The sequence below is a fragment of the Muntiacus reevesi genome, chromosome 10 (assembly GCF_963930625.1).
Source record: "Muntiacus reevesi chromosome 10, mMunRee1.1, whole genome shotgun sequence".
In the NCBI taxonomy this organism is placed as follows: domain Eukaryota; kingdom Metazoa; phylum Chordata; class Mammalia; order Artiodactyla; family Cervidae; genus Muntiacus; species Muntiacus reevesi.
The window spans coordinates 25,104,637-25,176,725 of record NC_089258.1 but is presented as its reverse complement, the minus strand read 5'-3'; the positions used below and the strand labels follow the sequence as shown (position 1 = coordinate 25,176,725).

Sequence of the window (72,089 nt, the reverse complement as noted above, 5' to 3'; positions counted from 1 at the left end):
AGCATCATTCTTCCAATGAGTATTCAGGACTGATTTCCTGTCGGATTGACTGGTTTGATCTCCTTGCAATCCAAGGGACTCTCAAGAGTCTTCTCTAACACCACAGTTCAAAAGCATCAATTACTCGGTGCTTCAGCTTTCTTTATATTCCAACTCTCACATCCATACATGACTACTAGAAAAACCTGAGATTTGACTAGTTGGACCTTTGTTGGCAAAGTAATATCTCTGATTTTTAATGTGCTGTCTATGTTTGTCATAGGTTTTCTTCCAAGGAACAAGTATCTTTTAATTTCATGGCTGCAGTCACCATCTGCAGTGATTTTGGAGCCCAAGAAAATAAAGTCTCCCACTGTTTCCATTGTTTCTGCATCTATTTGCCATGGAGTAATGGGACCAGATGTCATGATCTTTATTTTTTTAATGTTTAGTTTTAAGCCAACTTTTCCACTCTCCTCTTTCATTTTCATCAAGAGGCTCTTTAGTTGCAGGCAGATTCTTTACCCGCTGAGCTACCAGGGAAGCCCAACATGATGACTAGAGTTAACAATATTGTATATTTGAAAGCTGCTAAGAGAGCAGATGTTACGTGTTCTCACTTTACACACACACATACACACAACACAAATGGTAATTATGTGAGATGATGGATGTGTTAACTAACTTTATTATAATAACCATTTTGCAATATATACGTATATCAAATCATGGGGGGAAGCCCAGTAGGTCAGCTATAAAGAATCCGCCTACAGTGTAGAAGACATGGATTCAGTCCCTAAGTCATGAAAATCCCTTGAAGGAGGAAATGGCAACCCACTCCAGTATTCTTGCTGGGGAAATCCCATGGACAAGAGGAGTCCATGGTCTTACAAAGAGTTGGACACAACTGAGTGATTGAACACAACAATATCAAGTCATCACGCATACACGTTAAACATTGTTAAACTGACAACGTTATATGTCAGTTAAAAAGTATTTTAATCTTTTTATTATCTGTGTACTAGACTAGCAATTGGACCAGGGAAAAAGATGTGAAGGCTTGTTGTTTGATCACTTCTGTAATTCATAATTCATTTCAATACTTCCCTCCCTCTTTGCTCCCCTGGCCCCTCAACCCCACTTCCTATAGCCTTCTCCCTCCACCATTGCCTACCCACTCACTCCCCAACCACTACTAGGATTGGTTTTCCCTTAGTTTTAATCCTTCAGCTTCCAAGGAAGCCAGAATACCTAGTAGATCAGTGATAAAGTCTATCATGCCTTAGACTCTGAGTCATGACCCTCCTTATTCAATCTTTCCTTGGCCCAGTTGCAGGGACTGAGGTTTTCCTTCTTTTTTGCTATTCATTCATGTTCTGCTTTCCTGAGAAACAGAGTTCTATAAATGCACCTGCAAGTCATGTGCCCAGAACTACCTCCCTTTCCAGTAATGGTTCCCCTCCTGAATAGGTCTCCAGGAGCTGGCACAGTCTCCAGTGCTCAGGAGATGTGTTTACTCTGATGAAGCTATACTCTCATAACTTGTGTACCCTTCTTTACTATGTTATACTTAAGGTGTTTATTAATTTTTATTAAAAATTTAAGTGAAAAACAAGAGGGCTCAGTGGAAAACACCAAGAATTCAGAGAAAGAATTTGTGTATAGAAAGAAGGCAAACAGCTAGAAAAGCCCCCAGAGATGTCTTGCCTTTTAGTTAAACCCTGCAATGAATTTTATAAAATGCTACCCAGTACTTTTCTGATGATAAGTTTCCATATCACTCTTGTGACTCCAGAGGTTCTGTCATGTCTGGATTTCCCTTGTATGCCCATACCCAACTAATTGGCATCTGCAGGTGACAGAATAAGGGCTGTGCATGCCATCACCTTCTCAAAAATTAGCCTTTCAGGGTCAGTTTGTCTGCCCCACTTCCTGCCCTCCTGAACACCTATCTTGTACTGACCCTAATATGCCGAAACCAGCAGCCTTTTATAGCCATGTCAAGTGTTTTCACACACAATATAAATGTTTCTGCTCTCTGATGTTGAGGCAGGCCATAAAACATATTTAGTATTGTTATTTAAAGTTCAATTTGACCTGAGTCCCTGGTAGCCTGAGGTGAGAAAATTCCGAGGATAAAAAGGTTACTAGTAGTTTTTATGGATCAGGAAAGCTCATTTAAGTGATAAATCTGGAGGACAAGAGTAAAAGTTCTCTATAGATAAGTTATATCATGACAAGATGGTGCCCTGAATAACCCTAATCTGCATAAACTATACCACTGTGGAAAAAATTTGTTTTTGCTTTAAGACACTTTGAGGTTATTATGGGCCATATTTCCTAAATATTGTGGGATTTCATTTGTTTGTTTATGGGCTTATCCCCTAGGCACACAAAGAAGAGTGCAGAATTTGAGCCAAGAAAAAGTGAAACCATGTTACAGAAGCTACATTTTTAATTCATTTTATTTGAAACTAGAGATAGGTGAACTACCTAAAATATTCATGGTGTCTTGTTTATCTTTGCCAAAAATGGACTTTGTAAGCACCAAATTCTTGTGACTACCAGTTCTGATCTTTAAAATGTAATACTGTTTGAACACCCTGATAAAAAACTGTGTTCTAAAACTGGTTAGAAGTTTGTTAAGCATTCTAGTTACTCTCTTTATTCTAAACCCATACTAAAGAAAATGGATTATTCACAAATTGTGTTAAGGTTCTAGGAAAGCACAGATAAAAATATTCTTGAATTCAAGTAATTAGTGATCTAATTTTGGAATTTAGAAATATAAGTACAGTTCAGAGTCATAAGGGTTATACCAGAAGAATGTTCGAAATCCTAGAGGCATGAAAAAAATCATGACAAAGCAAGTAATGGCTATGTTGGGCTTTGAAGAATGAGAGCTGATCAGGAAGAAGAGTTGCATTAGGGATAGGTCATGAATGAATGTGTGTATCATGTTATGGATGCAGAAAAGCAGCTGGGAGTGAGGCAGTCATGTGGTGGAGGTTGAACCTGAAGCAGAGAACACAGTTACAGTATCACATTGCAAGGTTATAGCAAAAATCTGTGTGCTCCGTCACTTAGTTGTGTCCGACTCTGCAACCCCCTGGATGGTAGCCTGCCAGGCTCCTCTGTCCCTGGGATTCTCTAAGCAAGAATACTGGAGTGGGTTGCCATTTCCTTCTCCAGGGGGTCTTCCCAATCCAGGGATCAACCATAAATCTAAGTAGTAAAATTTACTATCATGTTTAACATATTTTCAGTATCGGAAAGTTCTTATCAAAGGAAGAATTACATGTTTGCAATTAGATTTATAAATGTTTTGAAAATTATTCATTTAATAAGCACTTATTAGATATGAGTCATGTAACAAGGGGATGACAACCCTCGCCAGTATTCTGGTCTGGAGAATCCCCATGGGCAGAGCAGCCTGGTGGGCTACAGTCCATGGGGTCGCAAAGAGTCGGACACAACTGAAGCGATTTAGCACATGTAACAGGTATTGAAAAACCAGAAATATATAAGGATGTGTGCAAAGATTTAGCTATAATGATAGTCATCACAAGGGTACTTACAACAAAACCTGAAAACAATCAAAGACCCACAATTATTAGACTGCTTAAAAATAGCAGTTCCTTTGTGAAGAGCCAACTCATTGGAAAAGACCCTGATGCTGAGAAAGATTGAGGGCAGGAAGAGAAGCGGGCAACAGAGGATGAGATGGTTGGATGGCATAATCGACTCAACAGACATGAGTTTGAGCAAACTCCAGGAGATAGTGATGACACGGAAGCCTGGCATGCTGCAGTCCATGGAGCTGCAAAGAGTTGAACACGACTGAGTGACTGAACGACAGCAATAAGTATGTATATATACAATTTCTCTTTTAAAAGGCACATGAGTTTTGTACATTTTCTTCCATTTTACAAAATTTTATGAACAATTGCCATAACTATTTGCCATCTGAATATAAATGCATTCCAGCATAGTTATAGCATGTATGTATATGTATACATGTAATATAGATGTAAGTATTGAGATGTCATATAAAAACATAGGTACTGTAATTATGATGAATGTATTAATATGTGCTGTGCCGTGCCTCAGCTGTGTCCAACTCTTTGTGACCCTGTGGACTGCAGCCCGCCAGGCTCCTCTGTCCATGAGGATTCTCCAGGCAAGAATACTGGAGTGGGTTGCCATGCGCTCCTCCAGGGAATCTTCCCAATCCAGAGTTTGAACCTAGGTCTCCCACATTGCAGGTGGATTCTTTACAGTCTGAGCCACCAGGGAAGCCCATTAAGTAATATACATAATTTATTTTATAATAAAAGTACATGAAAACTTCTGCAAATTTTTCATATGTTTTTAAAGAAGACAATGTAAAAGTATGTACCTTTTTAAAAAAGAAAGGATATATTCCTTACAGAAAGAAATGTGAAAAATCTATACATGACAGTGTGGACTGGTTATAACTGGGTAATAACATTGTGATTTTTATCATCTTGTATTTGTTTTCAATAGTGAACTACATATTTTTGTAAAGAGAAAATTTTTCTTATATCAGATATAGTCAAAACTTGTCCATCTCTATATGAAGTTCGCAAAGGCCAATAGAACTCACACAAACTATTCTATGACCTGTGAATGCAAGGTGACATGTGAATATGTTTGCTTGGGTTTGAATGGGTGACTGTACATGGTGGTTACTTACAAGCCTTTTGAACCTGAGAAACTGCTGACTATCGATATCTGAATTATACCTCTGTCCACATTATTTCTGCATTTCTGAATATTACCTTAGCAACAGACCAGAGTGGTTTATGTTAGGCTAGGTCAATGCATCTCCAAATTCTTGGCATAGAAATTTGATCCAAAATTCAGATTGCACCAGTTTAAAGAGTATGCATTTAATGTTTAAATGCACACATAGAGTTAATCTGGCCTGTGGAGCTGACTTTTTCTTTAACAGTATGTCAGTAAATTGGGAGCTAAATGGTTTCTAATTTCATTTTAATAGTTCTAATAAAATTTAGAGCCCCAATAAATTTAGAGTACCATAATTATAATAAACTATGATTATAAAGAAATTTTATTCTGCATGAAATACAGATTTGTGACCACTTAATAATGAGAATGTACACTTCTAGTGGAATTGTAGTAAACATTACTGTGCCGTATACCTTCTTTATTTTATGGAACACAGTTGTGCTTTGTAAGCCTAACCTAATTTGAATTCTTTTCAGATAGTTTGTCAAACAATTATAAAAAATCAGAAAGAAAGAAAACCATTTAAGTTAGGCACCACTGGAATACAATTTGGACTATATGCAATTTTAATTACTTTCTCAAATGATTATCAATTTGACTGAACACAGAGTTCATCTATTACAACTTTTCCCCATGTAGATTCTATTCAAATATCTTTTCATATATAATATTCTGAAGAGATATCAAGGCTAGTCAGAGATTTTTCCTTCACCAATGAAATTCTTTATAAATAAAGTACATATGTTTATATATTACTTACATTTAAATTATATATTTGTGTATTACTTATAGACGTAGTGTTTTACCTAGATGTTTTTCTCTTCATTAAGCATTAAACACTCAGAACTTTTAAGCTCAAACCTTCTTGTACTTCAGGGAAATATTCTTCCCTTACATCTGTATTTTCTGGAAAACCTGTTCGTGATTTCTTTAGGAAGAGTATTGGGTCCCTTTGGCTAAACTCTGTTATTTTAAGTTACTTTTCTCTCTTTATGTCCTTTATTCCCCCCAGTAACTAAAAGAGTACATTTGTTTTCCATAATATGATTTGGCTTTTCAGAGTGACCTTAACAACTTTTAATGTAAATTTTAATTTTGTTTTTTAGTATCATTAGGTTTTTAAATCTCATAGAGTTTCCTTTTATTTGTTTCTCAGCACAATTTTATTCTAGTATATTTCAAAGTATATTTTCTCTATATTGTAAGTATTGTATTTATATTTTATGTTGCAGAGTCATGCTATACACAATATAGTGTTAAATGATTTTTTTGGGTGGGTTAATTTATTTAACTACTAGAAATATCTGACAACTTTTTGCTTAGACATATTTTTTGCCTAGTCACTCAGTCGTGTCCGACTCTTTGCGACCCCTTGGATTGTAGCCCATGAGGCTCCTCATCCATGGGATTCTCCAGGCAAGAATACTGGAGTGGAGCTTAGACATATATATATATAAATATATATATATATATATGTATTTATTTATTTCTTGGACATCCTCAATATACACTTTCACTGCTCTTAGAGTCTTACTCTCATCTGCAGATGAATGGTTAATAAATTTATACAAATGTGTATGATCATCTCAGATCATTTCGTGGCTGATTGTGAAATTGAATCATGGATAGGTCAAGCAGGGAAATGACATATTATTCACTAGTCGTCTTCTGAGCTGAATCAATTTTCTTTACATAATTTCCTTTGTGTTCCAGCATCCAGGTCAGATACAAACTATGGTTGTTTCTAGTCTTCTTAACAATGTTATCCTCATTCTTTCTAAAACATATGAAATATACTACATAACAATGTGTATACCTATCAATAATATGGATGAATTGAGTATAAAAACACTCCTCAATACCACTATCCTCTGTGATTTCATGTTTTGAACAATACCTTCCAAACCTTTTTATGCAATCTTTCAGAAATTTACATAGTAAGAAAAAAAGTATGCATATGTAGTATTCTCCTAGAAGAAATCACAAATAAGGAAAAATGCAAGCTTGCGTTTTGACCAAGAAAGCCTTTCTAGGAAGCTGGGACCCAGAGTGTGTTCCTCCCTCATGATATAATTTTCTTTCTTTCTACCCAGAGGGGAGGGAGGCAGGTTAGTGGACCATGGAAAAATTAATTCAAAATTGTCTAAACAGAGTTCAAAGTGTACAGAAGCTATGCCGTTTAGTATGCAAAGCAGCAGGAAACTTGACACAAAACACTGCCTTGAATCCTTTTGTAAAAAAATTGAGATACACTAATGGTCTATGTTTACAATAAGAATGACATAAAAGTATTACCAATGAGAGAAAAATAAGTGTGAACCAATTAATATCATATCATTCAGTTCTGAGTCTTGTCTTAGAATAAAGTTGATTTGCCTTGTCTACTTGTGAGAAGTCCACTATGGAACACGGATAGGGAGATTACAATATTTTATTGAGGATGCAAATACAAAGTAGCATGTATGATGGAATTTCTTCTCAAACCAATTAAATGGAAAGGTCACTTCCATATCGCCTAAATAAAAAAGAAACCTGCTCAAATAAAACCTTGAAACTTTATGATACTGACACAAAGGAAAGGGAATTGCTAATATTATTTAGGAAAGAAAGACTGAAACGGAAGTGATCTAAAGGCATTATTCTAGACATAGGAATGTGGGTGGAGAGGGGGAGGGCTAATTTTCTGTTTAATGTTTACATATAAAATATAAATTGAGTTCCTTCTCCCCTGCACATCCATTTTTATTATAATATAGAGTAAATAAAAATAGTTACAATAAGTTGAATGATGTAATTTAAAGTTTGAGGATGAGGGAATATCCAAGTATAGTTCTAGAAGTCCAGCACTACTGTTAGTGCTAATTCTGTTTCATATGCATGTACAATGGAAAGGATTTAGGTGGTTTGGGGCAGTTCTGCTTTCTTAGAAAATGGCAGATAGCAGAAGTTGCTGTTTTTCAGTCACTAAGTCATGACCGATTCTTTGTGACCCCATGGAATGAAGCACGACAGACTTCCCTGTCCTTCATTATCTCCCAGAGTTTGCTCAAACTCATGTCCATCGAGTCAGTGATGCCATCCAACCATCTCATCCTCCCCTGCTCTCTTCTCCTCTTGCCCTCAATATCTCCCAGCATTACGGTCTTTTCCAGTGAGTCCATTTTTCACATCAGGTGACCAAAATATTGGAGCTTCAGCATCAGTCCTTCCAGTGAATATTCAGGGTTGGTTTAGGATTGACTGGTTTGATCTCCTTGCAGTCCAAGGGATTCTCAAGAGTCTTCTTCAGCACCACAGTTCGAAAGCATCAATTTTTCGGGGCTCAGCCTTCTTTATGGTCCAACTCTCACATCTGTACATGACTATTAGAGAAATCATAGCCTTAACTAGATGGACCTTTGTCAGCAAAGTGATGTCTCTGCTTTGTAATATGCTGTCTAGGTGTGTAATAGCTTTTCTTCCAAGGAGAAAATGTCTTTTAATTTCATGGCTGTTGTCACTGTCAGCAGTGATTTTAGAGTCAAGGAATATAAAATCTGTCATTGTTTCCACTTTTCCCCCATCTATTTACCACGAAGTGATGGGACTGGATGCTATGATCTTAGTTTTTTGAATGTTGAATTTTAAGCCAGTTTTTTCACTGTCCTCTTTCAACTTCATCAAGAGACTCTTTAGTTCCTCTTTACTTTCTGCCTTGAGGGTGATGTCATCTGCATATCTGAGGTTATTGATATTTCTTCTGGCAATCTTGATTCCAGCTTCTGTTTCATCCAGTTCAGCATTTTGCATGATGTACTGTACATGTAGAGCATCAGATGGTAAAGAATCTGCCTGCAATGTGCGAGAACTAGGTTCAATCCTAGGTTGGGAAGATCCCTGGAGGAGGACATGGTAACCCACTCCAGTATTCTTGCCTGGAGAATCGCCATGGACAGAGGAGCCTGGTGGGCTACAGTCCATAGAGTTGCAATGAGTCAGACACGACTGAGCGACTAAGCACAGCACTCCATATATAAGTTAAATAAGCAGGGTGACAGTATATAGCCTTGTCATACTCCTTTCCCAATTTGGAACCAGTCCTTTGTTCCATGTCTGGTTCTGTTACTTCTTGACCTGCATACAGGTTTCTCAGGAGACAGGGAAGTTGGTCTGGTATTCCCATCTCTTGAGGAATTTTCCAGTTTGTTGTGATACATACAGTCATAGGCTTTAGAATAGTCAATAAAGCAGAAGCAGATTTCTTTTTGGAATTCCCTTGTTTTTTCTATCATCCAGTGGATAAACATTATATTCAACAGATAACTTCTCCTGCCAGATTTTCTAACAAAAGTGACCTATGAACTGATGCCACATCTCTCCAAATAATTGCTGCCGATTCATTGTTTTCTGAGTCATAGCAACCAAAACGAAGATGAGGGTTTTAATAAGCTCATTTTGTAACCTTGTAACATTAAGTAATACATACTTGCTATAATAAAATAGCAGTTAAAATTGAGTGTTTTCAGGTGCAAACAGGAATTTGTATTAAGAATGATAATTTGGGTGAGAAGCTAAAAGTTAGAACTAAAAATCTCTGAGTGTGTGTTCTCAAGAAAGAAAATGTTAAAAACATGAAGACTGCTAATTGCAATTGTAGTGGAATCTGTCACAAGCTGCACCAACCCATTCATTTGTTACCACCCTGAAAGATTCAGTGCTGAGAAATTCTTCCATTGTGGCGGTTGCTACATTTATAAACTTAATGTGCAACAAGCATTTTTAATCTGGATTATTTGATAGTTTTCCCTGTGACATGTTGGAGAGCATCAATGATATAAGGGATTCTGCAATTACTAGATTAGTTGGCATTATTCTCAAAAACTTTTGACGTTTTAGAGAAAGAAAGTATGTATGCGTCAATTGCTTGTTAGTTTATTTTTACTTAAAAATATCCTAAAGGTCCAGCTTTTCTTCCCAGACAGACAGATGCAGATGATCCAAGGCTTGATGAAAGGCTTAGTGTGGGCTTTAGTTCTAGACACTGAGACTGGATCTGGGAGGGAAGTAGGAACACGGCTTTGTGGGAAAAAAATAGTATTGGGGCAAAAACTGTCCTGTAGAAATTCTGGCAAACACCTACCTGGAAAATCATGCCATTAAACCTCAAAATAAGGCCAGGCAAAAATGGAAGAATCAGGTTTGTCAGCAAGACTTGAGCAGGTAGGGTCAGGAGGGAAATAGAGGAGAGTGCCTGAGGCAGGGAGAAAAGAAAAAAAATGACTTCTTGTTTTGATGCTGTTACCCAGACTCTAAGGCCTAAGCACCTAATATAGGCCAATCCTTATTTCTGTCCCAGGTTACTGAGTTAAGCTTGTCGTCATGTCTGTGGTTTAGACAGCAGAAGGGACCAAAAGTTACAGTGGGTTTTCATTAATGTGCCTGGAGTTAAAAAGGTAGTGAATTGACAGTTTTCATGCCATGAATTTGAGTTTGAATTTATCAGACTTACAGTTTAGTTATAGATGGTGACTTCGTAATAGAAAGCAAATCAGAAAGCCTATATAGCATTAGGTGTGGTTTCCTTTTCCAACAATTTTGCCTAAAATGCAGGAACATTTTAATTATATTTCTGGTCATTGCTCTTGTTAGAATTGTGCTAAATTTTCTAATTTCTAAATGAGGCCACAACACATTTGAATCATTTTTGTCTGTTTTCCTTATATATTTTAGGAGGAAGTTTCAGTTTGATTCTCTTGATATCTGATTAGATTTTCTAGCATCAGTTTTCCATTCAATCCATTCAAATCAGTTTGTTGAGGACAGCTGAAAGTCAGACTTTCCTCATTCCAGTCCTAGACCACCTTTCCAGCTTCAGTTTTTAAAAAATGAGGCAAAACCGTTTCATCTTCTACAACATATAACATCAGTTTCAGTTGTACAACATAACGATTAAATATTTGTACACATTGTAAAATGACCACCACAGTAAGCCTATTATAACATCATCATACAGTTGCACAATTTTTTCTTATGTAACTTTTAAGATCTCTTAACAAATTTCAAATATATCAATGTAATATGGTATTAACTATAATCACCATATTGTATGTTACATCCCCATGATTTATTTTGTAACTGAAAGTTTGCACTTGTCAACCCTCTTCACTCATTTTACCATCCCCTCCCTCTGGAAACCACCAGTTTGTTCTCTGAGCTTAGGTTTCCTGTTTTGTTTTAGATTCCACGTATAAGTGAGATCATATGTATTTGTCTTTCTCTGTCTGACTTATTTCACTTAGCACAAAGTCCTCAAAGTCCATCCAGATTGTTGCAAATGGCAAGATTTCCTTCTTCTTATGGCTGAATAATATTTTAGTGTGTGTGTGTATGATATTTTCTTTATCCATTCATCCATCAACAGACACTTAAGTTATTTCTGTATCTTGTCTCCACATGCTAATGGGAATACAGTTTAACACCTTTTTTTTCCTCTACCTTGTATATTTCAAGAAAGGTCAAGCATGTACCATGTTCTAATTTTTCTATCCTAACAGTTTGGTATTATCAATTTCACATTATGAAAAAGGCACAATAAATAGGTTATATTTGACATTTTTATAGGACTTTGAAAAATTAAAAATTAGACCCCAAATAGGAAAGTTATTCCAGCTCACTTTCCTTAGTCCTAAAATAATGGGCAGGAAGGGTGTTCTGAAACTATTACCTTTCAGGGTGGAGAAGCTTTATCCTACATAAAGTACAGTGGAACACAGATGTGAATAGTAAAAAATGCTGCTGTGAGAAGAACCTTGACTTTGTCAGAGAATAATGATCCTCTATACAAATTATGCAGGTATATCTTCGATATACTATATTGCAATCTTTTTCAAACTGCAATTGGAAGATCTCCAGGGATACATTCTCAGGTCTGTAATGCTTTCTTAGTTAAATGTGCTTTTATTTTGGTAAGTTTAAAAATAAGGACATATTTGGGGCTCATTTCAGCAACTTGCATCTTACGCATTGCATGGTGATCTCATTTATATGGGGTTGCCCAGAAAGTCCATTTGAATTTTTCCTTAATGGGTTTTCCTGTAACACGTTAGGGAAAAACCTGAATGAACTTTTTGGCCAACCCAGTACTTCTGTAATTCTTCTTAGCATGAACTGGAGGTGTTTTAATAGGATGTGAAATTAAAGAAGTATTCTTAATATGGACACGTAGTAGGTGATGAGAAAATGACACTATAGCATGCTCTGCTAGGTTTTATAGTGGCGAAGAGTGAGGAAAGTGGTGAGAAAATGATTCATTACATGCTGCTACTCTTGAGATAATAGAGTCTCACCCTAAGCAATAACTATTTCACCTTCATCTGCATAATTAGATGTTATTGAGCTAAACTTGGTTTTGTGGTTTGTGCTTATTTTGTATTTTTTGCTATTTTACCATTTTATGAAAATGGAAGGCAAAAGGGGGTCATCTCAAAGTTATGCTCATGTTTAAGTCTTGTGTGAAAAGGTTTTCCTTTTAAATAAGTTTATATTTTAAAATAATATTTTAGAAACAGTTGTGTAGTTGAAAGATCATGAACCTTGGAAGTAAAGAGATTCTCAAGTTCTGATTTTGTGGCACCATAATTGAGATAAGTTAACTTCTCTCTCTGTGCCTGCTTTTATCATCTGAGAATGATCACAGGAACTTTGTTGTTAAAATAGGTAACAGACGAAACCACATGCAGTCAACATATGCTTGTTTTCCTTCTTCCTTTTTTCTCTCTTCTGAATCTACATTTCACCTTCTAACCTTTTCAGTAGCAACCCACCAGGAAAGAGCATGGCCCATCGATTGGCAGCACAGTGCATTTTTGGTCCATTTAGCCCTAGTGGAAATTACCTGAGAGAGGGAGTGGAAGATATGGCTAATGCACTGGAATTATTTATAAAAGTAAATTACTCATGCTGTTTCTAGTCCCCAAAAGCACAGGTAATCAGGATGTACTTAACACCTGTCTCCTTAGGCTGAGCTGGAAGCAATCTAAGGATAAAAGTCTCTTTTAGACTTTTTTCTTCAAAATAACATCTGCCTTAAATTTTTAATACTAAGTAATTAGCAATAAAGCAAACTTCTATACCTGTTACTAACAGATTTGAAATTATCTTTTTGATTAAAGTTGGTGTGAAATAAAAACCTTTCAACTTTGGAATACAATGGTTTAAACAATTTATATACTTTTCACACCTACAGAAACAGAATAGCAAGTAATAGATAATAAAAGGGCTGACACTATCAATTCTTTTAATTCTTTACGGGAAAAATCTCTAGCATGAAATCTTCGCTTATAAAATTTTACTGTGAGACTTCATTGTTACATGACAAAATCCTGCATGGTTACATGTAACATGACAAAAAGACTGCATGGTTACATGACAAAATTCTAACAGTAACATGATGAATATGAGTTAATCTATCATCTCATTCTAGTTAGTTTGATAATCCATACAGTGTGGTAATGATTTAATACCATGGTCTGGTCCATCTTTAACTTTTATGATTCCTTATACTCATTTATTTAGCAAATAATCTTTGCGATCAATGCATTAATAGGTTATGAGCTCTAAAGAGATGCACTCAGCAATTCATAATCTACTAGAACTAAGACTTGTGTTCAATTAGTACACTTTGGGATTTTTTTTTTTTTTTGGATGCCCATTTGAGGGGAGTGGGAATAGAGAAGGACCCGGAGGTGGTGACTTTTGAGCAGAATCTTGAGGAACGGGTACTGTTGGTAGGATGGTGTAGTGACTATTCCACATAGACGAGCATGAGCAGAACATGAAGAGGGCTGTGTTCAGGAGTGGTGACTGTTGCAGATTGGGTGGAGTAGAGATCCTTCATAAAGGCAGTTAGCTTAAGATAGGCTGTAACTTCTCTAAGTGGGTGATTAGAAAGCTTAGAATGCCAAATGTTTACCTAGGGTAGCAATGTGCACTAGGACCGATATGTAGAATGGAACAAGAGTGAACCTTGACGTTTAAAAGAACTTTAGATGCTTAATGACCATCAACAAACAGAGCTCATCCTATAACCTGCTTAAGAAAAGTTGTAAAGAATTGTATGTTTCCTAATCCCACTGAAGAAAACACTGATCCTTAATTGATTAACAAGAAAACAGACAGCTTCTGCCTACCATTCTGTCAAAGATTTTGGGATTAGTAACCATATTTCACTAGATCCTTAGACCTAATTGGCAATCTGTTCTCTACAATGGATTTAAATATATCACTCCTTGCTCTGACCCATGCATGACAAGTATAAGAATCTTGCTAATGCAAAATAACATGAATGTTTTCTCAGCTCCAGGTACAAAGCAGTAAGTATACCCAACTCAGTTTGTTATATCATAACAGCTAGGAGTATGGCTCTTCAGCCACACAGTGTGAGTCTAAATTCTGCCTCCACCCCTTTCTAGTTGTATGACTTTGAACAAATTATTCAAATTTCCTGTCTAGAGTTGAGAATAAATACGGAGTTGGGAACGGGAGGAATATTAGATAATGTGGATATTCTTTCTTGATACAAACAACAAAAAGTGACAGCTTCGTAAGCCAGTTGCAATGTGGAATCTGAAACCAAAAGTTCTACCTTGTAATATTAAAATCACCCATCTTTCCTGTAATTAGAATGGCTATTTTACCCATCCATGATTTTTTAACGTGACACATTGGTCACTGAAAAATACCATTCATTGAATTACACAGATCTTCAAAATGCTAATACATTTCATACAATATTTTTAAAAAACCCATGTTAATTTTGCCATCAGTGTTATTAAAAAAGTCTTTAGTAATTGAACTGATCTCAGGCTCACAATGAGGAATAGAAGGTTGCCAATATTCTAATTTTCATTTCAAAGCTACAATTATTTGCAACATGTATGTTAGGTTCTCCTGATAGGCTCACTGTTCATTTTGAGAAATGTCTAACAAATACCATAGACTTAATAAACAGTTTGTCTTGTTATCTTTTCAAGTAAAAATGGAATTCCATGAAAAAAGTTTCTTCACCCAACTGAAATTGAATTTCTGAAAAATAACCATCATGTTTTGATATGCAACATAAGTGCTTTATACATAATTTGTATTTAATCACTGAGATTATTAGACATGTACTCAGGAAGTTGATATATAAAATAACTCTTACAGCTTCATTAAATACACTCAAGTTAAAATGCCATTTTAAAAAATTCAAATGCATGGTAGTGAATGCAGCTGGTACTACTCATACCCCGTCGCCTTGACTTAATGTGACAGCAGTTTCACTACCATTTTGCACCATTCATGCAAATATGGAACATGTGAACAAGTTCTTTCTTCATTTTGCATGTGACTCTGTTAACTCTGTACATTGCAAGGGCTTCCCTGGTAGCTCAGCTGGTAAAGAATCTTCCTGCAATGCAGGAAACACAGGTTTGATCCTTGGGTTTTAAAGATTCCTTGGAGGAGGGCATGGCAATCTACTTGAGTATTCTTGCCTGGAGAATCCCCATGGACAGAGGAGCCTAGCGGGCTACAGTCCATGGGGTTGCAGAGTCAAACACCACTGAGCGACTAAACATAGTACATTGCAAATTATTTCTCTGATCTGTGGTTTTTGTTTTCCTGTCTTTTGAAGAGATTTTCAATTTAATGTTTCTTTTTTTTTACAGCTTGTTGTTTGTCCTAGGAAATCTTTGCCTAATGTGTGACCATTAAAATTGTCTTCTAGAAGTGTTGTGACTATTACTTTTAGGTCTATGACTCATTTTTAGTTATTTTTCATGTATGTTGTAAAGGGTCAGTGCTTGTTTTCCATATATGTCAGCTCCATCTGTTGAAAAAACCTGAAAATTACTTATTTTTTATAGATGTTAGATTGTTTGCTAATATTTTCAGGATTTTTGTTCATGAGGACCGCTGTCCTGTAAGTTTCTTATTTTGCAATGTCTTGGTCTAGTTCTAATATCAGAACAAGGCTGACCTCATGAAATATGTTGAAAATATTTCTTCCCTCTCCATTTTCTGAAAAATTTTGTGTAATGATGACTAATGTTATTTATTCCTTGAATGGAAACATTTATAAGAGAAACTATGGGATTGGAGTTTTCTTTTTGGGAAGATAATAACTTCAACTGTATTCATAGTATTTAAGGCTATTCAGATTTTGTCTCTTCCTGTGTCAGTTCCAGTGATTTTTATTTTCCTAATTTTCCCATTGTGTCCTATGTTGTCAAGTTTACTGACATAAAAATGGTCATAATTTGTATCCATAATTAAGATTCATAGTGGCAACTCTTCTTTCATTCCTGGTATTAGTGATTGGTAGTTTCTCTGGTTTATTTGATTGGTCTAATTAGAGACCTACTGATTCTATTGCTCTTTTGAGAATCAAATGTTGATTTCATCGATTTTCTCTTATTTTTCTTATAAATTGTTGATTTTTATCCTCTATTATTTCCATCTTTCCATTTAATTTGGGTTTGCTTTATCCTTATTTATCTAGAATAAAGATTAAGGTAGATGATAAAGAATATCTACCAAAAGCCTGTAACTAAGATTATATTCAGTGATGAAACACTGAAAAGCTTTCTTCCTAATTCTGAGAAAAAGGCAAATATGCCAGCTTGCATCACTCTTACATACAACGTGGAGCTGAAAGTTCAAGCCAGTGTAATAAGGCAGGAGAATAAAAAAGATAACAGATTAAAAAAGAAGCTACTTCCTTACTTTGCAAATGACATGACTGTGGGAGTGTTGGCCTGTTAAATTACTCCACCATATACTGTAGAAGAGGGATTCTCTCATCTTTGCTTTGGAATTTGCTGTTAACATACCTGAAACGCCAATAACAAAAATGCAAGGAATCCTTTCTTTGAGTGTTGGAGGTTTTTCCCTAAGTTTCACATGGTGTATATTAGTCATCCAGACATCTCGTAAATTTACTATGTATAACAAATGCAGATGTTCAAGCTATCAGAGAGGTAGTGTATAAATAGGTTCTGGAGACTAACAGTAAGATCTGTATTTTGCTAGTCAATAACTGTATTAACACCATGGGCAAGTTTCTTAACCTCGCGGCTCAATTGAGTTTCCTCAGTTATACAGTGCTAATGATAACAGTATTTACCTCCCTGGACTATTATGAGAATTAAGTGTGAAAACATGAATGAATACAGTGTCTGATGTATAGAAAAAGCTCAAATACTAGTTACTCATATTATTGTGAAACAAATGTTCCCATTCCCCTTAATGTGTTCCCTCTAATTAAAGAATAATGACAACATTACTCACAAAAGTTTAATACATTAGAGAATTTCCATCAAAAAGCAAGATTATATACATAGACAAAAATTGGAAAAGCAAACAAATAGAAAATTTGTTGGCAGAGGAAAGAAAATTAGCACATATGGTAAAATAGTCAATCCTACAAATTACTTACAAAATTATAATTAATATAGAAATTAAATACCATTTTATAACTAGTAAATTAGAAGCATTATAATTAACAGCCACTGCTGACCAGGTTGGAGTCAACAGGTACACTATATTGACAACAGTGTGAATTAATTCTTTTTGGCAAACAATTTGCAGTACATCTGGAAAGAAATCTCATGAAACTGACGGGCTACAGTTCATGGGGTCACAACAGTTGGACACGACTTAGCGACTAAACCACCACCACCATCCTTACGTCTACTGTATACAATACTGGGCTTTCCTATAACTCAGCATCTATAGCTTTGTCTCCTCCTCCAACAGAGGACAGAACGAATTCCATATTCAATCTTTCCAATGTGCCCCACAGTATCAGTTACCTGGGTGTTACCTGACATCCTCAGCTATGTATGAGGATGAAGGATGAGAAATATTAAACCCAAGGCCAGGAAGTATGAGTCTATACTAGGAAAAGGATACCAAAAAGGAACAAAAACTCAGTGGTAAGAAGAAATGTGGGGCCAGAATAACTTGCCTGAGGTCAGGTTAAACCACGCCAGAACTTTCAAGATGTGGAGTCTGGAAGACATGGTTCTAGGGATATACTGAGGTACTAAGAATCTTATCAATGGTATTCTTATGCTGTTTGTTAGCGCCATCTTTTGAAGTCTTAAAAGGAAATTCATCGTTCTGAATTGGAAAACAGAGGACACTAAGAAATAGTCATCAAATTTTGAGTCCTTTTGGTAGAACAGATGAATCTATTTATTTATATATGTATCTGACTAAAAGAAAAAGATTACTTTCGTTTAGTCTGCTGGCTCCTATATTCTCACTCACCAATAGACTGTTATTGATTGGATTATGAAAAGGCTAACAAAATCTCTGACCATATTAGGAGACTTCAGATAAACCTGCATCAGAGAACAGCAAGCAGAGGGTACCTTTCTCCCAAGCTCTTATTAAAATACTCATAAAGATAAAAAAAAAAGACTGCATAGGCCAATTACTAAGCATAATATAATAGTCAAACATCATTAAAATAACAGGAATCTGTTTAAGATCTGCTTTCTATTTGAGTCTAAATCAGAGACCTGGCACTGTCCTCAAGGAACTAAACACAAACAGCTCAGTGCATGCCTCGCAGCTTTCTCTGTGTTCCCTCTGTTGGTCCAGCCACATGCTATATGATTCTTCCTCACCTGAATGACATTATTAGCGACAGAAAACACTAATATTACCTTAGGAATTAGCTAATTATTAAAAGCTGATTATCAGCTATATTTATTCTATAATTTAATTTCATCTGCTTCTTGGTAATTTTGCTCTTCCATACAAAATCTACCACCAACTATGTATCTCAGGCTCCCTAATATAGAAAAGACTTGTGTAAGAAAAAACATTTGGTGACACACATAAAATCACAATTACAGTAATTGGACCATAGTTAACACTGATTCAGAAAAGAGGAATTTATGCTGTTATAAGTGATTATATAAGGAAGAGAAAATGGGCTAGGTAACAATATTAAATTTTTATATAAACAACATGAATCCCAAGTTCTTATAGAGTGTATATTTAAAAAACAGGTCCAGGTGAAGGAGTGAATCTTTACTTTTAACTTCCATATGTGATCATTTGTGTCTTCTTGCCTTGGATTCGTTTTCCTTTGGAACTTTTCCGTTTTGACACTGAGTAAATCTGGCTACGGTAGAAACACCATCCACAAACTTGGTTTTGAAAAGGACGTTTGCGTTGTTGAACATACCTTCTTTTAGGGATACCACAATGAACTTAAGGGAAAAAGGAAAACATAAAAAATTGTAGCATCCTTGAAGTTCGCTCTTTTTATACTGCAGTTAAGAATCATTTGGAAAAAATTTGATTTTGTTATCTCTTTAAATGCTGGGCTCCAAGCAAATGCACATAATAAATAGTTATCATTAGGCACCTAAATGAATTCTTTCCATATGCAGTTTTAGGAGTCTCTTAATTTTACTGTGAGTGCTTCATTACCCAAGTTACTACTTCCTGCTGGCTGACTGCTTGTTGCTATCTTCTCCAGTTAGTATCAACTGTCTTATTGCTAGCTCTAAATGCCACTGTTATCTGCTAAAAAATGCCATAATAAATACACAATCTATGATAACTATAAGCGAAGCCCCCCAGAACTGTTCAATGCTTTATCTATATAATCGTATTTGGTAGCCCTAGTTACTGCAGCAACAGTTCAATAAAGAACTGTTTTTAGCTTCAAGGGTTTTTCTCTGCTTTTTAGGAGGAATGAAGAGTATCCATCAAGCAACACATGACTTTCTGATATATTTTCCAGGTACATCTTTGGAAATAGTCTTGTTTTGATTGTGCATCTTCTGGCAGCTAGCTACAGAAAATAAGTAACCTAAATAATTCCAAGTGACAAAAAAAATAGATTCCTCTTCATGCTGTAACCTGCAATTATAATTCCAGGCTCTTTCTTTAATAAGAGATGAAAGCCTCTTTCCTTCTGGAACCATTTGAATAGAATTATATATTTAAAGAGATATACAACACCTTGGTATTCCTCAATCCTAAATTCCTCATATATATTGACAACTACTAAAGAATAGTTTTAGAAAAACAAATCTTAGAACTATTCTGAGCCTCTTTTTGGTTCTTACCTGAGAATGTGTGAAATGAGTACGTAGCATATGTCCAATATTCTGAGTATGAGAAAGATCCAAGGCTGCATCGACCTCATCCAGGATGTAGATTGGGGCAGGTTTGAAAAGGAGCATGGACAGGATTAATGACAGAGCCACTAAAGACCTAAGAAAAGAAGGCCGAAAGAAATACCGTCAAAACTTGATTTTACCACTTTTTACCAAAGCGCTGAAGCAAATCTGGTATCCTATTATTATGAATAGTGCTGATTTAGCTGGAAGATAGTTATAGAAAAAATAATCTTAAAAGTTTCAAACTTGAAAACTTTTGTTGTATTAAAGTGTTTCTTTTAGTTTAGCTTTCCATTCTTCCCTCTCTTCAATGAGTGTTATTTTGAATAGAACAGTTATATATTCTTCTTTCTTGTCAGATAATTATGTTAAATTTAGCATCTAATCTTAAGAGACATCATATTACTGTTAATAGTTTTTCCTTTCCTTCCCCAAAACTCTTTTTCAGTTCTTTTCTATCCCTTTTAATTGTAACAGATTTTGTTCTAATCTGGTATGAAGAAATACAATACTTCTCATAATATTTTTTCTTAAGCATTTCATTAAAAATCTTTATTTACTGTAATGTAAAACATTTATAATTACTTAAAAACAGAATTAAAATTACAGTAACAGCTGTAATACACTTAACTCTATAACTTCAAATATCTTCTAGCATGCAGCACTAAATAGTCTAATGCTTCCTGTATTCCAATAGGGTATTTATTAAGAAACATGTAAGTGGGGGAAGAATGTGTGTAGAAGAAGAGGGGGTCTAGGAAGGTGAAACCAAATTTTCTAGCAAAGGAAAGGAATGAAACAGTACAATAAAAAGCAAGCAAGCTGACCTCTACCCTACAGGGTAGCTGAGGTCATTAAAGCGACCTAAAACTGCTTTTCAATGGCTTTCTCTGTGCCGAATATTTAAGGCATCAAGCTTTCAACTTAATCATTCAGGAGGAAAAAAAAAGGCTCACCAAGGGTTAAACTAATATGCTAGACTGTGGTATATGTGAAAATAAGTTTATATTGTCTTAATTATGGAAATAATTTTTAGGTTCCAGTAAGAAAATAAGCAAATATTCTCTATTTTCCTCAAAAATTTTTTCTAGGACTTTGGCAAAAACAATTAAAAGATGTTGGAATCTATACTGTGGAATTCAATTTTGATTGACCAGGCAGCAGAAGCTGTTTTTTCTGACTCTTAGAACATTTAGGAATTTTATCAATAATGAAAAATAAGGAGTGGACTGCTATTCTATTCATAAAAATGACAAAAGATCTCATAAGAGAAATGAACAGATCTTAGTATTTTCTACATCCAAAGGAGAAGAGTTCCATGGCAGCAAAGAGCATATGAGAGCAATCAAGGAGTATGGACTGTACATCCTGCAGGGGGAAAATATAAAATTAATACACATCTTCAATTATATGAATATTCACAATTTTCTCTCAGGGGGTTTTAATCATTTGGCTCTCTGCAAGTAAGGAGTTAGGCCAAATGATCTTCTAAAGTTTCTCTCAGTATGCTGTCTGAATCACTGTGTAAGGTTGGAGAAACTTTCCTGAAGTCCAGAACATATTATTTCCAGTACTCTTCATTGTTATGTAGACCCAGGTTTCCATTTGGCACCATTTTCCTTTTAACCAGAGAACTTGTACAGTTCTGCTGGAATTAAATGCTTCCACCTTTTGTTTTTCTGAAAACATATATTGCCTTCAACATGAAGAATATTTCTACATACAGAAGTCTAGGTTATCACATTTTTCTTTTAGCACTTTATAGATGTTGTTCCAGATTTCTGGCTTGCATAGTTTTTGACAAGAAGTCTAATCATTCTTATCTTTGTTCCTTGGCATTTAATGAGCCTTTTACCTCTGGCTGCTTTTAGGATTTTTTTTCTCCTGATGCTTGGTTTTCAGCAACTATATATGACATGCTTTGCTGTGTTATTGTATGTGTAGGAAGCGAGTATATACATTTATCTTACATGTGAAAGTGAAATGTGAAGTGTTAGTTGCTCAGTGGTATCTGACTCTTTGCCACCCCATGGACTGTGACATGCCAGGCTCCTCTGTCCCTGGAATTCTCCAGGCAAGAATACTGGAGTGGGCAGCCATTCCTTTTCCAAGGGATTTTCCTGACCCAGTGATCAACCCAGCTCTTCTGCATTACAGGCAGATTCTTTAGCATTTGGCCACCCCTTATCCTACCTGGGCTTCCCTGGTGGCTCAGATGGTAAAGTGTCTGCCTGCAATGCGGCAGACCTGGGTTCAATCGTTGGGTCAGGAAGATCCCCTGAAGAAGGAAATGGCAACCCACTCCAGTATTCTTGCCTGGAAAATTCCATGGACGGAGGAGGCTGGTGGGCTACACAGTTCACGGGGTCACAAAGAGTCGGACACGACTGACCGACTTCACTTTATCTTACCTGGGGTTCACAGAAATCAAGTATGTGGATTAACAGAACTCATCAAATCTGGAAAATCTGGGGCTGTTATTTCTTCAACTATCTTGTTTTACCTCTTCCTCTCTTTGAAATTCCAATAATATGTATGTTACTGCCCCACAGGTCACTGAAGCTCTTTCTCAGTTTAACTTTAATAGTTTATTGCTATGTTTTCAAATTCACTTATGTTCTTTTTAATGTTGAATTTGTTATCAATCTCAGGCAGAGAACTTTTCCTTTCAGGTTTTTTTTTTTTAATCTCTAGAAGTTTCAGTGGAATCTTCTTTAATAGTTTCCATTTCTCTCAGCTTGTAATCTTTGGAAATACTTAATGTAACTCTCTTTTAACTTCCTGTCTGCTAGTTTCATCACCTGTCACTTCTGGGTCTCTTTCTCCTCTAAGTTATAAATCACATTTTCTTGAGTTCTGCCTACTAGTGTTTATTAGACGCTGAACACTGTGATTATGTTGTTTACAGTCTCAACTTTGTGGTTGGTCTTTTAATAGCGTTAGGCCTGCAATTAACCTTTGCTAAGGTGTGTCTAGAACAGCCTTCACTTTAGGGATGGTGCAAATATAATGCCACGATGCATTTCCCTGGGCCTTCCCCAAATTCTAATGTTCCTTCATTTAGTAAGATTACTGGGCTTTGTGTGGGTTTCCCTCCCTGCATCTGCAATCAAGAAATTACTCCTAGGGAGAAACCTAGAGTAAACACTGGACTCAGCATTTTGTTTCTTTTCTCTCAGGACCTTACTCCTGGGTCATTCATTTTCTAGTATCTGAAAATAATTGTTTCTCATGTATTTGGTCTAGTATTATGTAGATGCTAATCCTTATTTCTACTTTGTTGCCTATCATTTTAATCAAGTGTTCTACTCAGAATTTATAGTTTCACAGATTAGAGTCCTTAAATTCCACATGCAAATATAGAAAAGCAAATCTGAAATAAAATTGGGAGGTGACGAGTTGATGGATTATAATAAAATAAGAGGAATTATTTCAAAGGGATTACTCACTTACCTCTGACCACCACTAAGTTCAGTTAGGTTTTCTTTCCAAGTATTTCCTAAGGCAACCTTAAACTCCAGACCATCCAGCACTGTCTGCCCTTCCGGTGGTGCAAGCATGGCGTTAGCACCAGGCAAAAGAGTAGAAAAAATAGACCCAAAGTCCTTGTTCACCTGGATGAAAAAATGATTTATATCATAGAACGTTTTCCAAGAAAAATCAAATGACACGTATACTTGCAAACCAGCAGGTGAATTTTGTTATCTGTTACTCTTGTTTTGAGGTTGGCAAATTATGGTCCATATGACAAATCTGGTCATGCCCAGTCACTCGTGATTGTCTATAGCTGCTAGCAACACAACATAGAAACATTAGAGTCCAGTGGTTGCAACAAGAGTATACGGCTGTGATGTATTTGTGTGTCTCTTTACAGAAATAATTTACTGAGCTTTGCTCAAACTTTGAGGGGAAACTACAGGCTATACCTCTAACACTAAGACGAAGTTTTGATACAACAGGTGGCCATGGTTGCAGGAATCCTCAGAGACACACAATTGCATAATATAGGAGATTGAACTTTCAGCTGGAGGAGAAAAACAAACACTTTTTTTCGTATAATTTGTTTTCTGTTGACTGATATGGTAAGACAGGCCTGTCATTATCAGCTAACTTTAAAAACCTTAAGATCAGTGAAGTCTAGGAGAAAAAGAGGCATAAAATAAAATGTTCTTTTCTATACTTCTCACAGATTGTCAAGGGGCAGGAACAGGACTGAGCCCCAAAAGAAAAAGGCTGAAGAAGCTACTTGACCTATCCCTGTTAAGTTGCAGCAGGAGATTACACAGAGATTTAGGACCAATATTGTAGGCTGTAACTGAGTAATTTCTGTGCATACACACTTGATCACTGACTTGAGAATTCAGCCATCTGTCTTCAGACATGACTAATAATCTTAGAGGTTCACCAGACAAAATTGAGTGTATACATGCATGCACACTGCCACTCCCCCCCCACAAACATATATGACAGCCAAATTCTCCACATTCGAGTATAAAATTCAAGTGCAAATACATATTTTATGAATATCTGTAGTAATAAGGAAATCTCCTAGACTTAAACAGTCTCCTAAATATAAATTTGCTAAGGAACACATATTTTAAGAACAACTCCACAAATGCTAATAGCCTACACAGAGAAAGTAGATTCTAGTTTTATCTGGGATAGACTTCCAGAGCTACACAAAGTTCATTACAATGGGGAGAGGTCCACTCTTTTTATGGGGGAAAGATGGAAGATAACGTATAGTTTATAAACACTTAAATATTTTTGTCCAGACAGGAGAAAGGCAGCTTAAAATTAAGACAGTGAAATGCTAATAAATCCAAAAGATGACCATGGGATCCCACGTGGATTATTCAAAAGGGAAAAGACAATCTTATCAGTTAATAGGTAGAGAAGAATACAGCCCTATCATAGACAGGAAATAAGCTGAATATTGAAAATCCAATGAGGTTAAGAAGGAAACAAAAATACAACCAGTTTCTAAAATACTCTGGTGTTGTGAAGGAAGTACACTTAAAGCCATAAGGAAGGATGGAATGCTGATAATAATACCTATCTCATTAGGTTACTGTTGAGAATTAAGTGGGAAAATTAATAGAAGAATACTGTCTGACATATATAATAAGCACTCAGTAAATTTACTTGGTTTGGGAGAACTTTGGAGGCTGGAGAAAAATCAGTTTAAAATATAAATTTGTACTTGAATTAAATCCAGCAACCATGGGGAAACCAAGAGACAGAATCTCAGGTCTAGTGTTAAATCCGAATGTTGTACAAGGATACTGGGGCCAACTTTTTGCAAGCATTTTTTAAATGACAGAAATACTACAGGGAGATGGAACACTGAAAATAAGTTGTAGAGCAGGAAAAATAATGCAAATGAAAAAGACAACTATTCTGCCATTATAAAAAATAAAGTTCCTGCAAAATTAAAAAGAGAAAAAGTGATAAGGTGCTCAGTTAAATCCTAGAGGCCCAGGCTTGCTAAAATGCCAAACAGCACAGCATCTATGAAAGCTTCTGATTAGCAGTCTTTTGTTATGGTAGGAAAACTTTACAGAAGCTAATGATTATGCTAAAGGAGACAAATCTATGCAGCCAGAGAACTAGAAATAACAGTAAGGAACCTTGAAATCTGTTGAAGTTGTCATAAAACAAAACCAAAATGGTTAATTGGGATTCTGTTGAATATGAATCCTGGAAATACTGACTTCCCAATTAACCAGTTCTAATTCCTAAAGAGCAACAAAAGGTAATTTTAACTTAAGTTCTAATTTAGGGAAAGAGAATTCCAGTTTTCCTACATTTTGACTATTAGGATCTTAGGCTAATTTCAACTTTCTAAGCTTTAGTTTCTTCATTTATAAAATAGAGATAATTATCAAAATTATTAAGATAATTCATGTAAATAAGAGCAAATGGTCTGTTAATAAATTATACTTACATAAAAATAACATTTTATAATTATTAATCTAACATTATAAAAGTGATTTGCTAAAAAACCTAAGAATGTATAATACTTATGAATTCTGAAACACAATAATTTGTAAGTGGAATACAATCTTGCTATAGAAATATTCTTAGCTCTATTTGACCTCTACAAGTCACGGCAAGAGAAAGTGAAGAGGTTAACTGAACGGGTCCTTTGGACAGGTATTCCAACAATCAGCACTTCTGCAATGTGAAACAGATAATGCTTCCAGTTTTAAGCGGAGGATGAGTAAAGGGTATGGCAGATATTTGGAAGAAACCTTAGAATACTGTCCAATATTAGAACCTATGATCTCATGAGAAAGAGGGCAAATACTGTCCCTTTCAAAGGTAAGCCAGAGTGAGCAAGTGATGGAAGAAAGAAAAATGGAGAAATCTACAAAGTTAACTTAATATAGCTTAAGAACCAGACAAGCAGACGATGAGAGTATGATGGAGTGACACACAAATCTTTGCAAATCAGTAGTAAAGTCCAAAAGGACAAAATGCTTTAAAAAGCCTACAAGGTTTTAATTAAGGTATGAGTATGTGCCTCATTCAAACACAAAGTTGTTGCTTCAGATTTATCTTAGAATACAATGCTATTAACATGACGTCATCTTCCATCTTTGCCTCATACAGAATAAATGATAATATTTTGGGTTCAAATACCTTTTGCCAAGCAATATTTATGGCTTGGTTTTTCTTCTGGTCCAGGTCTTCTATAGTTGCCAGGATTTTGGATTTGTCATTTTCTACAATTCTCTTCTTCTTCATCAAGTCATTATACTAGTAAGATAAAAAGCAGACTTAATTGAGAAAACTAAAAAATTTCTATTTTAGGCTTCAGTCAAGAATAAAGAGATTTTATTATTTTTATATGCAATACATACAACTCCTTCTTACCAAAAAGATACACTACATTGAGTTACAACATAAGCCAAACTGAGGAAAGTAAATATATCTATATGTAAAATTCAATTACTATAGTTGAGAATTTATAGCACAAACTCTTGAAACATTTTGACTCCACTTATATTCCCTATCTACCCAGGAGTCAAGGCAAAGAAAGGAATATCTGTCATGTAAACTCAAAAGTAGCCTTGCATGCAAGGTCAGTCTTAGCAGTGACATAAAGGTTTAACTTTTTTAACTCTTTGCCACGATGTATAAAGTCCTACATAATCTGGCTCCTATTTATCTCTGAACTTTTGGCAACACAGTCCTCCCTAGGCTCCAGCCATATGGCCTCATTTTCAGTTTCGTGAACACAAGCTCCCTGTAGCCTTATGGCCCCTGAACTGTTCTTCCTCTGCTTCAGACATAACTGGAGCCTCACGTTTCCACTCCAACATCTGAGTGGCCTTCTCTGCTTAATGAAGAAATTTACTGAAAAAATTTTGAGGGAGGCTACAGAGGGATAATCAAACCATGAGGAGCAACAGAACTTTCTAAACATCCTTTTAACTTATTTCTCCTCACAGCCTCGAATGTCAAGGCGGCTTCATATTCTCCCTGAAAAACTCCAGCCAGTCTTGCTAGTTTCCTTACTATCCCTCTCCTTTGTGGAGAAAAGGTTTTAGGAGCTTGGCCACACTTTTATACTGTTCCTTGCATAATTCCATATATTTTCTTACATGTGGTGACCCAAAATACAGTAACAAAAAAACAAAAGGCAAACCAATGATCAACAATATAGGCCCTTCCTCTCTGGTATGGAGATGGGAATTGGTAAAATTTAAAAAAAAAACAAAAAAAACTAGCCCAAGTTATTATTATATAATAAAAGCAAACAAGTAAAAGGAAACAAATTTCACGATGTTAAGCAGCTCAAATTCAGACGAAATAGTTCCCTTCCACGAATGTGCCATATATTGCAAAGCTTTAATGGAGAAACGAAAACCAGCAGGAATATTTAACAGAAGGATCACAGTATGTGCATTATTAATCTGTTTCGTATCTAACATAATATAGATTCTTTGTAGATGCTAATGTCATTAACAGCTTTAAGAAACCCTTTACCAAAAAATTTGTTAAAAGTGATCGAGCTCATAGGTATTACCGCTTATACAGCGCTCTCATTAACTGTTATACAAATTCAGAGTTTTACAGAATTAAAGATACAAAGCATAATATAAAATTACTCAGATTGCTATTTCCTATGGGGCCATAAAGAATAGGAATTGCTTTCCCTTTTGGGTTTTTCTAGTGACATGCAGACTGTAAAAGGTAAGGGAGATGGATAACACCATCAAGTAACTGAGAGCCTTAAAACAGAGAAGATGCTGCTGGATTTACAGATTAGTAAAACAGTGTTAATGTATATAACAATTTTAGTCATTTACTTATTTAATGGTTCTTGCAATACACTGGAATCAAAGGAAGACAGTGGTTAGAATGACTGGTGAGGAGGCAGAGAGCAGGATACAGGTATTCCCTCACTTTTCCAAAGTTCACTTTATATCACTACTTTTACAAGAAAAGGTAAAAAGCACAAACATTCAGCATGTGTTCTGCAGTGAGCCCTTCCTTACAGAAGCAGCACACACCCTGAGCAGTGAGAGTGGCACCATCAGGCTCCTCACGAGAGCAACACTGAGCATCTCAGCATCAAGCCTCCTCCCAGGGCTTTCAACTGTGTCTGTGAGCATCTGCATTTATCTCACTTTGGTCTGTGCATCTGTTAGCAAGAAGGGCCCTACGGTAATTGCTTCTTGACTTTATACCATTTTGGCAGGAAGGGTTTCAAAGGAATGCCCTACTTTTTAGATAGTGGGGAAAACCTGTACAGTCTTCTTCAAAGCCTTTCAAAAAGACAAGAGAAAGAAATGATATAAATGTGAGGAGTTAACACAATCAAAGTGTTTTTATTTAAACCAAAAATAAGAAAGGGTTTGAACATATTCACAGCAAAAGGAAAAGCAGTGGAAAAGTCATTTAAGCACAACAGAACACATAATTAATGATACAAAAACAATGAAATAAGAAAAGAAATAACTGAAAAGGAAGAAAAACAAAACAAATTTTCAAAAGCATAAAGCAAAGACTGACTCTAATAATTGTCTTGGGGTCATATCTGCTGGAGACAGAAATGGCAACCCATTTCAGTATTCTTGCCTGGAGAATCCCAAGGACAGAGGAGGCTGGCAGGCTGCAGTCCATGGGCCGCAGTCGGACACGACTGAGTACACACACCAGGGGTCATATAAAACCATCAGTGCTACTCATGTTTTACACAGTCATAGCAAAGTGACTTACACGCTCTTCAGCTTCAGTCAGTACATTCATCGCTCTCATGTTGACATTTCTTCCTAGTTTCTCCTTCATTTCTTGCAGCTTGTGAAGTCTCTCACCAGCTTCTTTTGGGTTGTTAGCTTTGAAATCATAGGTGCTGTTGGGTTGCCCAAAGAGGTGTTTTTCTGCAGTAATCCAGTCATAGTCTTTCAACATTTTGGACACCTAGCCACAAGATGATAATGGAATAATATCATTGCTCACAAACCTATATTTAAAAATTAGTTTCTTATATATTTACTAATTTTTACAAACATTTTTGAGAAAAATCCCACAATGTCTCATTTGAAAAAAAATTAGATTCATTGTTGATTGTGAACCTGTAAGTATGAATATTTTTACCGAGAGGATAGGCTACAAAAAAAAAAGAAAAAGATATTACTTAAGCATCAAAATAAATGTGAACTCAGAGAAATAGTTAAAAAGTGTATGTGGGTGGGTGTGTGTAAACATTGCCATTATAATGAGATGAGGCTCCAGATTTTACCAAATTCAATCTATTGCTTCAAAAAAACAACTTGTGAAAGTTTAATCTTATACGAATATTTAAGTCATAGATAACTGTAAAATCATGAAAGCCTAATAGTGATTGGTATCTAATAATTCTTGAAATTATAATCTAAGTAAAACATTACCTTAAATATTGACTCCATCCCCTTGCTACCCTCTTTTGACAAGGTACAGTAAAATACTCATATAATATAGCCATTAAGAATTTTTAATTATAGTGCTTAAGGAAAACTTTCTTCTACTGTAACTGGTTAAGATTGGTATTGACTGCTGAAAGCTAATCTTTGTCAATCATCCTTATTAATTCCATGAGTAGAGTCACACCACCAGACTCCAAAGTAATATGGTCGCTTCTAGTCTATCTTTCCTGCCCATCTGTGAGCTCCATGAACACGTTCTGTGGCATGCTGCTCATTCTTGTATCTTTAGTGCCTGGTATAAGTATACAATAAATATTTGATAAACTATGTATTTCAAAGAATACTTGACTTTTTAGCAGTTCTGCTTGCAAGTCCCTCTTTCTACCCTCTTCACTTAACTGTAAACAGAATCCCTTAGCAACCACCAATACTAGTATTTTCAATTATATTTAAAAAGAAAAAGCCTATTAACAGTAATATTAGCATTGGTAATAGTTCAGTGAATCCACTAATACTAGGTTACTAGGCAAATGGGAAATCAATACTAATAAAATATTAGGATATTACCATGTGGTCATTAAAAAAATGCTTTTTAAACAAAGTAATGAACCTGAATAGGCACTCATGGCTCCTACAGAAAAGGGTGGAAGACTGTTTTGTATGTTCTCATACATACGAAAAATCTTTTTGAAATTAAATCTCTTGTACTTTTATGACGCTAAAAAAGATTTAAAAGGCACCAAACTGTTACACACCAGTAAGAAAACATGATGAGTGAATTATTAAAACCACATAAATGAAGCCTCCTAACTAAGCAATGAATTCCTGCAAAACTATGCATTTTCTTTAAAGTACTTAGGTTACTGTGATACATGAAAGAAATTTTAATTAAGAGTGACGAAAAAACTGTGGGATAACTTCAAAGACACTGCTTGGCAAAATGTCAGATTTCAAACGAGACTTCGAACACTGACTGTACCGATCCTGCTAAGGACATCCTAAACCAACCAAGTCCTTACTTCAGAAGTTCCCTATGTATGTTTCTCTGTGAGGTCCCTAAATTCAACTTGCAATAACATAAAGAATATATATTACAACTATTAATACATTAGCAATTAGTTCTATGAACAAGTGGGGATTAAAAAAAACAGTTATTTCCATGGGAGACCACTCAATATTTGGTTTAAAACATCTTGGGAGATGGGAATAAAGCCCCCGAAATTAAATTTAAAAATAAAACACTTTTGCCATTTGGTGACTGCTGAGAAGCAGTCATAGTTGTATGCCTCAAAATTGTTACACAGTAGTTCTGCCATTTACAGTAAGTTCTTCACTGAGCACTTTACCAGAACATTTCAAAAGCCCAGAGGCAAAAATGTGACTAAGAACAAAAACGAACAACACCAACATGCCTTGGCAGCAGCATCTTCAGCCTCCCGTTTGTGTTTGCTGATGTTGTGGTCCAGTTCCTTAATTTTAAGCTGAGATTCATTGTTTTGCTCCTTGTGTTTTGCTACTTCTGCATATTTAGCTTTAACTATGTTGTCTTGGGCTGTTATCACTTCTTTTTGCTTGGTCACCTCTTCTTGAGCTTTATTTACTAACTCCTGAAATGAATAATTACAAGACAACATACAGCAAGGTAAGATGGAGACATTTTTTGCTTTACTGAAAGATCATCCGACAGACTTCTAGACAAGATGGCAATGTGTCACCTAACCTTCTACATTTTATATTCCCATGAAAATGACTAACACATTTACAGATAAAACTTGTATCACCACTAGGAAAAAAGGGATGAGATGCATTGTTCCTGCTGGAAGGCAACAAAGTTCCTGTGACACAGTGTAACTGTTAGCACCTAGGTGGAGGAGGGGTTACTGGGATTTCTCCTGTGAGGTCTCTCAAAAAGGTGGGATTCCGGTGGTGGTTACAAAATAATATGACAGACCCGCAAATGCCATTTATTATGAAGGCAAAGAACGGGGGTGGAAGTAAGGTAAGCTGGCATTTGTTCCTTTCCCTTCTATAGAACTAAGCCGTAACGCCTCTGACAGCGGCAACAGAAGGTCAGGGTGTTTGGTTCTAGCACGGGGGTTACAGCAGAGATATGGAACAGGAAGAGGAACTGTTTTGAAGAAACAGATCTGTGGCACAGAGAAAAACTTCTCACTCTTTTACTATCATCAATTTCCCTCTCAAGTGAAAATTATAGCTGGGATTTAGTCTACCAACTCTCACCTCCTCCACCTCAAAGTTCTTTGCTAGATCTTAAAGGTCTTTCTGGTAAAGTCACAAACTTACACAAACATCTGAAAAAAAAAAAAAGAACCTAGCTCAACTCAGATTTAGGTATGGGAAAACAAAGAGTAGAACAACTTGCTAAAAGACTCTGAGGAATAGATCTGTTGAAGTGATGATAAGCATCAGTAAAAATTTAGGAATTTTTTAAGGCATGCTCATTAGAAAACAAGATAATTTTGAGCAATAAACAATACCTGACATTATGGTTAAGTTATTGAACATGACATAAGTAATTTCTTTATAATGTTTGTGTCATTAAAGGTCCTTTGCAGGAGGAAGTTAAATCACAGCATTCATCTAAAAAATCCAAAACAAAAGCACATGACAAAAACATGTTTATGAAGAAGATTCTCTCACACCTAAAGATTGAAGATGGCATCACAGGTATAAACTGTTTCAATCTACAATTGTTAAGAGAAAAATAAGGATATCTATCACTTCAGATTGAACCAAAGTTTTTAGTTTTGTTTGAACATAATTAATTTGAAGGCAATTTCTCTTCTTAGCTCCCTAAGAGGGCAAACAGAAACAATTTAGAATATCGAGACTAAAAGAACATTTACAAACTAAGAGATCCATTTATAGTTTTCCATAGAGAAATAGATATTCTCTTTATAGAAATATGTATATGCTTTGATTTTATCATTATTTAGATCAAGGAAGAAGTGGCTTATTTTACTTCCACATTTCTTTTTAAAAATATGACATCTAAGTTTTTTAAAACAAGATGGTAAAAGATATGGAGGAATGAGACAAAAAGGCAAGGCAGAAAAGAAACTGTAGAAATGGTAATCAGCAACACAAAACACAAAGCTCAAAAGCATTTTTATCCCTGATCTTCAAAAATAGTTAAAAAATTGTTCTGCTATTGATTTGATAATGTGTTAAAAATAAAAAAACCCTCGAGTTTAACCACAAATAGAATGAAGAGAAAAGAACCACTTTAGGAAACAATGCACAGTACAACAATTAAAACAATTATCTCGAGGAAAGAGTGTGACAGGAAATGTAAAAGTGGAGGCCAAAAGGCAAAAACACACTTTACTCTAGGGTAGGTAAATGGATGGAACTCCCTTGTTAGAAGCTGTTACATTTTAGTTAACATGACCTACAAAAAGTACCTAACTGCAACAGAACAGAAAACTTAAAAAAAAAAAAAAGTGGTATCAAAAAACCAAGGTGATTATACTTTGTATAGCATGGTGACAGCAGTTAATAATAACTACTACTATATATTTCAAAGCTGCTAAGACAGCACATCTTAAAAAGTTCTCATCACAAGAAAAAAATCTGTAATTATATATGGTTACCAGACTTACTGGGGTGATCATTTCACAATATATTAAAATGCTGAACCATTATATTGTACATCTGAAACTAATATAAATGTTATGCCAATTATATCTGAGTTTTAAAAAGTAGGAGTAGAAATAATGAAACAAAACAGAATTCAAGGTCAAAATAAAAAAAAGGGTCAAGAGGGTATCCAACACTCATGAGGGAGCATTTCTAGTATTTGTAGGAAATAGAAATATCTGCACAACATGAAACCCTTGCGGCCCAAATCCACCCTTCAGCGCCGGCTTCTGAGACGGGAACTTCTCCCTCGCCAGGTGTAACAGCATGAGCCTCATCAGCCAAGGATGCCGCGGGGACACTGGAGAAGGAAGGGGCTTTGCCTCTTGGCTCTGATGCGCTTTTCTCAGAGGCAAGGCCGTCACTCACCTGGCTTCCCCCGGCACCCCAGCAGCAGCCTTTACAGACGGCCCACAGGCTACGCACCTCCCTGCGGCCAGGCCCCCTGGCGTCCCGGGAAGCTGTTTTCCCAGCAGATGTCCCGTGCATGGTTTCCCTCCTACATCAAGCCCCACCAGCAGAGCGCCACAATGATGTGTTCTCCAACTACATGCAGTTCTCAGCTTTGCAGGTAGAAAGGGGCTCTTTTCCAGATTTGCTCCTTCTGGGGGTGCACAGCCTCAGCTTATAGGTAATGACTGCTCCTGTATCTGCTGTTCATGTATTCTTTAGAGTTTTCTCTACCCCTTAGCAATCAATCATACCTCATTCCAAATTCCTATTATAGTTAATAATTTTTCTTTAAACTCTGCCTGGTCAAATTACTGGGTATTTTTCATTTTCTAGTAGACCTGGACTAAAACAATTAGTGATACTATTTCAGGACTCTTTCTGATTGGTAATCATCATTTTCCCTCTCATCATGACAAGGGTGAAAAGACTGAGACCTCTGAAGTCAAACACCTTTAAGCCACCATTTCAGAAGCAGACTGACATCTGTATTTCTCTGATGTGGTTAAATCCCTCTTACCTCATTTTTAGCCACCTCAGAGGCCATTACTGCAATCTGACCCTCATAGGATATAATAGCTTCCTTTACAGCTTCAAGCTGTTGTTGATAGGATGCATGCTCTCTCCTGAGCTCCTCCAGCTCCAGGGTGATAGCTTCAACTTCCTATAAAAAACACAGCATCTGGGCATTCAACAGTTACCAACTATTGAAAAATAATTACACACATGTCAGCAAAACTAATAAGATACTCAAGCAAGTAAGGACCATAGCTTACTCAACTACTGAAAACATGTAAGCTGCTTCCAAAGAAGAAAGGGGAAAAAAAATTTATTTTTCTGTATTAAAAAATATACATACAATTTTTATGGGTTCAAAGAACTTTGCATAAACTATTTCATCCTTTTATTCCTATAGGGAAAAACAATACAGAATTCTATATGGCAGATAAATTAGGAGAGGTAAAAACCTTTTTTTAAACAATTATTTAATGACAAAAAGTTACTTTCTCTTCTTTCCCATTATAGTCTTTAGTTCTTTTCAAAAGGCTTTGTGTAAAGCTAAATATTTACTAGTAGAATCATAAGGTGGGTTTAAAAAGAACTGTGAAGGAAAGTCAGATTTAAGTGAAATTGTATTTCAATATTGAAATTATATGGACGTGATTGAGCATGTAGCCTTTGTAAACAGAAAAACATAGGTTCAAATTCCAGCCTTGAAACTATCCAAAATAGTCTACAATTGAATAACACTGCAAATGTAACATGCTTTGTCATCATTATTCTTTCACAGTGTATGTTTCAAACAAGATGATCACCAAACAGAAACATCAACAGTAAGTCTCTGATATAACACAGCTTGGCTTACATGATACAAGCTTTGGTCCACTCCTGAATGAAACATTATCAAAATCAAACATTTATCAAGCAACCTTGTCTCTCACTTTTGGATTATCGATGAAGAAGGCCAAATCAACCAATGGTATTCTACCACCCTTCAGTTCTACACTGATGTGAAAAGATTAATTCTATTAAAAAAAACAATGACCTGTTGTTTCTCTTTCATTTTCTTGCTAGAAGCATCTGCTTTAGTTTTGGCACAATCTAGTTTTTTCTGGGCATCCTTCAGTTCTCTCTCTCTTTCAGCTTCTGCATTTTTCATTTTATTCTCCAACACCTCATATTTTTCTTCGGCTTTTTTCTGAATTTCTTTGGTGTTTTTTAAGGTCTCCTCGCTTTCCTCTGCATCATAAAGCAGGCAAATACAACTAAATGAGATCCTCCAACTAGTAACAGTTACAGATAAGGGCTTACAAATTCAACTTGTAACAGAAGAAAAGGTATAGAAAGTTGGAGGCAAGAGTTTTGTTTTTTTTTTTAAATTAACTGTTTTAACCTTATTCTAGAAATAGTATGTTGAAAACACAGGTCATACCTTAAAGCCATACTTATCTAAATTCTGTAAAGAAATTATTTCCAATCACATGAAATTGAGTAACATAAACTTTACCTACAATTTAACTTATAAAAAGATCACAGACCATTTTATATACCATATCCTTCCTAAAACCAGAACTGAGCACATAACTATGGTATTTTTATTTTAGTTATAAGAGTACTTGTAATTAACCCCATAAAAAAGCTTAACTTAGTGGTCCTTGCTCATTTATTTTTATTCAAGGAAACTCTTATTAGAGAAATATTGTGAGAACACACCTAGGACGAAGCATAGGAAACATATTACCTCTGAATTTATAAATTAAAAAATAAAGTAAGATAGAATGATCATGTTATGGTCACAATCAACATTAAGTGTTAGGACTAAGTACAAACATAACCTTGAAAGCCATGATTATACAATGTCCTATACTACTTTTCACTGTAGAACATCATTCTAGAAATCAAGAGAGAAATAAAAAAATACCCAACACAAAGATAAACAGAAATACAACAAACCAAATGTACATTAGATGTAGCAAAATCAGTTCTAGGAGTGAAGTTCACAACAACCAATGTCTACCTAAAGAAACAAGAAAGATCTCAAACAACTTTACACTAAAAATCTGTTGTTTCTATATACTAAACAGTCCCATTTAGAACTGCATCAAAAAGAAGAAAAAACAAAACTCAAAGTTAGTAGAAGGAAGAAAACAATAAAGATCAGTGTGGAAATAAATGAAATTGAGACTAAAAAGAAATAGAACAAAAATCCATGAAATTAAAAGCTGGTTCTTTAAAACCGACAACCTTTCAGCTAGACCTAAGGGAAAAAGACTCAAAGTCAGAAATAAAAGATACAACTAATACCACAGAAATATAAGGAATCATAAAAGGTAACTATGAAAAATTTCACACAAACAAATCAGACAACCCATAAGATATAAATCCCTAGAAAAAGACAACCTATCAAGATTCAATCATGATGACATAGAAAATCTGAAAAGACAGATTAGTAATATGGAAATTTAATAAGGAATCAAAAACCTCCCAACAAACAAAAGTCCAGCTGAATTAAATCAAACATTTAAAGAATTAAAACCAATCCTTCCTTTTCAAATTTTCCCAAAAAACAGACAAAAAGGAAATTCTTCCAAACTCATTTTGTGAAGCCATCATCATCCTGATATTGAAACCAGACAAGGATACCAAAAGCAAACAAAATCACAGGCTATTATTCCTGATGAACATAAAAGCAAAAATCCTCAACAAAACATCAGCAAACCGAATTCAACAACACAGTGAAAGAATCATACACCATGACTAGGTGGGATTTACTGCAGGGATACAATGATGGTTTAACGTCTGCCATTTAGTGAATATGATACACTACATTAACAAATTCAGGATAAAAGTCATGGTCATCTCAAGAGCAGAAAAAGCACTTGAGAAAATCCAACATTTATGATAAAAACACAGTAAAGGGAGTATAGAGAGAATAAACAAGGCTATACACATGACAAGCTCACAGCTAACAGCATACTCAATGGTAAAAAGCTGAAAACATTTCCTCTAAGACCAAGAAAAGATAAGCATGCCCACACCACTTTTATTCAACACAGTGTTGGAAGTGCTACAGCAACAGGGAAAGGAAAAGAAGGTCATCCAAATTAGAAAGAAAGAAGTAAAACTGTCACTATTTGTAGATGACATAAACAGAAAACCCTATTATAAACAGAAAATTGTAAAGACGCCGTCAAAAAACTGTTAGAAATAATAAGCAAAGTCAACAAAGCTGCAGAATACAAAATCAATTACAAACATCTGTTGCTTCTATACAGAAAACAATCCCATTCATGACTGTATCAAAAAGAAAATACCTGAGAATAAATTTAACCAAGGAGGTGAAAGATATGTACACTGAAAACTATGAAACACTGATGAAAGAAACTGAAGACAGAAATAAATGGAAAAATATTCTCTGTTCACAGATTTGAAGGATATTGTTAAAATGTCCATATTACCCAATGCAAGCTACAGATTAAAGTCAGATCCTATCAAAATTTCAATGGCATATTTCATAGGAATAGAATGAACAATCTGAAAATTTGTATGGAACCATAAAAAACCCTGAACAGCCAAAGCAATCTTGAAAAAGAACAACAAAACTGGAGGCATCATACTCCCTGATAATCAAACTGGTGGTTCAGACAGTAAAGCGTCTGCCTACAATGCGAGAGACCCGGGTTCGATTCCTGGGTCAGGAAGATCCCCTGCAGAAGGAAATGACAACCCACACCAGTACCCTTGCCTGGAAAATTCCATGGACTGAGGATCCTGGTAGGCTACAGTCCATGGGGTCGCGAAGAGTCGGACACGACTGAGCGACTTCATTCACTACAAAGCTAGAGTAATTAAAGCAGTAGAGTAGTGGTATAAAAAGAGACACAAGGATCAATGAAACTACTGAATAAAAGAACCCCAAAACAAAGCCCATGCATACATGGTCAATTAATTTATGACAAAGGAGTCAAGAATATATTATGGGGAAAAGATAGTCTCTTCAGTAAATGTTGCAAGGAACCTGGACAGTCACTTTTAAAAGAATGAAACCGGACCGCTTTCTAACACCACATACAAAAATTAAGTCAAAATGGATAAAGACTTGAAGGAAAAACCTGAAATCATGAAACTCCTAGAAGAAAACAGGTGGTTAGCTCCATAACATAGGTTTTGATGATTTTTGGAATTTGACACCAAAAGCAAAGGTAACAAAAGCAAAAATGAACAAGGGGGACTATATCAAACCAAAAAGCTTCTGCCCAGCAAAACAAATCATCCACAAAGCTAAAAGGCAACCTACTGAACAGGAGAAAACATCTGTAAATCATCTGCCTGAAAAGGGGTTAATATCTAAACCATATTAAGAACTCATATGATTCAACAGGAAAGAAAAACAATCAAATCAAAAAATAGAGGACCTGAATACACATTTTCCACAGAAGATGTACAAACGGCCAAGAGGTAAATGAAAAGATACTCAACATTAATCATAAGGGAAATTCAAATCAAAACCACAAAGAGTGATCACCTCAACTGTTATACTGGCTATCAAAAAGACAGGTGGTGTTCACTGCTTCATTATTTACAACATCCAAGACATGGAAACAACCTGAGTCCACTAATAGATGAATAGATAAAGAAACTGTGGCATAAGCATACCATGGCATACTATTCAACCATAAAAAAAGAAGGAAATCCTGTCATTTGCAATAACATGGATGGACCTTGAGGGCATTACATGAAGTGAAATAAGTCACAGAAAGAAAAATACCATATGATCTACTTATATGTGGAATCTTAAATCTCTCAGGTCACAGATACAAAGAAAAGATTGGTGGTTGCTAGAGGCAGGGGGTGGGGAAGGTGAATGAAATGAATACATTTTTAATTTTATAAAAGAGAAAAAAAAAGAATAAAAATATTAGTGGGGGAAAATAGGTCTGTGAATAGTCCTAAGGAATAAGAGAAATTTAAAACTACCATATACAATTAAATTCTGATTAAAGGTGTTAAGATAGGTTCTTAAAATTAGGGACAGAGATAGTTATAAATTCAATTATACATATAAAAAAGTACTATAAACATAAAACCAAAAGACAAGCATATAACAAAAAGGTTATTTGTAATGTGGTACACAAGAACAATAAAAACAAGCCATGAGCAACCCAACAAAAGAGTGCAAATTAACAGAAAATTATTGCATATAATTAAAATAACTAATTCAAATACATAATAAGCATGAGAGCTTCAAATACTGCAAGTATGGTTATCAGTTGAAACAGATTAGCACAAAATGTTTTTATCTTACCAATGATTTTTTTAAGAGCATCTAGTTCTTCCTGTTGCTTGTGATACGAGCTTTGCTGAAGCTTGGTTTGTAATAAATCTACCTCCTCAGTTTTCATCTCCCACTGCTGTTTTAGGTGGCGATACCTTAAGGGAGAGAAGTTTATAATAAATGACAATTTTTCTGATGTTTGAGACATGCATTTAAACAAGCTCTTAGCTAAAACAAACTCATACAACATAATGTAAGATGCCACTGGTTACAAGACTCATTTTGATGACTTCCACACTTCTGAAGCATCAATTAAACTCAAGTTTGACTTGATTACTGAAGGTAAATACTCCAAATGACCAACAGTAACTATCCACAGAAATATTAATTTTAGCAAATACTAATAATCTGAGAATAAGTTACCTTAAAAATAACCCTTCTCACTGATCCTTATCTAAAAGAAAAACTCCCTAACAGCCCCCATCACAAAAATAGAATATATAACAATTATATAAAATTTCAAAAATTTGGTTAGCTCAATCCCCAGTTTCAAATGTTTAAAAAAATAATAACATTCCCTCCATTTTGTAAGGAGACTGGTGGTTTAAAATGACACAGTATTAAACTTAAACATTCACCGAGCACTTTTTTTTGCAGATCCCGTAATTGTCCCCCAGTTCTGGCAGCTTCAAATTACGGCTTTAGAAGGTATTTTGCTAATTCAGCTGCAGTGAAATTTTAAATTATAGTAAATTCAAAGGTTGCTTGTAACTAGAGATTCATGAGGTTTGAGAGCAAAAAGCAAGCAACTTATAAATACTCCCTTAAGTATTCTTGTCTGAGACTGCTTGACAGCAATTAAAAAGTCATAATTTTAACTCAGAGTCATTTTTCAACTCATTTAAAAATGTAAAGAAATTTTAAAAAAAGACAAGCTATTTTCCTGATATGGTCTATGAAAGAATGGCTTTAGGTGACCCTTCCACTTTCATTTTTCAAAGTCTATTTTTCTTCCTGGACTCGGGGCACAATTAGTCTACAAAACAACTCTGCAGAATAAATGACCTAGTACTGCTCAACAAACTTAACAGTTCCAAGCCAAATGTGACTACAATTGAGTTTGTAATTCATTCCCTTAACAGAGCTTCCACATTTCAGAAACATCTTTTTGTCTCTTTCTCACAGAAAGTTCTTTTCATTTTATGATTAATGTCATAAGTCAATGAAGGTAAAAGGTAGGCTTTACATGTATATAATGTTTGAAAGTGGGCATTTTGATACAATTTACATCTTGGAATGGCCACTTTGACTTAGTGTAAATAATCTTTTCCATATATATACTGTGTCCCAAAAAAGTCTTAGTACTATTTTAAGCTTTGATAGTTTCAGGAGATAAATGCCAAAAGTTTACCCCTCAAAAAAGTTTAAGTTTTTATCTTTTATTTTCTCTTACCTTTATTCAGTATTGTGAATTCTAAATAAAATGTTTAATTTTATCTCATTTACCACTCGCCATCTTCAGATGTGGCATTTATACTCCTGAAGTTTTTAAAGCAAGTAAGGACTCTTCTGGATAACCACATGGTGAGTTCACTCAACATCATTCAGGTGTTTATTCAAAAGTCATCTTCTCAGTAAGGCTTTCCTTGCCCACCCCATATAAACTTTCAATGCTTCTTTCCTATTTTACATTTTTATTCTTAGAACTTAGCATTATCATACCTTTTATCAATTTAACTTTTAATATTATCTGTTGCCCCAACTCCACATATGAAAATAAGATGAAGGAAGAGATTTATCTATTTGATTCACCACTATATTCCCAGTTCTTTGAAGAGTACTTGGCACATGAGGAACGCAATAGTAAATAATGTTAAGTGACAAAAATGGTTACATTGAATAGCATGAACCCAATTATGAAAAAAAAATAGTGGCATACACAAATTTCATCATACATAAATATGTATCATACACAAACAGAAGTAATGTTGAACAGTTCACATACATACCTATATCCACACCCACAAAGAAAAAACACTGGAAGTAAACACTTATTTTAGCCCTGACTTTTGACATGAACTTAACTTCTCCACAGGCAACCTAGCTATCTTCAACATGTACAGGACAGCCATAGGCTGCAAAACTCAGTGCAGACGCCCAATCAATGCTTTAGCACATTATGTAACTTCAGATCAAGGACTCAAGAGTCCTCTGGCATCAACCTTCAGAGCATCTGTGTGTTTCCCCACTAATCCCCACAGAATGTTAACAGAGTATATATCTCAGTAGAAAAATAGAAATATTTGGCTGATTTTTCTTTCTTCCTTTTAGTTCTTTCCATAATTTCTTAAAACATCACTTATGTTAAAAAAAAATAACTGATAACTTATCAATTCACAACTTATTCAATACCAAGGTTATTTCTTTTTAAGTTGTAAGTATTTCTTTATATATTAGCTTTTTTAATCTTCTACCATGCAGATGCAGATCTTTGACCAAAAAAAATTTTAATAACAGCTTAACCCAACCAAAGTCTTACTTTTCAGCAGTGTTTTTAAGACTGGCTAATTCCTCTTCTAGAGCCTGTAGCTCATTCTCCTTGGTTCTGAGCTCATCTTGAACAGCTTTGAGTTCTTGAAACTTCATTAAAATGGAAGTTGCCTGGGATCGAGCACCTGACAGAGGCAAATTGAAACAGGCCTTGGACACGAAGTTGCCATATATTTAGTAAACAATAAAGTTTCCTAAGAGATTTACATTTGACATAATTCAACAGCCAATCTTTAGTGGTTTATGAAGCTATAGAATCCATTTTACCATTTGAATCGTGGAGCATACATATGTAACAACAAATACTGTATATGTGGTGGATTATTTACTCAAAATAATCATCGCCTCTGCTCGCTGGGTGGATCCTTCTCAGGACCATTTTCTGCTCTACCAAGATCAGGCTTAGCCATGTGCTTTGCTCTAGCCGATGAAGGGGGAAATCTGCCTCTTCTGAAAGTAAGCTTTCAGAGGCAGCACATAATTTGTTTTCCCTTTCCCATGAGTAAAGTATGTTAAAAAAAAAAAAAAAGATTTATTTTTCAGTCAGCCTAAGTCCCATAATGAGAATAACATGGAGCAGAGACAAGTAACATGATGTAGCATAATTATAGAATAAATCTGTAAGCCACTGAGATTTGGGATCTGTTTATTAATATATCGTAATGTGGTCTAAACTTGACATAGCATAGTAAACTGGTTTCATTTTACATGCATTATAACTGCCTGGCAGTAACAGGCTGAGGTGTTAAGCTGTCAAGAAAACTCTAGGTTTGATGGAAGAAAGTGAAGGTCAATCAACAATGCTATCATTAACACTTTGCTTATATGACATGGGGTTACATATCTGCCATCACTTAAGGAGGAATTTCAAGAACATATAATTCAGTGAAATCTAAAATGTTCCTTCTAATCTAGGTATTTTAAAATGTTTGGTCTCTATCTTCCAACTGTAGATACTAGTCATTGTGTACACTAGGGAACTTGATCACGAAACTCATTATAGTGGCTACTGTTTCCTTGGACTAGAAAGAAATTAAGATACTTGATAACTCAAGAGGCATCCAAGTCTCTTGGTTTGGTTAAAAGCACAAACTGTGAAATCAGACTACCTGAGTTTAAACTCTGACCCCTGGCTCACCACTTATCAGCAAATTCTTAACTGCTCTACTTTAGTTTCAGCAAACATATAATGGAAAAGACAGTAACATCTACCTCAAGGATGCCATAAAGATTAAACGAACTAATTAAAGTCCTTAGGATAGGGCTTTATAGAATGATAGAAATGTTCCATATATGCACTATCCAATTTACCCACTAACCACTGTGGTTACTGAACCCTTGAAATATGCCTAGTGCAATTAAGTAAAATATTTTATTTAACTTTAATTACCTTATTTAAATGGAAAGTCACATGTGGCTAGTAGCTTCTGTATTGGACAGTCCAGGCTTACAACACTGCCTAGTACACAGTAAGTACTATTCAGTATTTGTTATTTATTACATGGTCACTTGATGTGGATATGGAAACGGTGTCACAAATATTAGGATAGGAAATACACGGTCACTGCTTAAGAATTCCTTTTTTCAGGCACCAGCTCAAGGGCAGATTTAAAGTTTTGCTTTACTTTTGACAGGAGCAGTAGCATATACACACATTAGAAGTTAACATGTTTCCTAAAGGAAAACTGGGTGGCCAAGCTATAACTACACTGAATAAAAATACTTTTGTTTCCCAAAAACTAGAATATCTTAATAAGGCAAAAATGAAAACAAGAATAGACTTAAAGATGAGCAAGAAAAGCTATAGTACTGATTACTACACTATGAGTTCCATCTGGATGATGACAGTGTATAATTTCTCAATTAACAATAAGTAACTGTCACAAATGAAAACTCAATCCTTTGATTAGGAATAAAACACTGAATTAAATTATTCCAACCCCAATATTTCCTATTTAAAAAAGACAAGACCCCATCCTATTTAGAACAAAGGATTATGAGGACAAAATGATATAAATCCTACCTCCACTCAACGTCCCGTGAGGATCAAACACATCGCCTCCTAGAGTTACAGTTCTAGTCATTATCCTTTTATCAAAAGCTACTTTTTTTGCATTATCCATATTGTCACAAACAAATGTCATTCCAAAGACAAATTCCATTGCTTTCTGAAGTTCTGGTTTGTATTCAACCAGGGAAAGAGCCACATGAACATTATTAGGGCCAACCTGTGGGGAAACATATGTCACAATACATATTACTCCTTTCTTTTCAAATACTATTTTATAAAATACTAATAATGCCCACAACTGTTAGTATAAAATACTAACTTAATATACACACCCAGCACTATAACCCCTTTTGAATTTTATAAAATGCTATAGAAAACTCACTTTTAGAAAAAAACAATCAAGTTTAAACATTGAAAAATCTAAGTAAAACATTTAGTGAAAATACCAGTCATGAGTTTTAATCAAGTAGAAGCCACTATCAAGTTTCTAAATTCAAAGTGGATTATCTGTGAACACACTTTCTTAAAGTACAATTTCTAGATCAACACAGTTACACAATTACATGTTTTACTTCAACTATCAACTTGGTTGTCCCAAAGTGAATACTTTTCCATTCAAATAAAACATGCTAGAGCAACTACCTTCCAGTTACAGAAACGAAAACAGTAATTGAGAATAAAAAAGTAATTGAAAAAATCTCTCAATCTTTTATTTTGATCCAACTGTCTTTTCTCACCCTTTGTTTATAAAGTCTACCTCAGCCGACATTTTTAAAACAACCTAATATACTTTATGGAGGGTAGTAGCAGCAGAAATCATAATGAAGGTAGCTCTCTGCAACGTATGTTCAGCAATGTCCTCTAACATAGCAGTTACCATTCAGTGTGTATGGCTAATGGATCTGGGTAAAAGTACTTTTGTTGTTACTTAAAACCCCAACTTACTTCTAACACTGGAACTTGACCCAAGACAAAAATAACTTCCTTCTAGACTCAAAGGTGATTTTTCAAAGTAAAAGAAGTACTAACCAAAATTACCACCTATTTACTCTATACTCATCTTTCTTTTCCTGATAAACAATTTTCATTGAAGGCGTCTCAATTTCAGAAATTTACTGAATATTCATTTATTATCTTAATCATACATGCAGTTTCAGGTTTCACAGAATTGTTTTTTCAACTCATGAACTTAGAATACCTGTTCAAATACTGATATCACTACTGAAAGTTAAAACTGGTTTCATGTTCTTATCAATATTATGCAACCACATTAGCCTTTTAAATATATTTCCTTGCACTCATCTATTCACTAGAAACCTGATCTAGCTCAGCAGCTGACTGCATATCCTGGCTACTTGCTTTGTATGTTCACAGGTTGGTGGGCAATCTAGAAAAACTCTAGCAGAGAAGATTCTCTGCAAGACTGACAGATTATGTTCCATAATGGTTATCACTATAGCTGGTTTAAGTGTGCCTGGCATGAAAAAAATCTGCAGAATTCCTATATTCCTCTGTAAGTGATATAATTCTAATTAATCAGAAATCAAAAGTTTAATATTTCATGTGAAAGTGAGTCGCTCAGTCATGTCCAACTCTTTGCAACTCCATGGACTATACAGTCCATGGAATTCTCCAGGCCAGAAAACTGGAGTGAGTAGCTGTTCCCTTCTCCAGGGGATCTTCCCAACCCAGGGATAGAACCCAGCATTGCAGGTGATTCTTTACCAGCTGAGCCACAAGGGAAGCCCTGGTGATGAAAGAGAAAAACCTACAACCAAGAGATTACTCTACACAGAAGGATCTCATTCAGATTCAACAGAGAAATCAAAAGTTTTACAGACAAGCAAATGCTAAGAGAATTCAGTTGATACAAATGAACTTATTTATAAAAGATTTCAAAATCTCACAGATTTCAAAAATCACACTTATGGCTACCAAAAGGGAAGTGTGGGGGAAGTAATAAATTAGGAGATTGGGTTAACATTTACACACTACTATAAATAAAACAGATAACTACCAAGGACCTACTGTATAGCCAGGGAACTCTACTCCCTAGGTGGCGCTAGTGGTAAAGAATCAACCTGCCAATGCAGAAGGTATAAGAGATGAAGGTTCATCCCTGGATCAGGAAGATCCTGGAGGAGGCCATGGGAACCCACTCCAGTATTCCTGCCTGGAGAATTCCAGGGACAGAGAAGCCTAGCAGGCTACAGTCCATGGGGTCACAAAGAGTCAGACATGACTAAAGTGACTTCACAACACACAAATATAAAACAGATAACTAACAAGGACCTACTGTCTAGCACAAGAACTCTACTCAATATTCTGTAATAACCTATATGGGAAAAAATCTGAAAACTAATGGATATACACATGTATGTATAATTGAATCATCTAGCAGTATACCTAAAACACATTTAAACCAACTATATTTCAAAAAAATCTTTTAAAGAAGACATTCTAATATTACAACTTTAAAATATCAAAGGGAATTTCAGTCCTCCAACATTTCTTTTCTCTTTCCATCTAATTTCACAAAAGTTGATTTTATTCTCTTTGGTATCTTAACTTTTTAAAGCACGGTAACATGATAAAATTTTGTGGTTTGATATATGATTGAAATCCCAATTTACTTCAGAGGACAAAGTTAATGTTCTATAATTAAAAAAAAAAGAAAAAGCAATAAGATGCAGACAAAGCATATAAAAAAAGACTTACAAGATTCTGAGCAATCCTCAGAGTTTCTGGAGCAATACATCTGGATGAAATTTTATTGAGTGGAATTATAGTGTATCGACGCTTCAACTCCCCCTTTTCTAGTAGCTTTTTTCCAGTAACCTAAAACATCGTGCATTAGAAATGAAAAAAATTTAATAACAAAAAACATTTAAATGGAAACAGTACAAGTTTAGGAATTTACAAATATGCTCAGTGCCTACTATCCTGAATAATCAAAATTCTAAGATGGATATATGCATTCTGGACTCTGGAGCTAGCATACAACTCCCTCTGGAAGAATGTTAATAAAATATAATATAATCAATAGCATAATAAAAAAGTTATTAACTCTATCGTTTTACCCTGTAAAGATAAACATTTAGCCTTAAGTGAAAGTTGCTCAGTCAGGTCCAACTCTTTGTGACTCCATGGACTGTATAGTCCATTGAATGCTCCAGGCCAGAATACTGGAGTGGGTAGCCATTCCCTTCTCCAGAGGATCTTCCCAACCCAGGGATCAAACCCCGGTCTCCCACACTGCAGGCAGATTCTTTACCAGCTGAGCGAGTCATCAGGGAAGCCCAACATTTAGCCTTAGAAGAAGTTTAAAACGTCAAGAAAGTATCCAATTCTTCTAAGAGCACATGATTTTTCAAGCTAGCAGCTATTATAGTTTTAACAGCAATTATGTTTCCTTTAATTAAAATCAGTTTACCTCTGTGTCTACTACAACATTGTACAGTCGGTCCCCAGCAACTAATTCTAAAGCAGTGGTTGCAGAAGTATCTTTGACACTGATCAGTGAAGCTACAAGTCCTTTCACACAATTTCTATTCCAGTTCTTCTCTGGATCCCTAAAACAGAAAAGTGGACAAAAATTAATCTTAGACAAGAAAACAGAAAAAGTTGTATTTTACTAGTCAAGAGCTCTTTCTGATGACACATTAAATTGAAAGCACAATAATCAGTAGTTTTAACAAAATTAAAAATTTTCAAATGTCTCATGACTGCCCAGTTACAGACACACCTTTTGTTGTGTTTCACAAATATTCATGTTTTCTGTTGTCATTTTGTTTTTTACAAATTGAAGTTCTGTGGCAAACTTGCATTGTCAGCTGATAGCCTTTTTAGTAATAAAGCTTTTATAAATTAATGTACCCTGGTTTTTTAAAGTATGTATAAAGTATGCTATTGTACCCTTAATAGACTATTGTTTTAAAATCAAAAGATCTTTCAGTATACATAATGTTTTCAAGGTAACAAAAATAACTTTGATGTTCTAATCTTTGTAATACATATATTAAGTATTCCAAGAAAAAAGCCATATAGCATTAATAAAACAAGTTGTAAAATGTTAACAAAGCTACTTAACATTAATGATAAAATGAAACTTTTTGGACTAATTCTAGTTTTGGTCTTGAGATTAGTGGCATTAGTAGCCTTAAATTTCACAAGAATTTCCTCTGTCTACAAATCTGAAACATTCAATAAAGATTTAAGGAAAAAAAGAAAAACCAATTAAGGAAAAGCAGTTTATAGTAACTTTTATACAAAAATATATCCTAGTTTACTACAATGTTCAAATTCAAGATTTAACTCTTACCTATAGGCAAACCGAAGATTGGGAAACCTGGCCAAGAGAGCTTCATCCGTTTCTTTCAATCTACTGATATCACGAGATAGCTGCCTGCGCCTTTCCAGAAGGCTTTCCTCCTTGTTTTCTGAACAGTAAGCCATAAGTAAATTGAAACCAAGCTTTAGAAACTCAAATATTCTACTGTTTTAAGGAAAATATTAGTAATCTCTATTTCCAAAGCATTTCTAAAAGCAAAATGCAAATCTCTGATAAATATTAAAGAAAAGCATACTTAACATTTGAATTTCTATTGTGTCAAGCAGACATATTTTCAACACATAAAATCATTTTCATGCCAAGAAACATATGAACTGGACACCTAACTAATGTAGAAATATATAAATAACATTTCTGAGTTTTCAAGTAGCACTTCAGAGTGATTAATACTCAGTACTGAGGAAGGAGTAGGAAATACAGAGGTTTCAAAAATTCAAAGGACTGTTTTATACTTCAATATTTTTCTGATTATAAATAATTTCTATACTAATTCCCATTAACATTAATGAGATAAAAAAAAATTCCTACTTGCTATTTCTTTTAAGTTTCTATTAATAATTACTACCTCCTAATGATTTAACATCTTAAAGGCATACCTTCATAATTTAACCTTTTCATTTCAGTTTCAAGTTTTTCTTTAAGTTTTTTCACAGCTTCTAATGCTTCTTGATCTTTCCTATAGCCACTATCCATCTTCTTAATTTCTGTTTGTTTAGTCTTTAATTCTTGCTGGGCATGTTTCAACTTCATCTGAGCCTGTAACAGAAAAACATATAACAGCCTATGAGGCAGATAGTGCTAGAGATAAAATGGCCAGATTTAGATTGTTTTAAGAGACATCAGCCTTGAAAATTTAACTGACTACTTGGATCAGTATATCAATAGGTCAATCATTTCCCAATGTATTCTTCTCAAAATACTATTCAGAATATAAATGAATATATGCTCAAATCATTAAATATCTTATAATTTAAGTCTATATTTTTTAATATTTATAAAACTAACATCAATGAGCTCAAGGATTAATATCAAAGAACTGTCATTAGCTGATCAAATTAAAAACAAAATATAAAGCTAGAAATCACTTCCTTCTTTTTCACGTAGGTATTGCACTTATATGCTGTCCAACTGTGCACCTAACTGTATTGATGAGGAATAAAAGTATATAGGAAAGGGATGCTAAATTGACAGAAAAATTTATATGCTGTAAGTTTGACACTGAAATGCTACAGTTTATATAATTGAGCACTATTCCTTAAAACCATGAACCAGTATTCTAAAATCTAAATGAGTGTATCCTTCCTTTAAAATGGAATAATGTTGGATTGTTCCCAATGTAAAATAGGTTAACAAAAAAGCTGAAAGGACTTTAAAGTTTTTCTGTTGATTTACAAATTTTTTGCAACCATCACCTTTGAATGAAAACGTTGCAAATGTATGATTGAAAACCTTTAACAGGATTAATATATTTTTCATGTACATATATTTTTATAAATGATGAGTCCTGCATATACTTTAAAGATGAGTTTTCCATTAAAAAACAAATAGAAGAATGCATGTGTGTATACATTTTTTTCTTCTGCCATCAAAACTCCTGTGTTCACAGGACTTCCAAGCTGCACAACTAACTAAACAAATCTGAAAACCATTTTGATAGACAGAAAAGCTGTTGAAGATTATGAAATCAGAATAGGAAAACCAAAGACTGGAATGGGGATAAGAGGGAGGTAGAGATATCAACACTTCCAACGAGAACATTACAAAATTTCAGACACAAAAATTAAAAAAAACTAAGTGTGGCAGGCATATAAATGAAGATGATGTTTTTGTTTTTTTCTTTTTTTTTTTCAACTGCCCTGTGCATATTTTATTTTATTTTTCCATTTATTTTTACTAGGTGGAGGCTAATTACTTTACAATATTATAGTGGTTTTTGTTTTCCTGTTAAAGCTTAAAACTTCAACTTTACAATGTCAATAAAATACCAAAAAGATGAAAACAAATACACTAACCTCAAGTATTCCATACAATGCTGAAAACAGAACAGAGGATTTATTGCACTTAAAATTTCAATTAATCTATAAAGGTATTTTATGCTTTATGGCATCTTATACTGACATTGTCAACAGGCAGCAATTAATATAGTTGAATTTCATTGTTTTAGGTGCTATAAGGAGCAGCAGAATGTAATAAACAAGTTCCTTGATAGTTATCTGAATATTTTCAACATTCTGTTTAACAACTGCCAAACCACAGTGTGAAGGAGCTTCACTAAAAAAAAAAAAATAATAATAATAAATAAAAACTGCAATCACACAGTTCTTGCTGTCTATGCTTACCTGCTTGGCTTCCGTCTGAGCTTTACTCATGTCATTTTTACAGGCCATCATCTGCCCAGCAAGAGTCGCCTCCGCCCCGTCCTCACTGCTGGACAGGCCAGCGGAGACGGCATTGAAGTGCTGCTGTGCGCTGGCCAGCGCCTCCGCGTCTCTATTACTTGCTTCCTGAAGGGCACTGAGTCCATCTGCTATTTTCTTAACCTCTTTTTCCTTTGCTGCTAAAGTTTTAGAATCCTTTAGGAGAGTTTGAAATTGGAAAGCATTACATTTTAGAAAACCACTGAAGCATATATACATTTAATGTCATCAAATTTCATACAAATTTGAACATGGTAATTTAACCATAATTTTAAATATTTTATTCCCATTTTGAAATCTCTGTTTTTAGGATAAATGTACCTCTTATCCTAATAGAAATACCTTCATTCCATGTTGTAGTCAAATCTGAGAGAGAACGAGTTAAAATATTATTGCAAATTTAAACAAACCACTTGAAACAACTAAATATCAGGTTCTAAAACTATAATATTGAAATAATATTCACTCCACCCCAAGCATAAAAGAAATTTCAGGATTAAGAGCATGTGTATGAAAACGCTTTTATAAACTATTAAAGGTCATGAAATTTAAGTATTGAATTATTTTGGGAACAGCTTCCCTGGTGGTTCATACAGTAAGTAAAGAATCTGCCTGCGATGCAGGAGACCCCAGTTCAATTCCTGGGTCAGGAAGATCCTCTGGAGAAGGGAATGGTCACCCACTCCAGTCTTCTTGCCTGTAGAATTCCATGGACAGAAGAGCCTAGCAGGCTACAGTCCATCAGATCACAAAGAGCTGGAACGACTGAAAGACTAACACTCTCACTTAAATTCTAATAACCAGATATCTAATGCTATACAAGATACCAGCAATAAAAGAAAAAAAATCTAGTTGTATTTACATCAAAGTGATCAGAAATTCAGCTCACTTAATTCATGATTCACTGGGTATTTATTAGATATTTACCATGTACCAGGCATTATTAAAGACATTAAAGACACAGGGTCCTCAGTGAGCCTACATTTCTAAGGTAGAAGACATAGTAAACAAATAAAGCAAAAAATGATGGAGCTACTGTTTTAAGAGTGATGAGGAAAGGCCTTTTTGTGAGGACATTTTGAGCAGAAATCTAAATGAAACAAAAGGTGTGACCATGCTAACACGAGGGAGATGGTATACTTGCCAAGCTCTGAGGAATATGCTTGGGTACTGGAGGAACTATGGCTGGAGCACAATAAGCAAGTAAAAAAAAAAAGACAGCTAATGAGGATACTACTGAGTACCTTCCTGGGAGGTGATGGCATGAACCAGGTGAGGAGTGAAAGGGGTGTGAAAGGTGGCTGTATTCTGGATATACATATATATCTGGATATTCTTTTAAAATCAACAAAATCTGTCGATGAATTAGATACCACAGGGTTGGGAGAAAGAGGAAAATTCAGGAGGACTCCAGGTTCTGCAGTGAACAGCATCATTACTTACATGAGGAAAATTCAGTAGCTCAGACAGGTTTGGGTAGGTGAGGAAACTTTAAGAGTTCTATTTTGGATATGTTAAGTTTTAGATTTTTTAAAGTCATCCATATAAAAATGTCAATTAAAGAGCTGGACGAATGAGTCCTTCAAAGAAGGAGTCAAGGTTAATTATAAGTTTGAAAGGGATCAACATGTAGATGGTATTGAGGGGTACAGGGCTGGATGGGATCACTGAAGAAATGAGTATATATAAAGAAGTCTGATCACCAGCCCTGGTGCATGCTAAAATATGTATTTTGATTTGCATTTCTAACTTAGATTCAAAGTTCATATTTTCAACTATCAAATCAATATCTCTACTTAGATGTCTAACTAGCTCTCAAGTCTATTATTCTCCATTCAACAAATGGTAACCATATTTCAAACTGTCAACAACAGAACTCTGGAGTTATTCTTCAGTCCTCTTTCATATTTAAACAAACACCAATCTGCTGGGCACTATTTATAGTAGCAAAGACATGGAAACAATCTAAATGTCGATCGACAGATGAACTGAAAAAGAAGACATTACACACACACTGAATATTACTCAGACATTATAAAGAATGAAAAGTTGCCACTGGACCAATGGATACCAAGGAATGGACCTAGAGGTTATCATACTGAGTGAAGTCAGTCACAAAGAGAAAGACAAACATCATGATATCACTTATATGTGGAATCTAAAATATGATACAAATGAACTTATCTACAAAATAGGAAGACACAGAGAACAGACCTGTTGCCGAGGGGAAGGGTGGGAGGGGGAGGGAAGAACTGGGAGTCTGGGATTAGCAGGTACAAACTGTTATGTATAGGATGGATAAAGAATAAGGTCTTACTGTGCAACAAAGGGAACTACATTCAATATCCTGTGATAAACCATAATGGAAAAGAAAATAAAAAAACAAAATATGTGTATAACTGAGTCACCTCAGTGCACAGCAGAAAACAACATTCTAAACCAACGAACTATACTTCAATTAAAAAAAAAAACCTGCTGGGTATATCTGTTGGACCTACCCTTAAGGCACACATAAAATCCCACAAGTCCTCTAATATTCCACCTTCTATCTACCCAAGGACTATCACCTGCACTACCAACCACTACCTGGTTTCTCTACTTCTGCCCTTTATTTTTAATTTATCCTCAAGCCAGCAAGAACAGTACTACTAAAGTATTAAAATGTCACCCTTGTGCTCAACCAACTCCAGCAGCTTCCCATGCCACTCAGAATAAAGGGCAGTCCTTCACATATTTTGCAAAACCACATGTGATCCTACACCCCATCTCTACTACTCAGTGGTAACCAGCCTTACTTCTCTCTGCTTTTTTCAATACCTGAGGCACTTGGAGCAACTGCTGCTCTTTTGTCTGGAACATCTTCCCCCACAGCCTCCCAATCTATCTATATCGTTCTCTGACCACCATCAGGTCTCTAATGAAATAGAGGCCTCCCAATGAGACCTTTAATGTCTACCCAATTTAAAATTCCAAATTGCACCTCTCTGCCCAATACTAACCCTATCCACTGCTTTTTTTCTCCTCATCAGTCACCACTATATAACATACTACATATTTCACTTATTTTCTTTATCATCATTTTCCTCATTGGAATGAAGACCCACAAGGCATTTTGTTCATTACTATCATTTTGTCAGTTGCTACATCCTAGCCTAAACAATTACCCTGGGTCCAGAGCAGGCATTCAATAAATATTAATAGAATGGAGGAATGTATATTACTAGAATCAAACACTTCTCATTTGCTTCAGTTCAGTTCAGTCACTCAGTCGTGTCCGACTCTTTGCGACCCCATGAATCGCAGCATGCCAGGCCTCCCTGTCCATCACCCATTTGCTTACCTCTGCCATATTTTTCTCCAGTTCTTTGCGTTTGTTCTCTTCACTTGCCAGATTCTTCTTCTTGAAGTCAAAGGCACTTTGAGATTTAGTATTAACTCGCTGAGCCTCTGTAAGAGCATCTTCTAAAGATCGAAGTATACCTCCAACTTCCTATAATCAAATGCACCAATTCAATCATGTACTTAAAAATGTTAGTGTATAATTTATATACATTTATTTTTAATAAACTATGGACGCTACACATGGACATCACCAGACAGTCAATACCGAAGCAGACTGATTATGTTCTTTGCAGCCAAAGATGGAAAGATCGATATAGTCAGCAAAAACAAGATCAGGAGCTGACTGTGGCTCAGATCATGAACTCCTGATTGTCAAATTCAGACCTAAATTGAAGAAAGTAGGGAAAACCACTAGACCATTCAGGTATGACCTATATCAAATCCCTTATGATTATACAGTGGAAGTGAGAAAGAATCAAAAGATTAGATCTGATGGACAGAGAGCCTGAAGAACTATGGATGGAGGTTCGTGACACTGTGCAGGAGGCAGGGATCAAGATCATCCCTAAGAAAAAGAAATGCAAAATGGCACAAAAGTTGTCTGAGGAGGCATTACAAATAGCTGTGAAAAGAAGAGAAGCAAAAGGCAAAGGAGAAATGAAAGATATACTCACTTGAATGCAGAGTTCCAAATATCAAGGAGAGATAAGAAAGCCTTCTCAGTGATCAATGCAAAGAAATAGAGGAAAACAAAAGAATGGGAAAGACTAGAGATCTCTTCAAGAATATTAGAGATACCAAGGGAACACTTCATGCAAAGATGGGCTCAATAAAGCACAGGAATGGTATGGACCCAACAGAACAGAAGATATTAAGAGGTGGAAAGAATACACAGAAGAACTGTACAAAAAAGATCTTTAAGACCCAGATAATCACGATGGTGTGATCATTCACCTAGAGCCAGACATCCTGGAATCCAAAGTCAAGTGGGTCTTAAGAAGCATCACTACAAACAAAGCTAGTGAAGGTGATGGAATTCCAGCTGAGCTATTTCAAATCCTAAAAGATAATGCTGTGAAAGTGCTGCACTCAATATGCCAACAAATTTGGAAAACTCAGCAGTGGTCACAGGACTGGAAAGGTCAATTTTCATTCCAATCCCAAAGAAAGTCAATGCCAAAGAATGCTCAAACTATGGCACAATTGCACTCATCTCACACGCTAGTAAAGGAATGCTCAAAATTCTCCAAGCCAGGCTTCAACAGTACATGAACTGTGAACTTCCCGATGTTCAAGATGGATTTAGAAAAGGCAGAGGAACCAAAGATCAAATTGCCAACATCCACTGGATCATCAAAAAAGCAAGAGTTCCAGAAAAATATCTATTTCTGCTTTATTGACTATGCCAAAGTCTTTGTGGATCACAACATTCTGAGAGTTGGGAATACCAGATGACCTGACCTGATTCTTGAGAAATCTCTATGCAGGTCAAGAAGCAACAGTTAGAACAGGTCATGGAACAATAGACTGGTTCCAAACAGGAAAAGGAGTACATGAATGCTGTATACTGTCACCCTGCTTATTTAACCTCTGTGCAGAGTACATCATGAGATGCTGGGCTGGATGAAGCACAAGCTGGAATCAAGATTGCTGGGAGAGATATCAATAACATCAGATGTGCAGGTGACACAACCCTTATGGCAGAAAGTGAAGAAGAACTAAAGAGCCTCTTGATGAAAGTGAAAAAGGAGAGTGAAAAAGTTGGCTTAAAACTCAACATTCAGAAAACTAAGATTATTGCAATTGGTCCCATCACTTCATGGCAAACAGATGGGGAAACAGTGGCTGACTTTATTCTTTTGGGCTCCAAAATCACTGCAGATGGTGATTGCGGCCATGAAATTAAAAGATGCTTGCTCCTTGGAAAAAAGTTATGACCAACCTAGAGAGCATATTAAAAAGCAGAGACATTACTTTGCCAACAAAGGTCCGTCTAGTCAAAGCGATGGTTTTTCCAGTAGTCATGTATGGATATGCGAGTTGGACTATAAATAAAGCTGAGCACCAAAGAATTGATGCTTTTGAACTGTGGTATTAGAGAACTCTTGAGAGTCCCTTGGACTGCAAGGAGATCCAACTAATCCATCCTAAAGGAATTCAGTCCTGGATATTCACTGGAAGGACTGATGCTGAAACTCCAATACTTTGGCCACCTGATGCGAAGAACTGACTCATTCGAAAAGACCCTGATGCTGCGAAAGACTGAAGGCGAGAGGAGAAGGGGACGACAGAGTATGAGATGGTTGGATGGCATCATCAACTCGATAAGACATGAATCTGAGTAAACTCCAGGTGTTGGTGATGGACAGGGAGGCCTGGTGTGCTGCAGTCCATGGTTTTGCAGAGTTGGACACAGTTGAGCAACTGAACTGAAATGAAACTATATCATTATCATACATTAAGATAAACTTTTTTCAATAGAGAACACAATGCCCAGTAAATCCAAAATATTAAGAATAATATTATTATTCTTACACACGTCTGACCTTATCTTTTCTTTTTTCCAACTCTTCTATTTCATGACTAAGTGCTTTTATTTTTTTATCATTCTCAGACACTTCTTCTTGAAGCTTCATAATTTTATGCTGCATTTCTTTTAATGCCTCAGCTGAGCGTTCTTTAGTATCTTCAGCCAGCAAAAACTGATAAGCTATATATAAACGACTCAGATGTTCTATTTCTCTCAATAGCTTTTGGTACTCCAAGTAGGAAGATCTTTCCTAAAAGAGAAATCACCAATAAAGTATAACTCTACATTAATATTTTTAAGCAAATTTGGAAATAATTTAAGTACAGCAACACATAAAATGTTTCCCATTATACAATAAATATAACGGATTTTGTCTAAAACTTGAGTAATTATGGACTATTAATTTTAGGAAACTTCAAACATTAGAACTGTGGCTTTTTAGATAGCATAATGTCATCTTTAGTGAATTCTTTGTGGCTATTTCTTCTCAAATATAACCACACAATTGGGATTATATAACCACACAGTTGGGATTAACAAAGAAATATGGACATAAGATTCATAGACTGGTGGGAATAAGTCTATAAAACTATGAATGATACACTATTAAATGTATTTTATAGTACTATTACCAAGATGCCCACCCTACATTCATTCATATAACTATATGTATAAATATTTGCTCACATATTACTAAACTTGATTCCCACTGGGACCTACTAGGACAAAGTTAACAATGAAAATTCCTAATCTGCAGATGAAGAAACACATTCAGGTTGATTAAATGAGCTCTTCATATTATTAGATATAGAATTTGGCAAAATCAAATATGACACCTAGGTTTAAACTCGTCATCTCGTGTTTTTGTACTAAATCATACACACAAAAGGCAGAACCTTCAAGTCCACAATTTTTCAGTTTTTCCAACTACATTGATGCTACTGTATGGATTCAGAAGAGAGCTTGAGAACTACCAAATTTTAATGAACATTTAAGAAATTTCTAAATACATGATTTAAAATATTTTCACTGAAACAGTGATATGATGTCAGAAGTGCAAAGATTATAGAGAAAACAGCCATCCGTTTCAATACCTATTGTCTACTAACTGCCTTGACAGCAGTAATTGCAGTGAAAGCCCCTCTTACCCTAGAAGTTACTCACTCTACCAAGAGTTTCTAAGAGTGCCATATCTTTAAGAAATATTTATTCCACTCAATTCTAACTATCCAGGAAAATTTAAATTTACACTTGTCTTCAACAAAGAATGAAAATCTGGCATGCTGTTTTCTGAGATTATGACAGTCAATCTCTAAAAACCATTATGACTTAACAGATATGAAGTGCACTGTCATCTATAACCAGAAGGTTGAGCGTGGACTATCAACTCTAACTCCTCATCTCATCTCCAAGAAACATTTCTGAGGAGTGGTACACGTGTCGCCCCCATGTGTATTATCATGGATGCATCACCAATTTTGAGAGACATTCTAGCTGGCTGTCCTCACATATATAGTACACACCTCTTTTAATTTTTGAATGGTTGGAGTAATTTCTTCTTCAAGTATCTGGAAAATAAAGGAAAAACTATTTTTGAGTATGTGAAGTACCATTAAAAAAATTTAAAAGGGAGAAGACTAAGGAAAACTGAACAAAGGCTGGGGAGAGGACAGGTGTGATAAAATTTCCCTCTTTACAGCAGAGAAACTCTAAAAGAAAAGCACTTGCTTCCCTAAGAATATTTTATGTAAATTTAATTACCGTCTTAATTTCTCTCAGCTTAGCCTCCTTTTTTTCTATCGTCCTCTGAGCATTTTGTTTTTTGTATTCATACATCCTGGTTCCAGCTGCTTCTTCTATCATGGACAAAATCTGGAAAGATGATTGCATTAATGTTTTAAGAATCAAAGCCAGTGAGTCTCACTGGAATTTACCTTGGGATATTACTTAAGGCCTTAACTTCATGAAGCATCTTAACAAAATAGTTAAGGACCATAATAGATAAGTACATGAAAAAATGTACATATTATCTATAACCCTAAAATTCAACAAACATTTCTGGCCTTCACTCCAATTCTAAAATCAAACTTTATGCTACACTGAGGTTCCAGAGTACATATCATTGAAACCTGAAGCCAGTAATTCTTTCTCTTTTCCTTCAAATATAAGAAGAAAGTAAAAGCTAACCAATATTTCATTTTATAAATTTCTGCTTAAAACTGTTCCAAGCGAGACTTCAGCTGTTTTGTTCCTCCAAGGACGAAGCACGGCCTAACATTTACATTCCAACTGCGACATGTACTTTTAGAATTTGGGCAAGTAATTTAGTTTTCCCTTTCTTCATCTGCTGAGGACTGAAAGTATCTAGGTGTCACTGAGAAGTAAAGTAATTCATGTGAGAAGTACACTGAAAAAGGCAAATACTAATTATAATTTCATAAGGACAATTTTTTAGCACTCCTTTATCAGAAGCTTCTAATTACTTATCAATCCCTATCTCAAGAGGATTATTTCTCTGAAAACCAGTTTGATTTCTATATATTGGGCAGATTTTGAATGAGAAATTCTCCCTTAAGATGCTACCTGAAGTAAGTAAGTGTGACCTATGGTTAAACCAGTCTAGTATCATCAATTATCAGTCATCTTTTTAGTTCTTCTCCAAAGATAAAAATACCAAAAGAGCCTTTGCTCTTATACAAAACATTTATTCCTTCATACCAACTCTTCTCAATGGGGCTCCAAAACAAAATTAAGTCTTAATGTCTTAAGCAATCCATTGTATCTAATGAATTAATTTCACTCAAATCTCTTCCTATAGGGTTTAACTCTGACATGGAACACCAGCTGAGAAAAGCTACTTTAGAACCAAAATTTCTTTTAATACTGTATGGGCACATAAACCTCCCAGAAAAAAAGTAAGTGGTAAGCTCCCAACACCTGTGTTAGTGATTTTTTTTTTTATTTGATACCAAAAGCAAAGGCACTAAAACCAAAAATAAACAAGCAAGACTACATCAAACTAAAAAGCTTATGCACAAGAAAGGAAACCATCCACAAATACAAATCAAAACCACAATGAGACATCACCTGTTAGAATGGCTTTTATCAAAAAGACAAAAAATAACAAAGACTGGTGAGGATGTGGAGAAAAGGGAAAATGTGTGTACTGTTTGTGGGACTATAAACTGGTGTATCCATTATGGGAAACAGCATGGAGATCCCTCAAAAAATTAAAAATAGAACTACCATTTGATCCAATAATTCCACTTCGGGGACATTTATCTGAAGGAACAAAAGACACTAATTTGAAAAGATATTTGCACTTCCATGTACACTGTAACATCATTTGTAATAGTAAAGACATGGAAACAATCCAAGTGTCCACTGATGGATGAATGGATAAAGAACATAATATTTATATATATAAATTAAATAGAATGTTATTTAGGCATACAAAAAGGAAATCCTGCCATTTGCAACAGCATGGATAGAACACAAGGGCATTATGCTAAGTGAAATAAGTCTGACAGAAAGATAATACAGTATAATTTCACTTACATGTAGGGTCTTTCTCAAAAAACCCCCAAAGCTGAACTCATAGATACAGAAAGCAGATTGTTGGCTGGCAGAGGTGGGGGATAGGTGGTGAGCAAAAGTTAAAAGCGCCAGTTATAAAATAAAAGGTCTTGGGGATGTAATGTACGGCACGGTGACTATAGTTGATAATACTTAAGTGCATATTTGAAAACTGTGGAGAGTATAATTTAAAAGTTCTCATCTTCAAAAAAAATTCTGAAAGATGTGATATACAGTGATCAATGCTGACTAAACTGTGCTGATCATTTTGTGATATACACATATACTGAATATTGTATATGTATCAAACCTTTTTGGTGTACACCTGAAACTACTTTATCAGTTATATCTCAATTAAAAAAAAAAAAACTTAAAAAAAAAACTGCTTAACAAGGTTCTAGGACTTTCTTTTTACTTCTTTTAAAGATTCTGATTTAATCCTCAGAACAGATCTTGAGGTAAAGGTTACAGACTCCAGTTTATGGGTGAGGAAACTAAGGCTCTGAAAGTTTACATTATATCACTTAAAAAAAAACTAGGGCATGGTGTCAAGTATTAAAAAACAAAATTATTTTTCCACTAATCATTCTTAAATAAACGTTCCCAAGAATTTTAATAATGGAAAAATTATGTTTAAAAATTGATTACCTAAAAGATTAACACAATATCTACAATTACCATTTTTACTGTCCTTAAAGAGTGCTCTTACCTCTGGAGGTTTCATATTCATCACTTTTGTAATTCGGCCCTGAAAATAAAATGACAAACTTACTGTAATAACGGTAAATTCAGAAAGAATAACCTAAAGGCATACTTGTTTACCTGTACTAAAGCTGTTATATCCTAATATACCAATCTTTGGGCAGTTATTTCTCCCACCTACATGAAAAGGTGTTTCTTTTTTAAGATCTGAGAACAAGGGTAGCTTATAATTCTAGAATTTTGCTACTTACTTTCTTACCAGTGATATAAATTACATAAATAATACAAAGTTAACTCAAGACTATATTTCTGAGACAGGTAATGATGTAGAAGTCTCCAACTCTAAAATGGGTCAGCATGTAAATAAATGTTGGCATAATTATTGAACATCTCTTGATTTTTTAGAATAGCCCTTCAAGATAAGTCAAAGAAAATTAACTCCAGATATTATTCAAAATTCAAATGTATGCAATATACTAGAACATGTAAGTACAAACAACTAACCCACATTTATTAACAGGTGTCCAAACATCAGCCTAACAACAAATTAAAAAATGAAAAATCTAAACAGAAGTATTTCTCCTCTAAGTTTAAAAAAGATGCCAAAACTATTATGAAAGAGATATAAAGTCCACAAACAAAATACCTGCATGATGAGAAAGTGAGGGTTGTTAACATTAAGACCAACAGAACAGAAGAGATCGTATACTCTGGTATTGTTTGCATTTACTCCATTGATTAAATATTTATTTCTGCCACCAATAACTACCTGCAAAGGAAAGAATTTTAATATAGATAAATGAACACATGTATCTTGCGCTAAGATGATAAATTCCCAAATACATTATCTTTTATTTGTTTTTTCCAACTAATGATAAATAAAATGAATCTAGGGTAAATAGTGAAGAAAGTATAACGTGGTCAAAAACAATGTGAGACCGGCTCCTAATCTAGGGCCTCCTAACCTCCCACGCGGCAGACTAGGTCTTTAAGGTGCTCTCGACCTTTATGTTTCCAAGGATGTATAGAATGTAGCTTCTATCCCTGACCACCCTCTTCTACTACTTTCCATACTCAGAGGCTGACCCATCTTCCTCCACTTATTGATTTCCAAAGGTGTCAAATACTAAAAATGAAAGACACAGTTTTAGTAACAATCCTTGTCACGACTCTAAAACGACTAATAAAACATAAGACTTGTGAATATTTGAAAGAAAAAGAATAATCATGAAACCGCAGCATGGGTTTAACAAGAACAACTTATACTGGACAATAGCTTGTTCAGTCTACTACGGCATGTACATCGTCATTTGGAGGTATGACTGCCTCACCCATTTGCTGAAGTCCTTAAAGACAAGATTTGTTTCTCATTCTTTCTATCTGTATTTCCCAGTGCATTTGAGAATGCCCAGTACACATCAAGCACTTAATAAATATTAAATAAATATGAATTCACTTCTTTTCCTGACAGTATTAGGGTGGTAGATCTTTTATTAATATTTGAACAACAATCCTAATATATCCTAAAGAAATTCGAGGAAGTCTTTATAACAAAATTCTGGAGTAGAGTCATATGGACCACAAGAGGACAGGGATTTTTGATTAGATTAGTAGCAGATTTTTCTTAAAATCCTGAAAGGGTAATTATTTGAAAAATGTTTAATGACAGAGAACAGGATTCTGTCCCAATTTAGTCAATCCTTTTTTTTTTCCCAACCATTGTTTTCATTAAAATAGAGTTGGAAATCTATAAGCTACATAATGCTAAGATGAAAAGTAAATGAGAATTAACAGAATTTTTAAAGATAAAACTTAGACAAACTGAAAACACGGTCTGATTATAATAAGATAAAAAGATTTTAAGGGACAAGTGTTAAGGTCCTCCATTGGTTTCAAGGACCTGCTTAGATGCAGAAATGGCAGTATATGGCTAAGTAATAACATGAACAAGTTAGACTGATTTTAAGTAAATCAGATATGAATTCATAACATATCATGTACTCTTCAACATCATATTGAGAAAAATAAAACTAGAGTACTTAAATGAAAGAAGTGACAATTCTGCTTAATCCTGTCCCAGCCAGACCAATTCTGGTCCACGCAATTTGAAGTGCCAAGCATTAAAAAGTGTGTGTGTGTGTGTGTGTGTGTGTGTGTGTGTGTGTGTGTGTGCGCACGCATAAATAAAACTGGAGAAATTTGCATTCCGTGTGATGAGACAAGTGGAAGACCTAAGAACAACTAAATATCAATTGAAAGACCTAGAGAATTTAGCTGAGAAAACAGACTTACAGAAGAACACTGATATATTGAAATAAAGAATAAATTACATGTTCTCTTGGTGCTCTCAAGATAACCAGGATTTATGTGTAAAACTTGAAAACAACAGTATGGTATGGCTCAATTTGCAAGAATAACTTGCTAATTTCCAAAAACAGAATGGGTTACCTCAGAAAACAGTGAGATCCCAAGAGCTACAGGTGTTCCAGCACAGAGAGACTCGAGTGCATGGTTTATGGTTTAAATGAGCATGGCTGAGTGCTTGCACGGATGGATTTCACATCCCTTTCAATCCACTTGGTAAATGGTGGAATTTGCTTAAGCAAAACAAGATATTCTTAAGGAATCTAGTCAGTATTTGATCCATCAGATTGCTCATAAACTTTCCAGTAATTGTATTGCCAAAATGCACCTGAGACATGCAAGTTTTTAGGTAACCAAATATTTAGTAGTCACTCACCTGCCTTGTTACTGTAATTTCATCATGAACCTCAAATCCTAAAGGACTCTGCTTTTTGTCAGAATTATCAAAGGTGATTGACACCAAGGCTTTTGTAATACCAGCTTGCCCATTTTTGTAAACTAAATCTTGTAGGTTAGAAGCCCGAACCTAAAATAAAGGAAAAGTTTACCAGTTACAATACTCAGTACTACTGCACAAAATAGCACTAAAAATAGCTTTCTTGCTGTTGGAAAACCACCTATGTAGTATCCATTAAGAAGTCAAGAACAGGAAGTGGTATTCATCGGCAAGGAAAGCAAAGAAAATGGGCATCGACCTGAAATGGGCCTCTCTCTCCATAGGACTTTTTAAATCCTGAACTAAATTGTTTTCTACTCATTTCTTAACAAGAGCTCATTTGAAAAATTGAAGGAAAGATAGTGTCTAAAAATTTCACTATTCATTCAATTCCAATAGTAGATCCCAAAAAGACATTATAATGAGGGCGGGGGCAGGTGGAAAGGATACAAACCGGAATGAGAATGTGTGAATTTCAGTGTTGCTTCAAGCATCTTAAGAAGATTAACCTTAAGCAACTCCTCTAAGTTTCTACCTTCTCACCTAAAATATGGACTAGTAATACCTACCTTTAAAGGGCTGCAATGAGGTAGAAGATAATTCACATAAAAATGCAAATGAAGAGAATACTGATAATACTGGCCCTCTCCAAGTGCAAAGATTCCCTTGAGGTTCCTCAAACTTAAATTCACGTAAGTCAGAAAGTTTACACTTTACCTGAGACAGGTTGGAGATGCCCAGCAAAAAGCAGATGGAGTCCAATATGTTGGATTTTCCACTACCATTTAAACCAGTGATAGCATTGAACAGAGGGTCAAAACCATTGACTTCAGTCCTCTGAGCATAGGATTTGAATCCCTCAAGGATGATTGACTTAATGTGCATTTTAACTACTGACTTGGACAGGTAAATCTCTGCTAGGAATCAAGCCACTAAGCAGTTCTGTACAAAACAGAAAAAAACGCATAAGTGCAAAGTAAAACTGGAATCATAATAAACAGACTAAACCATAAGAATGACAGCGCAACAGAAATAAAACGGGCACTTGCAAAGCCATTTCCTCTGATGTAAAGGTATCTTTCCTTAACTTAAAAATATACAAGAATTAGCCTCTATTTAGAAGTTAACTGGGCTTCCCCGGTGGCTCAGCGACAAAGGAATCCTCTTGCAACGCAGGAGCCACGGGAGATGTGGGTTCCATCCCTGGGTCGGGAAGATTCCCTGGAGGAGGGCAGGGCAACCCACTCCAGGATTCTTTCCTGGAGAATCCCCATGGACAGAGGAGCCTGGTAATCTACAATCCATAGGGTCGCAAAGAGTCAAACACGACTGAAGTGACCTAGCACGCACACACGCAGAAATTAAGTGAACCTGGAAGCCAACCAGCTACTTCTCCAGGCTCATAATCTTCCACCGTTATCATACTCCAGCTAAAACAGATTACTGATCATTTGCCATCGCATCCTCTTCGCTCAGAATGCACTTCTTGCGGACACAGACATGGCTCACTCTCCTTTATATCACTCACGTCTTTACTCCAACGTCACCTAACTAGATTCCCTTCCGACTCTCGTATATAAAAAAGCACCCTCTACCCATCCCCTCCCTCAGCTTTCTTTTTCCTTCACGGACTTACAGCTGACACAAATCAGTGCTTATTTATTGCTCTACCCAACCTATCATAATGTAATCTTCCATAGCATCTTCTACATTCACCATTGTATGCCAGAATACTGCCTAACTCGAAGGCGCGGGATGGGCGGGTGGTCTGTAAATGTTTCTTAAATATCAGTAGACATACCCCAAATAAATACCTGAAGGCTTTTGCTTTTACTCAGGCTCTTCCTTCGCCCCACCAGGCCTTTCTGTCAACCCTTGCTCGCCCTACTCCAAGGTTGGAAAGGAACTAGTCATTCTGCCAGGAATCCCTTTAGGACTAAATTTACTCTGAAATTCCTTGCTACTCTGCTCCCCAGCCCCCGACGCCCATCTCCCGCCAGGAATGCCCGGCTAGGCCCAACCGGCCGCGCAGACGCACCTGCCTCGCCGCTGCGTCAGGCCGCCTGGGCTTGAGGCGCCGCTGAAGCTCTTCTAATCACTAGAGCGAAGAGTGCGCCAGTCTTGCCCGGCTTCGGGCGCTAAGAGGCGAACGCCACCAAAGCTGCTCCTACATTTGCCCCGCGCGCGGCACCGGGGCGGAACTATTTTTGCCTTTGAATTTCGGCGCGAGCGCAGGACCCCACCTCCACTACCTATTCCATTGGCTGGTGCCTCAGAGATGCCTGACTTAAAGGTTCTATTTTTCTCTTCCATCAAGCAGTTAAAGGGACAAAGAGATAGAAAAGAAGGTCGAGAAGGTAGCGGCTCAGGAAAAGCGACGGGTCGGACCTGAGGACTAAAGAAGCTGGCGGCAAATGTTGAGCTCGGTATCCGGCACACCTCGGGCAGCCCCGCACCTCAGCCTGGGGGCCTCGCGCTCGCCGGCCCCGCCCTTCCGCAGGCCGGATCTGGCCGCCATCGCGCCCGGGAAGCCCCGCCTCCTCTCAGGCCCGGCGGGATTCAGTGGAGCAGGGCCCCGTGATGTCCGAGTACCGAAGGCAGGATGGCTTCGTGTCGGTCTCCTCGTTCTGCCTCAGAATCCCCCTGGGCTGGGCCAGGGTTCTCTAACTGGAAGCTGCGCCTTGTTGCGGCTGGGGCGGCGCCGGGCGAACTTCTGAGGACTGTCGATCGCGTTCTGGCTCCGCCCCTCGCCGGCAGAGGACCCTGGCGGGCTTGGGTTTCCTGTCCCAGAGGGCCGATAAGGCTGTCACCCGAGTTGTGCTGCGCCTGCGGGAGAAGTTGAGTGGGGCTGATAGTAGATGGGGACGAATAGGAGTCCCCCTCGTTTCTCTGAAAAGCTGTGGAATGATAATTAATGGCAGAACTAACATTTCAGAGAATTTTAGGGGCAGCACCTTATAACAGCTGATATTTATTGATTTCAGGTGCCAGGTTGCGTTTCAGGCGCTTTTTAAAATCCTAGCAATCCTATGAAATCCGTGTTATTGTTCTCATTTTACAAATGATCAAACAGTTCCAGGTTAAGCAACTTATTCCAAGTAGCAAGCGGGGAAACTGAGGTCTGCTTCCACACAGTCTTGCTCTAGAGCTACTATGTTTACTTCTCTTCATGTACAGCCTCCAGTGCTAGTAATAACAGATGCTGTTATCAGTGGGTGTTTTTCTTAAAAAAAAAAAGAAAAAAACAGCCAGTTTACTCACAGTTAAGCATGTTGATACTAATGAGTTAGGAACGACATAGCTTCATAGTGTTCTAATGGTTCTTTCCCTAGGTGATGTATAAAAGAGATGATGCGGCCAGCATGCTATTTTCGGTTGTATATTTAAAGTTGCTTTCTTGGCCTCGATTGACTTTGCAGTATTGGACTCCAGTCAAGCTACCAAGAATGGGCCATTGGTTTGAAAATCTTTTCTACTTGGGAGAATTAAAAGTTTTGTTGGGGTTTTCTGTTTGTATAAGAAAAATTACTTTATTTACTCTTATCTCACCCACTTGGGTAAGTCAGTCGTTACAGGCCTAACATCATTTAGTCAAGCGGTTATCTTTGATATTGATTCTCTTCAGTCTTAAATACATTTCACCTATGTTCTCCTCATTTCATCTCTGAGAATGAAAAATTTTAATTTGCAAACAGACCCTAATGTGGATTTTATCAAGTTGTGAAATAAATAGTTCTTTGGGGTGAAAATGTAAGTGTTAGGACAGACATTGTTAGCCTTTGCACTATTTTAATAAATTAATAACCAGCTGATATTATTTATGTCAAATGGATGAAAAAATACATGCAAATACACTTTTGCTGTATAAGGACTTCTGGGTAGTTATAAAAATAGACACATTAACTACTTCCATTAAAAGTAATTATTATAGTGAAAATTGCCTATAAAAGGAGAGGTCTACAGCAGTTTTAGTCTTAGAGCATATCCGAAACACTAACGAATTGCAGTTAGTACAGATGAACTTAAGGAAATCTAATGGCTTAGTTAAAACTGGCCTCTGAGGTTGCCATAGAGAAGTGGAGAACACCAAGGCATGAAGCCACTAAAACCCCTCTAATGTGGGGAGATTAGGAATGGAAGTAAAGATAGACTATAGGGTTGTTGTTCAGTTGCTAAATAGCATCAAACTCTGCAGTCCCGTGGACTGCAGCACACCAGGCTTCCTTGTCCTTCCAAACCCAGAGTTTGTTCAAACTCAAGTCCATGGAGTACAGGGTAAATACAGTATAAATAGGGCACTGTTCTTGTTTCATCACCGTGAATCAGAAGCATTTGAGTACTTCCCTATGGACCATTGGTTAAGAATCTGCCTGTCAATGCAGGAGACACAGGTTTGGTCCCTGGTCCTGGAAGATTCCTCATGCCAAGGGGCGACTAATCCCATGCATCACAACTACTGACCCATGTACTGTTACTACTGAAGCCTGCGCACAGTAGACCTTGTGTCATGCGACGAGAAGCCACCGCAATGAGAAGCCCATGCCCTACAACCAGAGGGTAGCCCGCACTCACTGCAACCATAGAAGGCCGGCATGCAGCAATGAAGACCCAGCACAACCAAAAATAAATTAATTTTTAAAAAAAAGCTTTTGAAAGCTTGACCACTGGTGGGCAGGTGGAGCCTTTGTCCTTACGTAGAAGGCAGTAGTACCAGCGAGGACACTGATCGATAAAACAGGACCTAGGAAAAAGACTTGATCTTCTCTTCCAGGGCATTGGGAGGGACCCACTTCCCAAAGCCTCGCTTTTCTAATTTTGGAGTCGTACAAAATTCTATGGAACTGAGTCAATCCTCTTTCGCTGGAATTTAGGACAGAAGGAGAAAGAAAAATGAAGGAATTTTACCTTCAGTGCAGAAATAAGGAAAAAAATTGGTTCATTTTGTTGAGAGATTAATTTCGGTTTTAGTGGGAAGAACTGAAGTTCATATTGCAAAATTGAGTAGCAGCACATTTTGAATACACCAAATAAAACCAATCTGGCAAACTTGGAAAGAATGCCAGCTGAGCATAATTTAAAATGAGGACTAGAAAAGGAGGTGATTATATTCTTTCATGTAGACACATTTATTTTCATTTCAATGACAATATTGTTTTCAGTGGACTTCCCAGGTGGTGCTGGTGGTAAAGAGTCCACACGCCAATGCAGGAGACAGGAGAAATGCCGGTTCAATCCTTTTGGGAAGATCCTCTGGAGTAGGGGGTGGCAACCCACTCCAGTATTCTCACCTGGAAAATACCATGCAAAGAGGCAGATGCCGCTGAGCACACTGTTTTCAGTACTACACCTTCTGTTTGGTTCCTTGTGAAATCTGCTTATATTTTCCTTCTGATTTCTATTATTTTGCCTCCTTAGTCAAGTTAAATATCTTTATCTGCTTTTTTAGGTACTTCTACTATTTCAAGCTTTTGCGTTCCTAACTCTGCAACAGTTGCTGACTCTTACTCATAGTGATTTGTTTCCTTCTGTCGTGCTGTTCTTGCATGGGGTTGTTTGGTTTATGGGAGTCTCTTGTGCCCCAAGTTGTGAAAGGGTCCCTTCAGAGCACTTACACATTTGTTTCTGCCAGCGTTCTTTGGCTCTTAAAGATCTGGGAACATTTGTAAATGATTGTTTCTCAGTTTGTGGTTCCTGAATTATACAGATGTCGTAAATTCATGTCTGTTGCAGGTCTGTGGTTTTAATTTATCGCAAGTAGCTTTTGTTTTATCCCCCTATCCAAAGCTCCAAACAAAAAACAAACCTTCTTACCTCTTCCAGAGGCTAGTATGTGGAGCTTTTCCAATCACAATGACTGGCAGATCTTTAAGGCTGCAGGTTTCATAGAAGAGCCTAGTTCCAGCTCCTCTGGCTCACTGAAGCTCAAGGGCTACTGCTTGTGCCTCGGAACCCAGCCACTGGCTCCTGAGGCCTGTTGTTGTTGTTTAGTCATTCAGTTGTGTCTGACCTTTGAGACCCCATAGATTGTACCCACCAGGCTCCTCTGACCATAGGATTTCCCAGGCAAGAATACTGGAGTGGATTGCCATTCCCTTCTCCAAGGGATCTTCCCAACCATGGGATGAACCCACACCTCCTGTGTTTCCTGCATTGGAAGACGATTTTTTACCACTGAGCCACAGGAGAGCCACGTGGGAAGTCCCCTGAGCCCTGTAGCCAAGTATAAAATAAATGTTGGAAGGCTGCCTGTCAGTGCCTGTTCTTTACATTTTCAGTTTGTTTCTGGCACTTTGAATTTTCTGGTTTTTGTTACTGTGCGTGGTATATGGTTTATATGACAATAGTTACATTTTATCCAGTAGTTCTATGACTTTATGAAGAGAATTTCAGTCAACCAGGTTAGAGAAGGCCCTTCCACTTACTTTTCATGAAGCACATCAGTGATCTTTGTTTTGCTCCTGGTGAACCTTGCTTTCAGATTTTCAATTCTGCATTCAAATGAACTTTTCCTGAAAAACAGAGAAAGATGTCTGGTATCAGCTCTCAAGAAAATATTTTCATTTACTATTCATAAAATCCAGTCTCTTGGTACTTATTTCATATTTGTTCTTTCAGTGTTTCCTGTTCTCCTTGGCTTTTATCACTTCCACACTGGTTACCAGCCAAAGCTACTCATATTGCTCTTCTGTTTTGCCACAGCCCTTCCTTTATGGGGAGGATTATTCACTCCCCTTTTTCAAATATCATTCTCATTTCATTGTTCTCCCTTTCACAGTGGTCCCTTACTACTTTTTACTTCAAGTCCACACACATCTGACTTCTTTCAGTTGGTTTCCTTTTATTACCAACTCAGTCCTTACTAGATGTCACTGTTAGATATTTTCCACAAGATCTGCCCCTTCAGTAATCAGCACTTTCTCTCTCTGTTACATTATTCAAATTCCTACTTAAATTTCCACCTCATCAATACTTATTAGCCACCAGTCTCTGCTCTCTCTAAATGTCCTACAAAATATATGTTTCTATATCAGAAATATGACATCTCTTTACTCTGTATAAACTCTTGGTGAAAATTGCCTGTAGGATTAATTCTAACCTCTTTAAGATGGCATGCCTGGCCTTTTGTAATCTCCATCTACTTTCCTAGGACTCATGTCCTGCAGCTTCTTCCTTATATTACCTTGTCATTTGTTGTTCACTACTATAAACCAAGCACAAAATGACAAAAAAAAAAAAAAAAAGACAACTTTTAAAATGAATAGATGAATTCAATAGGCATTTATAGAATGCCTACCTTATTTTAAGAATCTACTATGTTCTGGACTACAAGATGAATAAGATGTGGACCTGTTCCCAAGGAAGCCATAGATGAATAGAGATGACATGCATAAAGAAATTACCCAAAGGAAGAGTGAAAGACATTATAAATGATAGATTGCACAAGCAAGGACATGGAAGATAAACACAGTGTAAGAGGCAAGAAGTAGCAAGATTGAGTGTAGGATAAGCCAGATTATGGAACATTTTATGTGCCATCTTGAAAAATTTGTTGTCAATTTTGAAATATTGTTCTCATCTATGTCTTTATGTCTTTCCACATGCTGAACTTATCCCCTCTCCATATCTACTCCCATGTGTATTTCTACTTATATTTGAAACCCTGAATTTGATCCATTTCCAGAAGAATTATTTGCAGATTCTTATGTAATCCCTTAACCCTCTATCCAGACTTTACTTCTAACCTATATTCCTACTGTGACATACCTTCTGACATTCCTCAGTACCTAGCACAATATTGGTTGAATATGAATAAATTTAGGAGATTCATTTGCTGCTTTCTGATTAAGGTAAAGGAAAAGAATAGATGTAAAAAGTCAAAGGACTGGGGAAATATTGAAATATACAACATAATCCATAAACGACTCAACATTATAAGATTCAGCAAGTTAATGGTGATGATTATTTCATTGATCTGACATTGAAAATTTTTTTACACCAGCTAGCAGTGTTCTATTTGTGTAATGCCACCAGCAACCACCTATTTCAAATGCTAAAAGAAGATGTTGCTTAAGTACTGCACTCACTATGCCA

General features: G+C 36.0%; 1 protein-coding gene across 1 annotated transcript; it reads right to left on the bottom strand.

Annotated features, from left to right (window-relative positions):
• Positions 1–17,050: 17,050 nt before the first annotated feature.
• Positions 17,051–66,221, bottom strand: SMC2 (structural maintenance of chromosomes 2). Its single transcript, XM_065947066.1, has 25 exons — positions 66,037–66,221; positions 64,716–64,940; positions 63,939–64,088; positions 61,845–61,967; positions 61,206–61,244; positions 58,682–58,792; positions 58,444–58,488; positions 56,937–57,170; positions 54,389–54,538; positions 50,971–51,204; positions 49,228–49,387; positions 48,602–48,719; positions 47,714–47,852; positions 46,999–47,118; positions 44,293–44,497; positions 42,259–42,394; positions 39,750–39,874; positions 35,490–35,683; positions 34,464–34,607; positions 31,246–31,440; positions 29,148–29,348; positions 26,562–26,678; positions 23,370–23,530; positions 19,863–20,010; positions 17,051–18,995 (listed from the first exon to the last, which is right to left on the bottom strand). Exons 2-25 carry the CDS (start codon positions 64,881–64,883, stop codon positions 18,837–18,839), a joined length of 3,576 nt encoding a protein of 1,191 aa, XP_065803138.1. The 5' UTR covers positions 64,884–64,940; positions 66,037–66,221; the 3' UTR covers positions 17,051–18,836.
• Positions 66,222–72,089: the final 5,868 nt, after the last annotated feature.

Bases quoted from the DNA above. Each gene is read 5' to 3' on its own strand.
- SMC2 (XM_065947066.1), bottom strand. From the start codon at position 64,883: ATGCACATTAAGTCAATCATCCTTGAGGGATTCAAATCCTATGCTCAG. The intron at 58,793-61,205 runs GTAAGAGCACTC...TCATCTTTCCAG, and splicing joins TGAATATGAAACCTCCAGAG to ATTTTGTCCATGATAGAAGA. The intron at 58,489-58,681 runs GTAATTAAATTT...TTTATTTTCCAG, and splicing joins AGCTGAGAGAAATTAAGACG to ATACTTGAAGAAGAAATTAC.